Source organism: Mesocricetus auratus, unplaced genomic scaffold, assembly GCF_017639785.1.
Source record: "Mesocricetus auratus isolate SY011 unplaced genomic scaffold, BCM_Maur_2.0 Super-Scaffold_100046, whole genome shotgun sequence".
Taxonomy (NCBI): domain Eukaryota; kingdom Metazoa; phylum Chordata; class Mammalia; order Rodentia; family Cricetidae; genus Mesocricetus; species Mesocricetus auratus.
In genome coordinates, this window is record NW_024429223.1 from 2,476,856 (window position 1) to 2,548,944 (window position 72,089).

The 72,089-nt window shown below is 43.1% G+C and overlaps 1 long non-coding RNA gene across 1 annotated transcript; it reads right to left on the reverse strand.

Moving 5' to 3' along the window:
- Positions 1-33,417: 33,417 nt before the first annotated feature.
- On the reverse strand, positions 33,418-43,164 carry LOC121135989. Its single transcript, XR_005873103.1, has 4 exons — positions 43,124-43,164; positions 35,570-35,685; positions 34,592-34,747; positions 33,418-33,623 (listed from the first exon to the last, which is right to left on the reverse strand). It is a non-coding gene; the product is annotated as an uncharacterized LOC121135989 (long non-coding RNA).
- Positions 43,165-72,089: the final 28,925 nt, after the last annotated feature.

Sequence of the window (72,089 nt, forward strand, 5' to 3'; positions counted from 1 at the left end):
TTCTCATTGAATTCTAGGAAGACTTTAATTTCTTTTTTTATTTCTTTTTTGACCCATGAAGGGTGCAGTTGTGCATTATACAGTTTCCATGAGTTTGTAGGTTTTATGAAATTTGTTTTGTTGTTGAATTCTAATTTTAAAGCATGGTGGTCTGATAAGATGCATGGAGTTATTCCAATTTTTTTTCTAGCTGCTGAGGTTTGATATGCTGCAAAGTATGTGTTCGATTTTTGAGAAGGATCCATGTGGTTGTGAGATGAAGGCATATTCTTTTTTATGTGGGTGAAATGTTCTATAGATGTCTGTTAATCCCAGTTGGGTCATTACTTCTATTAGACCCTTTGCTTCTTTGTTGAGTCTCTGTCTGGTATTCCTGCCTACTGGTGAGAGTGGTGTGTTGAAATCTCACGTTATAACTGTGTGGGGATTTATATGTGATTTAAGATTTATTAATGTTTCTTTTACAAATGTGGATGCCTTTGTATTTGTGGCATAGGTGTTCAGGATAGACACTTCATCTTGGTGGATTTCACCTGTGATGAGTATGTAATGATCTCATTCATCTCTTTTGATTGATTTTATTTTAAAGTCTAGTTTTTAGATATTAGGATTGCTACCCCTGCTTGTTTCTTTGGTCCATTTGATTAAAAAATTCCCCCAACATTTAACTCTCAGGTAATGTCTGCCTTTGAGAGTGAGGTGTGTTTCTTTTATGCAGCAGAAGGAAGGGTTCTGTCTTCGAATCCATTCTGGTACCCTGTGTCTTTTCATGCATGAGTTCAGGCCATTAATGTTGAGGAATATTAATGACCATTGATTGCTCATCCTTCTTTGATTTGCATTGGTTTTTCTTGTGGAATAATATGTGCAATTTCACCCATTTGTTCTTTTGGATATTGGTAGGGAGGGATTCTCTAATGGCTATGTTTTTCTGTTGTAGTTAGCTTCCTTGAGTTGGAGTTTTCCTTCCACAATTTTCTGTAGGGCTGAGTTAGTGGATACATATTGCTTGAATCTAGTTTTGTCATGGAATACCTTGTTTTCTCCATCTATAGTGATTGAGAGCTATGCCCTGTATAGTAGTCTGGGCTGGAATCCATGGTCTCTTAGTGTTGGTATAATATCTATCGAGGACCTTCTGGCTTTCAGAGTTTCCATGGAGAAGTCAGGTGTAATTTTGATAGGTCTGCATTTATATGTTACTTGATCTTTTTCCTTAGCTGCTCTTAATATTATGTGTCAAGGGGACTTTTCTGTGGTCTACTCTATTTGATGTTCTGTAAGCTTCTTGTACCTTTATTGGTATGTCTTTCTTAATGTTGGGAAAGTTTTCTTCTATGATTTTGTTGAATATGTTTTCTGCCCCTTTGAGGTGGTTTTCTTCTACTTCTTCTAAAACTATAACATTATTTATCTTTACTCTTATCTTTGGTATTTTCTCATTATAGAAGTCTGAAAATGTTAGCCACTGGGCAAGAAAGAAGTTTTGCCTCAATTGCTGACAGCATGTCACCCAAATTAGACAAGTAGCACACAGAAATGTGAGTTACAAAGATTACCAAGAAAATGAAGGACAGCCTATGAGAATATCCTATTTTATAGAAAAGTCTGTCAAATATGCTAGGCCATATACACAGAAGATGGATGCCCCCATATTGCAGAGGAGCCATAAGTGATGATCCAGGCAGCTGGGTATGCCTGCCATTTGTCACATTTTTGAAGACCTTTGCTTGAACATCCTGCTTGATCAGGTAACAATATTTCCTGATCAGGGCTATGACAGAGTTTAAGACTTTATACTTACAGTTTTCAGTAAAGACATTCACTAAAGAAGGGTTATGTGTATAATGTTGAGAGACATAAAAAGACCCTTTTGTAATGCAAGTTAGAATAGAAAGTGAATTAGGTAATACATTTTGGAACCACCAAGATAGGATTGATAATGGAATATTCTCTCTGATTTTGTGAAATGAATATGGACTAGACATTGTGGATATATTTATTGTCTGGATACTATATATGTATATTGTATTGTTCTATATAGTTTTTCTTGTATTATTAGTAATCTTTTTATAATTTTAGCCCAAAAGGAGGAAGTATGAAATTTGTTTTTGCTCTAACGAATAAATCTGGCCTGATGGTAGAGGAGGTTGGGCTAGACACCAGTTATACATAGAGGTCAGGCCTTGGTGATACACATGCTTACCCCCCACTTGGGAGCAGGAAACAGGAAATTTAGTAGGTCCAGTTCAATCTGTGCTACACAAATTTGAACCAGTGTAAAAAGAAACTCTAGGGGGTTGCCTCACACCTCTGATCCCAGAACCTGGCTCTCATGTCTTTGAACCCAGGACTGTGAGTCCCACTCCTTTAATCCCAGCACTAACTGGATGGAGATAGGAGTTCCCACACTATGGAGCTAGAGAGAGGAGCATAAGGCTGGAGAAGAAAGGATCCCAGTCTGTTCTGTTAGATAATTTGAAGAGAGAGGAACCCACACTCCCACCTGGTTCTGTCTTAAAATTTGGTGTAGGTAAGAATCTCTAGTAGCTGACTCCTTTACCTCTCTTATCTTTCAGCATTTATCCCATTATGTGACTCTGGGTTTTTCCTATTAACACCAATTAGGATACATGCGGTGGAGCACTTTGTGTGTGTGTATGTGTGTGTGTGTGTGTGTGTGTTTCTGTGTGTAGGTCAAAGTGCTAGAGAGAGAGAGAAACACACACCCATACTCCAAACGAATGTAATGACAAAGGAACTCATGTCTCCTGAATATTGAGGCTGATGCTGTCCACACTCTTCTGTAGCCAGGACACAGGACACAGTGGTCCAGAGAGCACTGTGACACAAGTTCTCCACACAACTGGCCCATGTCCCCAGTAGGGGACAGAAAGCACATATTTTGCTATCTGGAGCCTATCCACTGTCTTAATATCTGGATCTCCTTACTCCTCAGCAGAGCTGTAGTCCGAACTCACTTGAATCAGAACTGGCTTTGGAGTTGGATGGCAGCTCTCTCCTTATCTAAATGCAATCCTGTTGTTAAGACAGAGCTTCAGAGTTCCTGTCTCCTATCAGGAGACACACTTTGTGTGGGACAGAAGAAACCCTAAAATCTAGGGGCTCTGCTTTCCACAATTGTGTATCCACAAAAATTCCACTTCTCTCCATACTTATTTTCATCTTATCTTTATCAGTACCTTTCTTTGGGTGTATGTCTATACATATTGAAACTATTCATTTTGTCATGAATGATGATTAAGTTTTCTGCAGCAAACAATACATTTTGCTGACAGCAGTCACAGTAGTCTCCAGAAAGAAGATGGATTCCCAAAACAATTCCAACTGATCCACCATGATGCCTTAGAGCTGAAAAACGCAGCCACTGGAGAGACTTCTTACCTCTACCGAATCGTCAGACAGAAGGGGGTGAGGCTGGGTGACCTGTCTCTATGACCCCTCCAACTTAGGAAGCTGAAACCTCCAGTTGAAGAGGCAGAAATCCTGTCTCCTCCATCCTTATATTCCTGTCTCCACATCCCTAGTGTAGACTTGTGGTGGGCAGTGTTGGTGCACACCTTTTTATGCTAGCATTGTGGAGGTAGAGGCAAGAAAATATTGTAGTTTGAGGCCAGCCTGTTCTACAGAGTGAGTACCACAATCTGCCAAGACTACACAGGCAAACCGGTCTGAAAACAAAAAAGCAAGCAGGCAAACAAACAAGCAAAAAGAACTAGGTTTGTGCCTTGTTGAATCTGAGCTGTTCTGGAGAACCGTGTGTAAATGCGTTGACTGTATGGTTGGAGTTCAGGACACAGGATCCTATAGAAACACCTCATTTTGAGACCTAAATGGAGACAGAATTAGAAATTACTTACATTCAGGAAAGGAATTGAGCAGATGGTGGCACTGTTGCTGGCAACAAGGACTCTACTCCACCTCTCCCCCATCATCTGAGGACCTGGACTCATCTCTCAGACAGAGATGGTCAGGACAGAGACAGATAATGTTAAGTCACGTGCATAGATTAGAATTTGTGGTTGGCAGGGGACCAGGAGATACTGGCCGTGGGATGTGCATGAAAGTAGAACAATAAAGGTTAGAAGATAGTAGGGCGGGGCCATCCCTGGGGAGAGATCCTCACGGGTGCTGTGGTATAAACCTATGGGTCAATGAAATTGTGAGTGACGGCTTCAAGGACAGTGAAGCTTGGTTTGGGCTGAGATAATGGCGGACAGCCTGTGCAGTAGAGTTGAGAAAGACTTGGTGTCTACTGCCTACAAGTAGATACAGAAGGCTGAGGTTGAAGTGAAGAGCAAGGCAAAGGCCCCCAAGTCCCGAGCTTTGGAAAACGTGTGACCCAGGATGGCAGGTATGCTTATACAGACACAGTGTACAGGATGACTTTGGGGAGAGCCACGGGGTGTCTGTGGCATGGCATGAAACAATGGAAAGACTTGATCTCCAGAGTGATGTTCTGGAATGGGGAGTCAACTGATATTCCCAAGACCAAGAGAAACAACAAGGCTGCATTTGTGCAGGTACAGAGGAAGCACATTGTGTAATACAGGGGGCAAACACTGGGCTGAGGCCTTGAATTCAGGAACCTCTTAGATGGCATTTACTTGCTCAGGTGGCTAACTAGATGTGGGTGACAGGGTGACTCATAGGAGAAGCAAGAGCAGGGCAGCTGTGGCCCCAGCCTGATACTCTCCTGTGAGACCATCAAGGACTTTGTGGGGGTGGGGATATGTTTTTTGGGTACAGATAGATAAGACTAGAGTCTGTTCAGGGACACTGTTTCTCTCATCATGGCAGACTAGTGTGGCCATTGAGGGTGTGGCATGGCCTCTTCATGGAGGAATGGAAGCTTCTGGATGGGAACAGAGACGCCTATACCGTGCTGTGATGCTGGAAACCTTTGTTTTCGATGCCTCCCTGGGTCAGTTCCAACACTCGCCCGGCTCAGTCTGTCATCTCAATCTTTGACACTCTCCTTAGCTGTGCTGTCATTTGCGTCTCCCTGTGAACTAACACTTTTAAATATTTCTGTGTGTACTGCTTAAGGCTCCTCTCCTTTTTAGTGGTCTGGTTGTTTTTTGTGTGAGTGTGTGAGAGAGCTTACATGCACAAGCCACAGTGTGCAGATGGATGTCAAAGACAATATCAGGTGTCACTCCTTACCTACCTTGTCTAGACAGGTCTCTCTGGTCTCCTGACACTGGACTCCAGACCGATTTTTTCTTATTCACTAGTCTACTCTCATCTCTGGTGAGGAGCACTGGAATTATGGGTGTTTTCTGGTAAGATTGCTTTGTAAAGGTCCTGGGATTTGATCTCAGGTCCCCTGTAATGCATGGAAGTACTCTATCCCTTTTTTTGGTTTTTCATCACAAAGTTTCTCTGTGACTTTCGAGGCTGTCCTGGAACTAGCTCTTGTATTACAGGCTGGTCTTGAACTCTCAGAGATCCTCCTGCCTCTGCCTCCTGAGTGCTGTGATTAAAAGCATGTGCCACCAAAGTCAGGGTAACCTATCCCTTGATACATCTTGCCAGACTGTGTCTCTATTCTTTAGTTGAGTACCTGCTCTTATCGTTTTCCCCATTAAAGATTTTTTGTTTAATATTAACTTTTGCTTCCTTGCTGTGGCAAGAAAACTCTATAGCCGTGGTTGTCCTGGAATTTGCTATGTAGACCAGACTATGACAAATGGTGGTTGAAACTAGCAGATGAAGAGAATCTGGTATGCAACCCCGGGTCATCTTCGGACTCACTGCACTGTTATGGACTGACATCTGAGGAACCAGCGGCCCTGTGACATGTGAGGTGAGTAGGTGTGCACCTCATTTCTGTCCTGCCAGCCCCTGAACCCGCTGGCTGCTCACGTGGTATTTACCCTGAGACAGCTCCTGTATCACAGTCTCACAAAGCTGCAGTCAGACTGGTGTGGTGGTGAGAAGTGCCTTTAATTCCTGCACTCGGGAGGCAGAGGACAGGAGGACCTCTGTGAGATCAAGGCCAGCCTGGGCTACAGAACAACAAAAGAGCTGCAGTGGCTTTCCCATGATCACCTGGCCAGTCAGTGCCAGTTTCCCTGCTCTGATTGCCCACACATGTCACTTCTGTCACTGTCTCCCACATCCTCTGAAGATGTCACATTTCACCTGCACAGGACAGAGACAAGGAGACCAGAGTAGAGCTGCAGGTGTTTATTAGAATGAGCTTGACAGAAAAAGGGTGGGAAAGGTGTCTGGATTCCAACTTCAGGAGGGAGAGAGGACAGGGCTGCAAGGTGGCACACACATCAGCCGTCACATTTTAAGGCTTTGAATTTGGAAAAGACTTTCTCATTTTTGAGTAGGGCATCTTTAGCATAGTATTCCTTGCATGATGAGTTGATGATGATTTCATGCTGGAAAACAAAAGGACAGAGAGAGGCAGAGGTGGTCACAAGCAAGGTGCAGAGCTTCACCATGGCTCCCCAGTCACCCTGATGAGGCTGCCCCTTGACAGCAGAAAAGGAAACTCCCTGCAGTGACTCAGGTTTCCACAGTAGACACTGCGCAAGGGAACTGAAGCTCATCCACAGCTGCCAAGATGAATCATGAAAAGCCACCCTAGCCAGGCAGGGATGAAGGGGAGAAAGTGCTGGAAGGTATGATGGGGCTAGTGTGGAGAGGACACAAGATGGCTGAGTATTACTTTTGGTGTCCCATACCTGAGGACATCTCTCCAGCACATTGGGTAATACATCCCCTGTGTGAGTGTGTTAGAAGAAAATCTTTGCTAGAGAGAACTGTGGTTTTGCAAGACCTCTTCATTCAAACTACAAACATTATGAGTGATGCAGAATACTCCTCTGTATAATCCTGCTTTGCCTAAAGACCAGACAACAGGAAACAAGGAGAAGCTGTGTTGGGCATCTGTGGGTACTCCCTGGGGTTGGGGTATCATCTCAGCCATGCAGCAAGGTTCTGCCCTGTCCCTGGGGATGCCAGGGGAAGGAGGGCTCCATCTGAGACAGGGGCATACAGTCAAGGGAGGATCCAGAGAAGGTGACACTGGCCAGTAGACAGAATTCAGACATCTTTGATCACAGCTGAGGGTGCCCTACCTGTGCAGCCGCCAGAGCAAGGATCTCCTGTGTCCCTGCATTTCCTAGCGTGGGAGGGAACCCCTACCTATAGTCTAGCAGAGATGGTGAAAACTTGCTTAGAGCTGGCATGCTACATTGCCATGTACTAGGGTGGGCCAGGATTGGAGTGCTCTGTTCTTCATCCCCTGACACACATGATCAAGTGTACGCAGTATTACTCCATGTATCCCTGGAGGATGAGGGTACAGAGGAAGTTACCAGAACTACTCCTTCCAGAGATTTACCTTCCCATCCTGCTTCATTGTAGCATTTCTAGAGATTGTCAACATCCTCCCTCTCCTGGGCCGTCGGGTTATACTGGCTTATGAGCTCATTTCTCATTCCTTTGTTTCCCAAGATCGTTATGTTATATGCCTCGAAGAAAAGAAGGCATGCTTCTGCTGCAAACATGCAAAGGAAAAACATCAGTAGTGAGCTCCAGGCTGGAGAAGTGGAGATCCAGAGTTTCTGGCCATATCTACAAATATCTTAACTGACCTTCACAGTCCTATCTTCCTGAGTCTGCTGCCTCCCAGATACAGCCACAGATTCCATAGACACACACTCTCAGTAGAAGGGGATAAATGTGTGTGCCAGCATGCATATCTCACCTTCACGTAAATCCTACACATGACCCAGTTTGAACTATGCATGCAAATAAGGAAAGGCCGTCAAGACATACCACTGCTCCCCATCCCACCAACCCCAACTATCTCAGTCTAGAGAAGTAAGTCAAGAGACTTGGGCAGTTGTCCTGGCAGGTGACCTCCCGGGGACCCCTTAGATCTATGTCCCGGTACTGCTTGCAGATCTATTCGGAAATGAGATCGGGTGAACATGGAGAAGAAAGGCCGTTTGTCCCCATTCTCACTTGTCTGGAATCCCAGCTCCACGGCCACCAGCAAGGCCATCAGAAGCAGCGTCCCCTTCATGGTGTAGAGTGCTAAATGCTCTTCTCAGAGCAGATCCTGCTGCCTTATAAGCTGCTGTCTCCCTGAGCCCAGTCCCGCCCAACCCATCCCACCCAAGCCCAACCCTGCCTCTCACGAGTTCCAAATGCCTCTGGGCATGAACATGGCACCTGTGGATTCCTGTCCCTCTTGCAAAGGGGTGTGAGCATAGGAGCCCCTCCCAGTATGAAGAACAAATGTCTGGAGACATACTAATGTCCTCAGTTTCTGGACAGAAGTGGTTGTATCTTTGCCAGAAGACGTTAGGACTGACCTTTCTAAGCAACCACATGCTGAGCCAAGTGTCGTATTGTCCTGCCTGAGCTGTCACCTTTGCTTCCTGGTCACACTCCTCCTTGCCTCTCCTGGCTGCAAGCATGTCCTCTTCAGCTTGGAGGTGGAAACCATGGAGGTCAAGGAGGATTTCTGTCACTGTAGTGAGCAAACAGCACTCAACACTGCTTTTCACTGAGATCAACACCTGTGCAGATGTGTGCACATCTGGGGACCATACTGTGCTCCACCGACATCATATCATCTTAGCTGTTGTCGCCTGTGGAGTCAACCTCTCAGAACAGGGACCACCATCTGGGGCTTTCAGTGACTGCCAGCCAGGGTAGTCCCAGTGTGATAGGTCATGTGGTTCTCCTCTGTGCATTGGATGTTTTTGTCCCACCAACTGCATCATGCTGCAGTGTCCCCCATCATGCTGGGATTAAAGGAGTGTGCCACCTCTACCCATACAAACCATGTTTCTCTTAGTTGAGGTTACCTCTTTCTTATGAAATTAGCCTTTGTCAAGTTGACATAAAACTAGCAAGTAGACACTGTGTAACCAACATATGGCCAATTGCAAAAACAAACACACATGCAATATCGAATGGGCACACACAGAAACACACACACACACACAGAGGAAAATGTGAGGGAATGGGAAAACAGTAGAAATATCTAGACACAGAGTGTTAATGGTTCAATTGAGAATTTCCAGTCATTGGGGAAAGGTGCAGGTGTCATCTGTCCTCTGACATGCGTATTATTCACCAAATCTCTGTGAGATCTACAAACATTCGAATGTCAGCTCTGATGAACTAGCAGAGTGCTGCAGGTGTCACCCACCAGTAGACACTTCTTTCCCACAGTATGCCCTTGTCTCTATTCCTAATACTTCCATGGAATACAAAGGCCTAGCTGGGCCTCAACAGCCCTGGGAACTTGCAAGGTCATCAAAACAAGGCCTGGAGGACATAGTGGACAGCTCATGGGTAGATATTAGTACTTGGCACCTTTTTCCCCAAACAGTTACAGGATTCATATTCTGTTTGGCTCAGGCATGCAGTAAAGTCAAAAGAGTAAGTTCTCTTTAAGTTTGGCAATAACTTAATCTGTCACCACTGATGGATAGAGAGCGACATTCAATGCCTTAAACAACAAACTAATTAGTTCTGACTTAACAAACACTAATAGTCTTTACTGTTAAAAATTATTACCAGCCAACTTACAAAAGCACTTATATAAGGTGAACAGGGAGGTGTGGATAGTGGCGTTGAAAGTTTGAGGCCTGCCTGGGTCATGTAGGAAGATACTGTTGTTTCATGTTTCACAAAGGTCTTGTTTAGAGACTTGAGAGATGCAAGCTAGCCCTCCAGTATATCTAATGGCCACTGTGGAGACCTCCTATGTGGTGTCCCAGGGATAGCGTGCCACATGCCTTGTGCTCCTGTGTCATTGGATATCTAAGGGACACAAAATCATCCACAGGAAGAGTTGCTGGGGAAGCAGGGACTGAGTTCAGAGCCCAGTGCTGTGGTGGAGGCCAGGCATGTTCTCATCCACAGGGACCTGTGCACTGTGGTGTTGTAATCTGTGTTCCATTGCTGTGACCAAACCCTCCAGATATGGTGCTGTATGTGGGAGAGAAGTTTACTTGCTTCATGGCAGGGGTCTTGACAGTCCCAGATAGAGCAGCCATATCTAGGCAGTGCTTTCAATGTGTGAACTTCTGGTGCATTGTGGGGATGTGAGGGGAGGTGGTGAAAGTCGGTCCTAGAGCAGGGGCTCCACCTGGTTTAGAGCCACCACCATAACTGCCTGTCAGCACTGCGGCCCTGGCGACCAAGGCCCAAGGTGTCCTAGCTGAGTTGAAACCACAGATGTCTGTCCCTCTGATATGGTTCTGGAAGAATCAAAGCATCAGATCTCACAGCCGGGTGACAGGGAGCACACCAGCCAGTCAGAGCCGAGCATTGGGAGACCCTGGTTCTCAAAGTGGTCATGATCATGGGAAATGGTGTCCTACCTCATACAGAGATGCCCCAGTGACAGACAGACCAGGTAGATGATAAGTTCTAGTTTCAGGGGACACAGAGTGGTCAGGAGAGCTGCAGAGTCCACTGTGGGAGCCTGAGACAGGTGAGTCCCAGGATAGCTGTCTGGGATCTCTTTGCTCAGAAGATAGAAACTGTGTGTGGGGGACAGGAATGTCTCCAGCTGCGAGATTGGGCTGCTCCAATTGCCCTCCATGTGTCATGGCAGTGGACAGATGCACAGCTGCTGGGAGCAGCAGCAGGTGGTACCCTAGGTGAGCAGGCCTCACACTAGCATAGACCCAGAACCCCGTGGATAGGGAGGAGGACATCCTTGGCACTCATCGGTGCTGTGGCTCTTGGCCCTGGTGAGGCTCTTGTGTCTAAAGTCACCACAGCTCCCCAGACATATTCTTTGAAGGAGGGTTGATGCTTCCATCCTCTGGATTGAACCCTTCTGTCCTTCCTCAGACACTGCTCTGCTCTCTTTCTGTGACTCTTCCTTTTCCTGCCCCGTCCCCTGTCAGATGCTTCAGCTAGCACACATCCAGTCACTTGCTTCCTGACCACTCAGCTGTCACCCCCCTGCCACAGCCTTTGCTGCACTGTCTGCTGCCTCCTTCTCCATCACTGTCCTTAAATTAAGGCCAAAAAAAGATTACTCAACAGAACCTTTCATGAGGCTTAACATGTCAGTCCCAGGAGAGAGAGTGGGAGTCTTTTCCAGACCAGTGAGTGACCTGACAGCCCACTTCCATAGCAGGGGCACTGCAGCCTACACAGCCACCTCCCAGTTCCGCTCTGCTAGAACACGGGGAAAAGGGGGGACTTCTGAAGCCAGCTCAGATTGTCCTGTAGTTTTGGTGAGGTACCTGTGAAGTTCAAAATGACCAGTGGTGTCCCCAAGCCAGTCATGCTGGCTTTCTGAGGGATAAGGCAACTGGAGCAGCAAGGTAGAGTCAGCAGAGGCCAATTATTATGTCTGATGCTCCATACTGAAATACATTTTCTTAGTTATGACAATATGAGCCTGAGGCACTTGCAGTATTACCTTAAAGAACACACTCATAGTGATATTATCAGGGTCTCTCGGTGTGATTCTAACTGACTTGTAACTCCGTATGTGGAACAGGCTCACCTCAAGCTCATAGTGATCCTCCTGCCTCTGTCTTCTGAGTGTTCAAATTGAAAGCATTTGACACCACGTCAAGCATCTCTTAATGTATTCTAACAATGCTCACACTATACACATGCAGACACACACACAACACACCCACAAAAAAGTACATGTCACATAATATATGCTACACACATACAACTCATACACATACCACACAAATACATGTTCCACATACAGCACATATGTATAAACAACATGACACACACACACCACAACTCACATAAACCACAGTTACATATATATACTACATACACATACATATCACTCACTGAGATCAAAAAACATGCACATACATACATGAATATACCACATATAGCATGCACAGGGACCACAAACACACCACCCAAACAACACAAGTACTACACACACACACACCACACAGCACAATAATACTGTACAAACAAACACATCATACACAAAAGTATGCCACACATCCACATACTAAGCATGCACCACACACACACACAATACAAACAAATACATATTACACACACTACACACATATGTACACATACCACCACATGCCACACACATACTCCACACACAGTCCACACACAACAGAAGCACACACATATGCTAGATAAATACACCAAACATGCGTCACACACAGACATATATATATATATATATATATATATATATATATCACAGACAACACACATTCACTACAAACACACACACTATAACATACTACCCACACATCACCACCAAAAAATACACAAGCACCCCACATACACACCAAACGTACACATCACAGAAACAAACACACCATAGACACAAAGGACACATCCACATACTAATTACATACTACAAACACATAACACTAATACACAACAAGCCCACACATATTATACACACACACACACACACACAGCACTCCCTTCTTAGGATGTTTATAAACTCACCTGGGCAAGATACTGTCTTTAACAAACTCAGAAATATCAAAAGGGGGTCAAGTTAAGCTGGACTGAGAACATACTTAATCCCATCAGTCAGGGGCAGAGTCTCATGGACCTCTGTAGTTGAAGGTCAGCCTGATCTACACAGAGATGCAGCAGCAGAGGCAGGGCAATGTCTGGATGGGATATCTCAAAAGAAAACAGCAGCAACAAGGAAAAGGTCAAGTTGAAGCCTGACTATAACAGCAGGAAGACTTAAGGGCTACAAAGGGGTTCAGGGAAGCCATGAAGCAAGTGAGAGATGGGGGCAGGGATAGAAACAGACAGAGCAGGGGACCCCAGTGAACATGATGTGGTCAATCACAGACATTGACTACGAGGGAGACTTTTCAGTAAACATTGAGTTCCTTGCCAATCAGGGTGACCAAGGCCTCACTCTGGAGGTCTGGTTGAGGGAAGTTTTGCCTGGCTGGCAAGTCATCATCTCCTTGATGATATGACATGGGACCTTAAGCAGAGCACTAAGAAGGGGACCAGGCTGAGCCAGGGACTTTGTTGACCGGGATCTTCTCCTCTTGCCAAAAAAACAGCTACCCTGACACCACACCAGGGATTATCACTCAGTATTCTGGGAGGAGCCTGGAAGGGCTCAGACACAGCCTCTCCCTGCCCACCTAGCAGCCCATGGCAGTTATAGAAGGGGCCATAGATGTCTGCTGGTGCTCTCGTGTTATTTGGGGCTGCCCTGCTCCTGACCTCAGAGGGGGGTGGGTACTAGGCTGTGGGTGTTGTGGATGAGGGGTTCTCCAGGGCTCTCACAGCTTCACTTCCCAGGAAGAACTCATGTGCCCTGATGCTAAGGTTCAATGGAAAATCACCTATTCTTTGCTTTCCAGACTGTGGCATTTGCCCGGCTATAAAAGAGGATCTTGAGCTTTTTCTTGGCCCATCTGTGGATGCCTATGTCAACTTTGTGAAGAAATACAAGCATGACAATGCCACACTGGAAAATGCTGAAAATCTGAAGAACTGTACTGATAACAAGTTGACAGAGGATACAATGAGAGTGTATGCAGTTTGCTGGTGAGTGCTCTTGTGTCTGCCCAGGAGTCTGTCTGGTGCCCTGCTCACCCCAGGTTAGCGATGGAGCCTGTGTTCCTCCCCATCACTGCAATGCCTCTGTGCATCTAAAAAGAGTCCTCTCCCTGGTTATGGTACCAGGAGAATGGGTCAAGAAGGGACACTCAGGAGGCCTGAGCTAGGACTGGCTGTTCATCTCAGCTGAGCCAGACTGGACCCTGCAGGATCCCTGCCCCCACAATACAATTTGGCCTCCATCAGCCTTTCTGACCAAGCCTTCAGAGTTCAGCCACTTGAACACAGAGCCTGGCACACTTCCCCAGCATGGATCTTTTATCCTAAGCGGTCAAGTCTACCACTGCACCCTCAAAACACTCAATTTTATTCTTGTCCACTGGATCTCCAAGGCCACTATATAGGTTCCAGGGTGGAGCATGTAATTTTATCCCCTCTTTTCACTAGAAGTAGTAGGATCAGTCACCAGGTTAGCATCATGTATCTGCCGGTCTTCATGTGACATTAATCAGGTCACTTGTGGGACCATAGCTGCCTGAAGTTCACCTGGAGCCATTCCAGGTCCTGTCCAGCTGCTTCTGGATTCTGTCCGTCATGTGTCCATGGTGTCCTGAAGGCAGGTGGCTCTTTCCATCAGCCTTGATTGGAGGCTGTTTACAAGGTTTGCCCTGAAGTTATTTGAGGGAAACAGGGAGGAAAGTTTGCTCCCTGGACCTGGTCAGAACAAGGATCTATGGTAGACAGGTACAGCTCCCTCCCAACTTGTATCCCATGTATGATTAGTGACGTCCCATTCACCTCTCATGCCTCTCATGCCTTTCTCTTACCAGGCGAAAATAGATGCTGACAATTACTGTTGATGAATCCATCTTTGCCCAAAGATTCAAGGAAACCATTTAACTGCTCACCTGCATAGATGCAGGAAGCCCTACCCCTATCCTCCAGGTGTCAAAGTCTGAATTCCAACAATAAAAACCTTAAAATCCTCAGGGGAGCCTGGACTATGTTTATTTGTGATGGGGCATTGTTTGGAAAGAGAATGTGGGGGACAACCATGGACATTGAACTGTCACTGCTAAATTGCAGGGCTGTCAAAGTGTCCCAGCAGCATGTATTAGGGAATGCCAAGAGACCACAATCACCACAGCCAGAGTGTCTGAGGGCTAGGGTCGATAGACAGATTCTTAATCTACAAACTTTGAGACACATAGGGGTGGAAAGACCTGACTAGAGATCCTCCAAGTGAAGAGACCAAGATCCTGACTCCTCCACCCTTATACTCCCTTTTCCACCTTTCTAGTGATATGGTAAAATGAGTGTGACTCCCAAATCCTGGGTTCAAAGGCTTGAGATCCCATGCTTGGATCAGGAGAGTGAGCCACCACCAACCAGCTCTGATTCTCTTTCACAGTGGTTCCATATCATGTAGCCCAGAGTGGCCTTGAACTCCTGATCTTCCTGCTTTCTCCTCTCAAGTGCTGGTGTTAAAGGTGTGTGTCACCAAGGCCTGGCTTCTATGCTTACAAAGTCTCTAGCTCCATCGCTTGACCTGAGGCAAGCTTGATTTCTTAGAGCACAAACAAAATTTTGCATTTCCCTATTTTTATTCTAAAATAGAAAAACTTGTATCTAATATAAGAAAAGCTATATAGAACAAGTGCAATAACTATGTACAACCTTTCGAGGAAGTACATTCATCAACAATGTCTAGTCTGCAAATACTTGACAATTTCAGATATAATATTCTGTTCTGTATCCTATCTTTGTGGTTCCAAAAGGTTGTACGTAATTCACCTTGTATTGCATCTTGATTTACCAATAGTATCTTTGTATGTCTCTCATCCTCATATATTTTACATAAAGTAGGGGAGAGCCCATTTAGATACAGGCCACACCCATTTGTAGCATGGTCCGTATCTTGGTTACCTGTGCTCTCCCCTATGCCATTAACTTAGTAAATGTCTTACTGAATCTACTACTAGGAAAACTATAAGAATAAAGTCTTCAATTTCATCAGAGTCCCAAGAAAGAAATAATATTATCTGACTAAGCAGAGTGTGCAAGCAAGGGACTTCCAAAAAAATGTGACAAATGACACAAACCTGGCTGCCCGGACAGCCTTGCAAGGTTCCTCCGCAGTGTTGGGGCATCTTTCTTCTGATTGCCATCCTGGCATATCTGACAGACGTCTGTTAATTAGGATATTCTCACGGGCTTTCCTCCCTTTTCTTGGCAAAGTTTGTTAGTGAGGCTGTTTTGTGTGCTGCTTGTCCAATTTGGCTGCATACTGTCAGCAGTCAAGACAAGAGCAATTTCTTGCCCAGTGGCTAACATTTGCCACAAAGAAAGTAAACTCAATGTGGAGTTTCTTCATTGACCATGATCTTTGGAGAAGATTGGTCCTGCCAGGAGCAGACATGTCTCATTGTCCTGACAAAACCCTGGTATTAAAACATTTTAAATTCCACCATCTGCTAATGGTGACCAGGAGTAGGATGATGAATTTCCACGTAGAACGACAAAAGATTTAAGGCAATTTTAGAAACAAAAGTATGGATAATAGCATGGCTTCTCAGAAGCAGCATTTTTCTTTGGTGTGCTCTATTTTGCTATCTATAAGCAAAGACTCACGTGGCTTGCTTAAGGGAGTCTTCCTGATTCAGCATAAAAAAACAACGTTCTTTTAAAAGTCTCTACTAACAATTTAAATGTGTGTACATACAGCTGGAAGTGGCAGTGACCTCATCTCTAGCAAGGCAGGTTTTGCTGGATCTCAGCATGGACTGGGACAGGGAGCTGGAATCACACTTACACCCTCCATCTTTCAAAAACTGCAGTTTAAAACAGCCGCGGTTTTAACAGATAAGACACGTGGCCAGAAAAACATAAATATCTACAATAAAGTCAGACTTGGATGAAGAAAAACCTCTAAAGGTTTACAGTGTGTTTAATAATATATGTAAGATTGAGAGAGAAAAAGAAACAGCACAGTAGAAAATACATAGAGAGGACGGCTGTGGTGGCACAAGCTGTTAGGATTTGCTGCAGAGGTAGAGTCAGGTGGATATCCAGAGAGAAACCCTGTCTCAGAGAAAAATAAATCAAAGTAAAAGAAATAGAATAATAATAGATAAATAAATAAGACACATAAAGACGGAAATCACACAGATAGTCTGGATACTGCATGCTATGTGTTTTTCAGTTATTGATTGCTCAGAAAGGAACAACTGCTAAAGTACACTTGATTATAAATGCTGCTGAATTGATTCAACTGATATCTTTTGAAAATCCCTTTACTTCAAAATTTAAGTATAATATATGTTACTTGGGAAAGGAGATTTTGTTTATGTTTCTACAGAAAATGAAAAGCTGAGGATTCCTTCCAGTCTTCTGTGGTTTGATGAACCAAGACCCCCGGAAACAGTGGCCCAAGTGATTCACCATCTAAACAGCTAAGATGATGGAGCCTTACAAACCCTGAACCTAAGGACTTATACAGGTTTCTGAGTTTTGTCATGATCCCCATGGTATTAACAGCACCCTCGTCCAGCATGAAGCAGTTTGGAATGAGTGACGTCCTAATTCTCATCTTGTTTATAAATCTTTGTTTTCATTTAAATGGGTTGTTTATAATTGGTTAATGATCACAACCAATCTCTTTTTAATGGTAAAAAGGGGATTTGTGGTATGGGTATGGTTTTTCATTTAATCACAAATTCAAGGTGAATTTTGTGGTATGTATATTTTTCCTCTTGATTAAGTATTGTGCTTATACTGATCTTTTAAAACATAATGCATAATTAATTACATATTATAGGTAGTTACTTATAATAGTCAGAACTTATATTTAGGTAAGTTAGGTTTTCTAGATATACAGAAATATATTTGAGATAGATAGGCAGTCTTCAAACCTTTCAAGGACATTCAGGAAATGGCATTTAAAATGGTTTAGGGTTTTTCTTGACAGTGAGAAATGTCTGCTCCTGACAGCACCAATTATGACTGAGAGGAAGCTGGACATCGACGAAACTCGTTATGGAGTTTGCTTTCAACATGGCAAGATTGGCCATTTGGGCAAGAAACTGCTCTTGCCTAGACTGCTTGACTGTTGCTGTAGAAATTGGACATACAGGACCTACATTAAAGTGACTGCTGAACTCAAACAGTCCTTCAGCGTTCCTTATTCATGGAATAGTCCCCGAGACTTTCTGCAGGACACAGAAAAATGACTGACAGACTGCTGATGCAGACGGACAGTTTGAAACTTCCTGCTTTGCTGAGAAGACTTTCGGACATATTTTGGTCTATGGGTTGAAGATGGATGCCCCCACATTACAGAGAAACTTCAGGTGATTGTCCAGGCAACAAGATGTTTCTGTCAATCCTAGTGTTTTTATATTATCCTTCTGGGGTCTTTGATAGACTTGAAGACAGATAGTTATAATTATAGTTTTCCTTAGTTATAATAAAAGATAAGCTACATATAGGACTTTGGACTCAAAAGAATGGGATAGATGATATTTTCTTTAAATCTTGTTAAATGTTGATAGACAAAATATTGTAACTGTGTTCTTACTTGATAACTGTTCTTTTAATATAATTTGAGTATGTTAAAGTTAAGACCTTTCTTTTTGTTTAGACAGAAAAGAGATGATGGGAGAAGTGCTGTGTATATGTCAGTAAAGCACTGTTGGCCAATATGGAACCAAGATAAGTGGGAGTCGGAATCCAGGAGGACTCTTTGTAGGAGAAACACAGAGAGTCAAGATGTATCGCCATGGGGTAGGGAGCCTGGAAGCCTCTCCTGTAAGAGAAATACTTAGATTAGCAGTTATGGGATAAATACTTAAGTCAGAGCTATACAGTAAGAAACAAGCAAGGCCAACAGATTCATAATTAATACAGCCTCCTGTGTGTTTATTTGGGACTGATGCGGCTATGAAACCAGGCTGGTGGGAAGGCTTCCCTTTACACATGTCTCATAATCATGAAAACCCTGCCATTAAAGCATTTTAAATGCTATCATCTGCAGATCTCTGAAGTGTTCATGACCAACTGTATACCTCAAATATATTTGTGTGACTTAAAAACATACCTTCCCAGAACAATGAGAAATCCAGTGCCATTGTAAAAAATCATAGTTCTCTGGATGGTTTTGGAGGGATGGATCAAAAACTTCAGGAGTAGAGAGAAAAGGTATATTTTGGGAGACTTCTTTCTTTTTTGTTTACATTAGAAACAAGCTTGCTTCACATGTCAATACCAGCACCCTCTCCCTTCCCCCTCCCCCAATCTCACCACAGGCCACTCTGCCCCCACCCAATCCCTACTCTGATCCCCAGTGAGGGTTATGGCCTCCTTGGAGGATCTCTAGAGTCTATCATTTCATTTAGGGCAAGTCCGAGGTGCTCTCCCTAGAGTCCAGGTTGACAGAGCATCCCTCATTGTGGGATGTGAACCCAAAGTCCATATGAATGCCCCACAGATTACCTTGGCCTCCTCACACCCGCATTTATGGTGGCTGGGTCAGTCCCATGTTGGCTATCCTGCCCTCAGTATAGGGTCCAAAAGCTCCCCCTTGTTCAGGTCAGGTGATTCTGTGGGTTAAACCAGCTCAGTCTTGATGCCTTTGCTCATCATTCCTACCTCTCTGTCTATGGATTCTAGGAGTTCAGTTCAGTGTTTAGCAGTGAGTGTATGCCTCTGCTTCCTTCAGTTGCTAGATGAATGTTATGTTTCTCAGAATCTCTGGCAGTGGGATTGTATAATGGCACTTCCCTGATCCATGTCTAAAATCCATGTATGAGTGAGTACATACCATGTTGCTCTTTTTGTGACTGGGTTTACTGTAAATAGCTTTTATTATGTTCAGCTTTCTTCCTTTTATCCCTAATCTCTCCAGGATGTTTACCATGAAGGGGTGTTGGATGTTGTCAATGGTTTTTTCAACATCTAGTGAGATGATCATGTGGTTTTTCCTTTGTAGTTTGTTTATATTGTAGATTAACTTGATCGATTTTCATATGTTACACCACCCATAGTACTAAGTGCCCACATGAAGAAACTGGGGAATTGCCACACTAGAGAATTAACAGAACCCCTGAAAGCTCTAGAACAAAAAGAAGCAAACTCACCCAGGAGGAGTAGACACCAAGAATAATCAAATTGAGGGCTGAAATCAATAAAGTAGAAACAAAGAAAACAATACAAAGAATCAATGAAGCAAAGAGTTGGTTCTTTGAGAAAATCAACAAGATAGACAAAGCTTTATCAAACCTGACTAAAAGACAGAGAGAGAACATGTTAATTAACAAAATCAGAAATGAAAAAGGGGACATAACAACAGACAGTGGGGAAATCCAAAGAATCATTAGGTCATACTTTGAACATCTGTACTCCACTAAATTGGAAAAATGTAAAGGAATTGGATGATTTTCTGGATAGATATCACTTACCAAAGTTAAATCAAGAAGAGATAAAAAATTTAAACAGATCTATATCCCCTCAAGAATTAGAAGCAACCATAAAAAGTCTTGCAATCTAGATAAGTCCAGGGCCCGATGGTTTCAGTGCAGAATTCTACCAAAAATTCAAGGGAGAGCTCATACCAATAGTCTTCAAATTGATCCAAACAACAGAAGCAGAAGGATCACTGCCCAAATTCTTTTTATAATGCTACAATTACAATAATCGTCAAACCACCCAAAGACACAACCAAGACAGGGAATTACAGACCAATCTTCCTCATGAGCATTTATGTAAAAATACTCAATAAAATACTGGCAAATCTGATCCAAGAACACATCAGAAAAATCATACACCTTGATCAAGTAGGCTTCTTCCCAGGGAAGCAGGGATGGTTCAACATATGAAAATTCATTAAGATAATCCACCATATAAACACTCTGAAAAAGAAAAACCACATGATCATCTCACTAGATTTTTAAAAACTCTTTAACATAATCTAACAACCCTTTATGATAAAGGTCTTGGAGAGATCAGGGATAACAGGAACATACCTAAACATAATGAAATCTATATACAGCAAACCAACAGCTAACATCAAACTAAATGGAGAGAAACTGCAGAGGATTCCTCTAAAATCAGGAACAAGACCAGGATGCCCACTCTCTCCATATCTCTTCGATATTGTACTTGAATTTGTAGCTAGAGCAATAAGACAACAAAAGGAGACCAAGGGGATACGAATTGGAAAGTAAGAAGTCAAACTTTCACTATTTGCAGATGATATGATAGTCTATGTAAGCGACCCAAAGAACTCTACCAGGAAACTCATACAGCTGATAAACACCTTCCGCAAAGTGGTAGGATACAAAATTAACTCAAAAAATCAGTAGCCCTACTGTATATGTACAGTAAATGGGATGAGAAAGAAATCAGAGAAACAACACCCTTTCCTTTAGCCACAGATACCATGAAATATGTTGGGTAACTCTAATGAAACGAGTGAAAGACCTGTAAAACAAGAACTTTGAGTTTAAAAAAAGAAATCAAGGGCTGATGTCTTTCCTGTTTGGGCGGGTCTTCTGAAACTGGGCTCCTGAGTTTGGGGCTGGGAAGGGCTAATGTCTTTCCTGAAGCTGCTCTCACTGAGGTTTGGGGCTTGGAACGGCTGATGTCTTTCCTGTGTGGGCCGGTCTTCTGGATTCCAGGAGCAGCCCCGGAAGATGAAGGGGATGGGTGCTGGGTGGGGAATCCCCGCCCGAGACCCAAACTCACCTGATGCTGGGCTCGCTGGGGTTTTGGTCCTGGAAGGGCTGATGTCTTTCCTGTGTAGGCGGGTCTTCTGGATGCCAGGAGGGGCCCCCCGAAGATCGACGGCATGGGTTTTGGGCGGGGGAGAGACCACCTCAAATGCCCATTCCTGATAATGAACTTGATGCCTATAACCATCCGGTAGCCTTCATCCAGTGAATGATGGAAGCAAAGGCAAACACACTATTAAGCACTGAACTGAACCCAAGGAAGCCAGTGAAGGAGAGAGGGGAATGATGAGCAAATTGGCAAATAATGGGCTGGCAAAACCAGCAGAGACAGCTGATCTGAACAGGGGAGAGGTCTTGGACCCCAGACCCACAGTGGGGAGGCCAGCATGGGACTCCCCAAATGTGAGTGTCAGTGAGAATGCCTGAGCAACCTATGGGGCCCTGAGCAGTGGATCAGTGTCCATCCCTGGAATACAGTCATCGTGTGCCCATAGCACAAAGAGGGTGCTCTCTCAGCCTGGACTCTTAGGGGAGTGCCTGGACCCTACCCTGAGTGAAATGACAGACTCTAGATATCCCCTATGTGAAGGAATTGGCAATAGGGTGGGAGGCTGAGGGGATGGGGAGTGCGGGGGGAGGGGAGGGAGAGTGAATTGGGATTGACATGTAAAACAAGATATTTAAAATTAAAATAAAAAATTAAAAGAGGTAGGAGGGAATCTATGAGCAAGAGAGGTCATGATGGAGAAATCTACAGAGACAGCTGAACCAACTCATGGAAATTCATGAACTCTAGACCTACAAATGTAGAGAGCTCAAGGGACCAAACTAGGCTCTCCATATGTCCATAGTCCATAGCTCGGACTATCTGAGGGGCCCCTGACAGTAGGACCATGATACAAATCTGATACATGAGCTAGCTTGTTGGAGCTCGATCCTTATGATGGGAGGCCATGCTTAGCCTTAATGCATGAGAGAGGGGCTTGGCTCTGCTCCCACCTATTGTGCCAGACTATATTGACTCCTCATGGTAGCCTTTACCCATGAGGAGGAGTGGACTAGAGGTAGGCAGAGGGGGAACCAGGAGGAGGGCATGAGGAGAAATGGGAGGAAAAACTGGTTGGAATGTAAAGTGAAATTTAAAAGAATAAAATAGTCATGTAAAAAAAGAAATCAAAGAAGATATAAAAAATGAAAATATCCCCCATGCTCTTGGATAGGTAGGATCAACGTAGTAAAAAAGGCAATCTTACCAAAAGCAATCTACAGATTCAATGCAATGCCTATCAAAATACCAGCACAATTCTTCACAAACCTCAAAAGGACAATCCTTAACTTTATATGGAAAAACAAGAGACCCAGGTTAACCATGGCAACCCTGTACAATAAAGGAACCTCCGGATGCATCACCATCCCTGACTTCAAGCTCTATTATGGAGCTATAGTCCTGAAAACAGCTTGGGATTGGCACAAAATCAGACATGTAGATCAATAGAATCGAAAAAAAGACCCTGATATCAACCCACACATTTTTGTACACCTGATCTTTGACAAAGAAGCTAAAACTCTACCATGGAAAAAATAAAGCATCTTCAACAAATGGTGCTGGAGAAATTGGATGCTGGCGTGTAAAAGACAACACATAGATCCATATCCATCATCATGTACCAAACTTAACTCTAAATGGATAAAAGACTTCAACAAAAATGCAGCCACACTGAATCTCTTAGAGGAGAAAGTGGGAAGTACTCTTGAATGAATTGGTATGGGAGACCACTTCCTGAACATAACACCAGTTGCATAGACACTGAGATCAACGATTAATTAATGGGACCTCCTGAAACTGAGGAGCTTCTGCAGGGCACAGGACACAGTCAACAAGACAAAACGACCGGCCACAGAATGGGAATTATCTTCACAAACCCCACATCTGATAGAGGGCTGATCTCAAAAACTTGCAAAGAACTCAAGAAGCAAGACTCCAGAACACCAAAGGATCCAATTAAAAAATTGGATATAGAACTACATAGAGAATTCTCAATAGAGGAGTCCAAAACGGCCAAAAGACACTTGAGAAAGTGTTCAACATCATTAGCCATTAGGGAAATGAAAATCAAAACAACTCTGAGATATCATCTCACTCCCATCAGAATGGTTAAAATCAAAAACACTAATGACAGATTATGCTGTATAGGATGTGGAGAAAGGGGAACACAACTCTACTGCTGGTGGGAATGCCAACAAATGCAGCCACTTTGGAGGTCAGTATGGAGATTCCTCAGAAAAATGGAAATCAGTCTACCACAAGATCCAGCAATTCCACTCTTAGGCATATACCCAAAAGATGTACCCTCATACAATATGGACATCCACTCAACTACATTCATAGCAGCATTATTTGTAATTGCCAGAACCTGGAAGCAACTTAGATACCCCTCAAATGAAGAGTGGATAGAGAAAATGTGGTACATTTACATAATGGAGTACTACTCCGCAGAAAAAATATGGAATCTTGAAATTTGCAGGCAAATGGATGGCACTGGAAGACACCATCCTGAGTGAGGTAGCCCAGTCACAAAAAGACAAGCATGCTATGTCCTCACTCATATATGGATTTTAAACATGGAGGAGAGCATTGCCAGACCACAATCCCACTTCCAGAGAGTCTGGGGTCCAGGGAGTCCCATAATAGAGATATGCATGGTAATCCGCAGAATGGTTAGGGGATGCGATCTCCTAATTGGACTGGGTGGGAGAAGGGGAGGGAAGAAGGATGTGGCAGAAAGACAGAGAGTAAGAGGAGGGGAGATGAGGACATGGGAGTGCAGGAATTTTGAGCCAGGGTAAGAATAGAGGAGAAAAATGATGGGAGATAACAGAAAAGAGGCAGCCAGTATAAGTTGGAGGAGACATCTGACACTAGTGAGATCTTCACAGATCTACAAGAATGACACCAACTTCCATTAAGTCTACCTTAAATGCTCTCCTATGATAATGAGAATGATGGCTACTTTATATGGCATCCTAGAACTCTCATCCGATGGCTGATGGAGGCAGAGGCAGACTGAACTGAATTGTACTCCTTGAACTCAGTTGCAAAGAAGAGTGATGATCAAAGGAATCAAGATTGGATTGTCAAACCCACAGAGGCAGCTGACCTAAACAAGGTGGAACACATGGATCCCAGACTGATAACTGAGGGGCCAGCATGGGACTGATCCAGACACCATCCCACCGACCCTGGCTGGCAGAGTGGAGGCCTTGGCAATATGTCGGACCTGGGAGAGTGGAGCAGTATTTATTCCTGGTGTACAGAAGAACTCTGGGAACCCACACCACGTGGAGGGATGCTCTCTCAGCCTGAACATAAGAGGTAGAAACTGGGTCCTTCATGGGATGATATGATAGGCCATGAAAATCCGTCATGGCGAGTCTTGCCCCCTCCGGGGAGCAGAGGGGGGAGGAGTGGTAATGATGGGTTGGGAGAATTGCGAGTATGGGAGAAGGGGAGGGAGAGGTAACTGAAAGTGACATGCGTAAAAAGTTAAATAAAAATATATGGAAAAAAAGAGTTCAAGAGGGAAAGGATTGGGTTGGTTAATGACCAATGCCTAAGTGATGGTTAGGTTTGGTTGAGTTTGCACAAGCTTTTTGGGTCATGGTGTTCCTGTCTTCTACCTTTGTGGTTTCTCTTCTGAGTACCCCCAGAAGGCTCTTTTGTTAGGTCTATAGGCCAATTACATAAATCTTTAGATGTTAGTAAGTACAGGTTTGGCTCCAAAAGATCAAAGAACCTAAGGCACTCCCAACAGTTCAGTGCAGAAAAAAGCCCTGCTGGCATCTAAGTGTGCTTCGGGAATGCTCTGATCACTCTAACAGTGATACGTGCATTTATACAGATAGTCTCAGGCCTTCCCTCGTTGCTTCTCTGTAGATGCTCGGCAAAGGCAGGTATTGAAATGTTGCTGGATGACCAGGGCTACACGGGCCAGAAAGTGGAGATGCTCATCCATATAGTGACCTGGGACGCAAAGTCATTCTTTATTGTTCATGATGTGCTGTGTGTTAGGAAGCAGGCCTCTGTCTCACAGACAGGCAGACAAGTGTGCTGTGGCCAAACTTTCTGGTATTTTCAGCAGACAGGAAATCAACACTTTTGTGATTTTCACCATTGCATTTCTAGGAATCTGCTTCACTTATCAAAATTATATTGAAGTAGAATTGATGTGCACTATGCTGTGCATAATTAGAGTGCAAATTATGATAGCTGTTTTATAATGTACAAACCCAGGAACTCTTCATGGCAGTCATGATAACGAACATCTTCGTTACTTGTAATATATCCAAGTCCCACTTTATAGTCACTTCTGTCTTAACTTCCCATGCCAGTGTTCACTGATTTATGTTTACTGTAGATTTCCTTTTCCTCCTTCAGAAGTTTATGGAAAGAAAATAAGTGTCTTTGCTTCTTTACAAACATAATTTTTTTCTGTAGATCATGAGTGCCTGACTATTGTGTTATGGGGCAATTTTTCTCCTGCAACTTTACTTCATAGTTTGTTCATGGGTTAAAAGATATTTATCTCCCATATTTGGGACCCATCCAAGTTAAGCTGCTCTGAACGATCACCTGTTAGACTCTCCTGTGTGGTACTGCCCAGGCATCAAAGGCCTGGATGCCTCGTTTCCACCCATGAGATTTTCCCTTCTCGATGTAAGTGAATGGCCCAGAAATATTGACACTGCAAAAGTACTTACATATCCCAATACAAGAAGCCCACACAATGTCAAACAGCCTTGTGAGAGACCAGTATTGAGCAGGAGGCCTCACCCTTTGATTGGGGATTCCACAGGCAGAGGAAACACTTCTAGGATTTCCTGAATTGTATAATCCCATCAAGTTTCAGAAGTTAGTCATGCCTGATCCTGAGGTTTTGGGTTGGTAAAACACTGGCTTTGGTGCTCAAAGTTGAAACCAGTGTGTACTCACAGGAGTCTCTGGTTTGGACATGAGAGCTGTAGTCCTGGTGAGGCCCTTTAGTCTTTCTAAGGACTGGGCAGCCATCCATAGGAAGCATTACAAATTGTCTCATCAGGAAACCGATGAGCATGGCCCTCTTTGGTCATAGTCTTCTTGCAGGTTTATCTGACACACTGTGTCCCATCTGTATGACTGCTCACGGCAGCTAGACCTTCGGTTCCTCAGCATGCTCACCAACACTCTCCCAGCTCAGTCTTCTTCTCAATCTTTGCCTATCTCCTTAGTTGTGCTATCATTTGTGTCTCCCTATGAACCAATGTTGTTCATGATTTCTGCTTGCACCGAGTGAGATTCCTCTCCTTTATAGTGGTCTGATTGTTTTGTGTGTGAGTCCATGAGAGAACTTACATGCACAAGCCACAGTGTGCACATGGAGGTCAAAGACAATCTCAGGTGTCACTCCTCACCTACCTTGTCTAACACAGGTCTCTCTGATCGCCTGGCACTGGATTCTAGAGAGACTTATGGATATTCACCTGTCTCCTCTCATCGCTGCAGAGGAGCACTAGAATTATGGATGCATTCTGCCATGACTGGCTTTGCATGGGTTCTTGGATTCTAACTCTGGTCCCCAGAAATGCAAAGAAGCACTTCATCCCTTGAACCTTCTTCCCAGACACTTTGTTTTATTTAATAGACAGGAGCATCTACTCATATCTTGTCTCTACTAAGCTTTCTTGTTTATTATTAGGTTTTGTTTTTGTTTTTGTGTCAGGCTCTTTCTCTGTAACCCTGGTAGTCCTGGAACGTGCCATGTAGGTGAGGCTATACCAAATGGTGGCTGTCACTAGCAGACTAATAGTATCTGATAGAAACACCCAAGACATGTTCAGAGTCACTGCATTGTTATGGACTGACATCTAAGGAACCCGCTGCCCTATGACATGTGAGATGAGCAGCTTTCCTGCCATTCTCTGAACCCGCTGGCTGCTCATGTGGTATTTACTCTATGACAGCTCCTGTCTCACAGTCTCACTAAGCTGCAGTCAGACTGCCTTGGTGGTGATGAGTGCCTTTAATTCCTGCATTCTGGAGGCTGAGACAGGTGGACCTGTGTGAGATATTGGCCAACCTGGGCTACAGAACAACAACAAAAGAGATGCAGTGGCGTTCCCATGATCACCTGGCCAGTCAGTGCCAGTTTCCCTGCTCTGAGTGCCCACACATGTAATATCACTCATTAGTAGTAGGAGACTTCAACACTCTGCTCTCACCACTAGACAGGATGTCCAGACAGAAACTTAACAAAGAAATAAAATGACTAATAGAAGTTATGACCCAATTGGGTATAACAGACATTTATAGAATATTCCATCCAATCACAAACGATATCCCTTCTTCTCATTGCCACATGGAATGTTCTTTAAAATCAACCACATAATTGGAAACATAGCAAACCTCTACAGATACAAAAAATCAGAATAACCCTCTGGATCTTAACAGACCACCATGCTTTAAAATTACAAATCAACAACAACACAAATGAAAGAAATCCTGCATACTCATGGAAGTTGAACAATGCATAATTGCACCATTCCTGGGTCAAGGAAGAAATAATAAAAAGAACTTAAAGACTTCATGAAATCCAATGAGAATGAAGAAACAACTTACCCATACTTATGGGACACTTTGAAAGCAGTGTTGAGAGGAAAGTTCAGAGCACTGAGTGCCCACATGAAGAAACTGGAGAATACTCACACTAGAGAATTAACAGCATATCTGAAAGCTCTAGAACAAACAGAAGCAAACTCACCCATTAAGAGTATATGCCAGGAAAAATTGAGGGCTGAAATCAATCAAGTAAAAACCAGGAAACATTGCAAAGATCAAACAAAGGGCTGGTTCTTTGAGAAAAACAAGATGATAGATATACCTTTATACAAAATAGCCAAAAGGCAGAGAGAGAGCCAGAACACTAATTAACAAAATCAGAGAAAAAAAGGGGGACATAACAACAGACACTGTGGAATCCTCGAGAATAATCAAGTCATACTTTGCAAACCTGTACTCCACAAATTCGAAAACTAAAAGTAATGGACAATTTTCTGGATAGATATCACTTACCAAAACTAAATCGAGGCCAGACAAGCAATCTTATCAGACCTATAGCCCCTAATGAAGTAGAAGAAGACAACAAAAGTCTCCCACCAAAATAGCCCATACCCAGATGGCTTCACTGCAGAATTTTATCCGAAATTCAAACAAGAGTTAATTCCAATACTCCGCAAACTGTTCCACACAATAGATGCAGGAGGTTCACTGCCAAACTCTTTTTAAGAGGCAACAATTACATGTTTCATAGAAAAGTGTGTCAGATATGCTAGGACATGTAGACAGAAGATGGATGACCCCACATTGCAGAGGAGCTGTAAGTGACTGTCCATGCGGCCGGGTGTGCCTGTCATTTGTCATATTTTTAGAAGTCACTTGCTTGTACATCCTGATTGCTCAGGTAACAATATTTCCTTATAGGAGCTCTGACGGAGTTTAAGTCTTTATACTTACAGCTTTCCTTGAAGCAGATTCAGTAAAGACATTCACTAAAGAAGGGTTAAGTGTATAATGTTGAGAGACATAAAAGACACTTTTGTAATGCAAGTTGGAATAGAAAGTGAATTAGGTAAACATTGTGGAACCACCAAGATAGGATTGATAATGGAATATTCTCTCTGAATTTGTGAAATATATATGGACTAGACATTGTGGATATATTTATTGCCGGGATAATATATATATATATATTATTGTTCTATATAGTTTTTCTTGTATTAGTAGTAATCTTTTATAATTTGAGCCCAAAAGGAGGAAGTATGAAATTTTGTTTTTGCTCTAACAAATAAATCTTTCCTGAAGATGGAGGAGGTTGGGCTAAACACCAGTTATTCCTAGATGCAAGGCCTTCGTGATACACAACGTTAACCTGCCACTTGGGAGCAGGAAACAGGAAGTTTAGTAGGTCAAGTCCAATCTGCGCTACACAAAAGTGAACCAGTGTAAAAAGAAACTCCAGGGGGGCAACTCACACCTCTGATCCCAGCACCTGGCATCATGCCTTTATACCCAAGACTGTGAGTCACACTCCTTTAATCCCAGAAAAAAGGAGATGGTGACAGGAGTCCCTGGACTAGGCAGATAGAGAGAGGAGCATAAGGCTGGAGAAGAAAGTATCCCAGTCTCTTCTGTTTGAGAATTTGAAGAGAGAGGAACCTAAATGCCCACCTGGATCTGTCTTAAAATTTGGTGTATGGAAGAATCGTTAGTAGCTGACTCCTTTACCTCTCTTATCTTTCAACTTTTACCCCATTATGTGACTCTGGGTTTTTCCTATTAACACCAATTAGGATACATTCGGTGGAGCACCTTTGCCCCCCCACACACACAGAGAGAGAGAAACACACACCCACACTCCAAACGAATGTAATAACAAATGAAGTCATGTCTCCAGAATCAAGAGGCTGCTGCTGTCCACAATCTTCTGTAGCCAGGACACAGAGGTCCAGAGAGCACTGTGACACAAGTTCTCCACACAACTGGCCCATGTCCCCAGCAGGGGGCAGAAAGCACATATTTTGCTATCCAGAGGCTATCCACTGCCTCAACATCTGTATCTCTTTACATCTCAGCAGAGGTGTAGTGCCAACTCACTGGAATCAGAACTGGCTTTGGAGTTGGACTGCGGCTCTCCTTCCCTAAGTGCAATCCTGTTGTTAAGACAGAGCTTCAGAGTTCCTGTCTCCTATTAGGAGACCCATTGGTGCGGAACAGAAGAAACCCTAAAATCTATGGGCTCTGCTTGCCAAAACTGTATCTCACAAAAATTCCACTTCTCCCCATACTTATTTTCATCTTATTTTTATCAGTACCTTTCTTTGGGTGTATGTCTATACATATTGAAACTATTCATTTTGTTATGAATGATGTTTAAGTTTTCGCAGCAAACAATACATTTTCCTGACAGTAGTCTCAGAAGTCTCCAGAAAGAAGATGGATTCCCAAAACAATTCCACCTGATTCACCATGATTCCTTAGAGCTGATAAATGCAGGCACTTGAAAGACTTCTTACCTCTAACGAATCGTCAGACAGAAGGGGGTGGGGCTGGGTGACCTGGCTTTATGACTCCTCCAACTTAAGAAGCCGAACCCTCCAGTTGAAGATGCAGAAATCCTGTCTCCTCCATCCTCATATTCCTAGAGTAGGTTTGTCGTGGGCAGTGTTGGTGCACACCTTTTTATACTAGCATTTTGGAGGTAGAGGGAAGAAAATATTGTGGTTTGAGGCCAGCCTGTCCTACAGAGTGAGTACCATAACCTGCCAAGGCTACACAGACAAACCTGTCTGAAAATAAAAAAGCAAGCAGCCAAACAAATAAACAAAAAAGAAGTAGGTTTGTGGCCTTGTTGAATCTGAGCTGTTCTGGAGAACCCTGTGTAAATGCACTGAATGCATGGTTGGAGTTCAGGACACAGGATCCTATAGAAACGCCTCATTTTGAGACCTAAATGGAGACAGAAGTAGAAATTACTTACATTCAGGAATGGAATTGAGCAGATGGTGGCACTGTTGCTGCCAACAAGGACTCTCCTCAGCCTCTCCCCCATCATCTGAGGACCTGGACTCATCTCTCAGACGGAGATGGTAAGGACAGAGACAGATAAGGTTAAGTCACATGCATAGATTAAAACTTGTGCTTGGCAGGGGACCAGGAGATACTGGCCGTGGAATGTGTATGAAAGCAGAACAGTAAAGCTTAGAAGACAGTAGGGCGGGGTCATCCCTGTGACCATTCACCAGGGAGAGATCCTCACGGGGGCTGCGGGATAAACCTGTGGGTCAATGAGAGGGTGAGTGATGGCCGCAAGGACAGTGAAGCTGGGTTTGGGCTGAGATAATGGCGGACAGCCTGTGCAGGAGAGTTGAGAAAGACTTGGGTGTCTACTGCATACAAGTAGACACAGGAGGCTGAGGTTCAAGTAAAGAGCAAGGCAACGACCCCCAAGTACTGTGCAGTGGAAAATGTCTGAGCCAGGATGTCTCGTATGCTTATACAGACACAGTGCGCAGGATGACTTTGGGGTGAGCCACGGGGTGTCTATGGCATGGCTTGAAACAAATGGAAAGACTTGATCTCCAGAGTGATGTTCTGGAATGGGGAGTCAACTGATATTCCCAAGACCAAGAGAAACAACAAGGCTGCATTTGTGCAGGTACAGAGGAAGCACATTGTGTAATACAGGGGGTAAATATTGGGTTGAGGCCTTGAAGTCAGGCCCCCTCTTAGATGGCATTTACCTGCTCAGGTGGCTAACTACATGTGGGTGACAGGGTGACCCATAGAAGAAGTAAGAGCAGGGCAGCTGTGGCCCCAGCCTCATACTCTCCTGTGAGACAATCAAGGACTTAGTGGGAGTGGGGATATGCTTTTTGGGTTTGGATAGGTAAGACTAGAGTCTGTTCAGAGACACTGTTTCTCTCATCATGGTAGAGCAGTGTGACCATTGAGGGTGTGGCATTGCCTCTTCCTGGAGGAATGGAAGCTTCTGGATGGGAACAGAGACTCCTATACTGTGCTGTGATGCTGGAAACCTTTGTCCTCACTGCCTCCCTGAGTCAGTTCCAACACTTGCCTAGCTCAGTCTGTCATCTCAATCTTTGACACTCTCCTTAGCTGTGCTGTCATTTGCGTCTCCCTGTGAACTAACACTTTTAAATATTTCTGTGTGTACTGCTTGACGTTCCTCTCCTTTTTAGTGGTCTGGTTGTTTTTGTGTCAGTATGTGAGAGAGCTTACATTCACAAACCACAGTGTGCACATGGATGTCAAATACAATGTCAGGTGTCACTCCTCTCCTACCATGTCTAGACAGGTCTCTCTTGTCTCCTGACACTGGACTCCAGACAGATTTCTTTTTTTTTCTTTTTCCATTTTTTTATTTTATTTTCCAGTTTAAATTTAGATAAGAAACAAGGTTGCTTCACAAGTCAGTTCCAGGTCCCTCTCCCTTTCCCTCCCCTCCTCCCGTGCCCTCCCCCGCCCCCCCTCGTTATCCCCTCATTACCCCAGGGGAGTGAGGCCCTCCATGGGGGAGTCCATAGTTCCAGACAGATTTCTGGTTATTCACTTGTCTACTCTCATCTCTGGTGAGGAGCACTGGAATTATGGATGTTTTCTGTTAAGATTGGCTTTGTATGGGTCCTGGGATTTGATCTCAGGTCCCCTGTAATGCATTGAAGTACTCTATCCTTTTTTTTTGTTTTTTCGAGACAAGGTTTCTCTGTGACATTGGAGGCTGTCCTGGAACTAGCTCTTGTATTACAGGCTGGTCTTGAACTCTCAGAGATCCTCCTTCTTCTATTGCCTTAGTGCTAGGATTAAAGAAATGTGCCACCAACTCCATGGTAATGTATCCCTTGATACATCTTTCCAGTCTGTCTCTCTATTCTTTACTTGAGTACCTACTATTATCGTTTTCCCCATTAATGATGTTTGTTTAACATTAACTTTTGTTTTCTTGCTGTGGCAGTGTCTTTCGATGTAGCCGTGGCTGTCCTGGAATTTGCTATGTAGACCAGATTATGACAAATGGTGGCTGAAACTAGCAGATGAAGAGAATGTGGTATGCAACCCCGGGTCATCTTTGGACTCACTGCACTATTATGGACTGATGTCTAAGGAACCAGCAGCCCTGTGACATATGAGGTGAGCAATTGTGCACCTCATTTCTGTCCTGCCAGATCCTGAACCCGCTGGCTGCTCACGTGGTATTTACCCTGAGACAGCTTCTGTATTACAGTCTCACAAAGCTGCAGTCAGACAGGTGTGGTGGTGATTAGTGCCTTTAATTCCTGCAATCGGGAGGCAGAGGACAGGAGGATCTCTGTGAGTTCATGGCCAGCCTGGGCTACAGAACAACAAAAGAGCCGCAGTGGCTTTCCCATGATCACCTGGCCAGTCAGTGCCAGTTTCCCTGCTCTGAGTGCCCACACATGTCACTTCTGTCACTGTCTCCCACATCCTCTGAAGATGTCACACTTCACCTGCACAGGACACAGACATGGAGAGCAGAGCAGAGCTGCAGGTGTTTATTAGAATGAGCTTCACAGACAGAACAATGGTGGGACAGGTGTCTGGATTTCAACTTCAGGAGGGAGAGAGGACATGGCTGCAAGGTGGCACAACATCAGCCATCACATTTTATGGCTTCGAATTTGGAAGACTTCCTCACATTTGAGTAGGGCATCTTTAGCATAGTATTTCTTGCATGGCGAGTTGATGATGATTTCATGCTGGAAAACAAAAGGTCAGAGAGAAGTAGAGGTGGTCACAGGCAAGGTGCAGAGCTTCACCAGGGCTCCGCAGTCACCGTGATGAGGCTGCCCCTAGACTTCAGAAAGGGAAACTCCCTGCAGTGACTCAGGTTTCCCCAGTACACTCTGCGCAAGGGAACTGAAGCTCATCCACAGCTGCCAAGATGAATCATGAAAAGCCACCCTAGCCAGGCAGGGATGAAGGGAAGAAGGTGCTGGAAGGTATGATGGGGATAGTGTGGAGAGGACACAGGATGGCTGAGCATTACTTTTGGTGTCCCATACCTGAGGACATCTGTCCAGCACATTGGGTAATACATCCCCTGTGTGAGTGTGTTAGAAGAAAATCTTTCCTAGAGAGAACTGTGGTTTTTCAAGACCTCTTCATTCAAACTACAAACATTATGATTGACACAGAATACTCCTCTGTATAATCCTGCTTTGCCTAAAGACCAGACAACAGGAAACAAGGAGAAGCTGTGGTGGACATCTGTGGGCACTCCCTGGGGGTGGGGTATCATCTAAGCCATGCAGGGAGATTCTGCCCTGGCCCTGAGGATGCCAGGGGAAGGAGGGCTCCATCTGAGACAGGGGAGTACAGTCAAGGGAGGATCCAGAGAAGGTGACACTGGCCAGTAGACAGAATTCAGACATCTTAGATCACATCTGAGGGTGTCCTACATGTGCAGCCACCAGAGCAAGGATCTCCTGTGTCCCTGCATGCCCTAGAGTGGGAGAGAACCCCTATCTATAGTCTAGCAGAGATTGTGGGAACTTGCTTAGAGCTGGCATGCTGCATTGCCATGTACTAGGGTGGGCCAGGATTGGAGTGCTCTGTTCTTCATCCCCTGACACACATGATCAAGTATACACAGCATTTCTCCATGTATCCCTGGGGGATTAGGGTAGGGAGGAATTTACCAGAACTACTCCTTCCAGAGTTTTACCTTCCCATTCTGCCTCATTGTTGCATTTCTAGAGATTGTCAACAGCCTCCCTCTCCTGGGCAATCGGGATAAACTTGCGTATGAGCTCATTACTCATTTCTTTGTTTCCATAGACCGTTGCGTTATATACTTCGAAGAAAGGAAGGCATGCTTCTGCTGCAAACATACGAAGGAAAACATCAGTAGTGAGCTCCAGGCTGGAGAAGTGGAGATTCAGTGTTTCTGGCCACTTCTACAAATGTCTTAACTGACCTTCACAGTTCTATCTTCCTGAGTCTGCTGCCTCCCAGATACAGCCACAGATTCCATAGACACACACTCTCAGTAGAAGGGGATAAATGAGTGTGCCAGCCTGCGTATCTGACTTTCACGTAAATCCTACACATGAACCAGCTTCAACTATGCATGCAAATAAGGACAGGTCATCACCACATACCCCTGCTCCCCATCCCACCAACCCCAACTGTCTCAGTCCAGAGAAGTAAGTCAAGGGACGTGGGCAGGTGTCCTGGCAGGTGACCTCCCAGAAACCCCTTAGATCTATGTCCCGACACTGCTTGGAGATCTATTCGGAAATGAGATGGGGTGAGCATGGAGAACAAAGGCCGTCTGTCCCCGTTCTCACTTGTCTGGAAGCCCAGCTCCACGGCCACCAGCAAGGCCAGCAGAAGCAGAGTCCCCTTCATGGTGTAGAGTGCTAAATGGTCTTCTCAGAACAGATCCTGCTGCCTTATAAGCTGCTGTCTCCCTGAGCCCAGTCCCGCTCAATCCATCCCACCCAAGCCCAACCCTGCCTCCCACGAGTGCCAAATGTCTTTGGGCATGAACATGGCACCTGTGGATTCCTGTCCCTGTTGCATGAGGGAGTGAGCATAGCAGCCCCTGCCAGTCTGAAGAACAAATGGCTGGAGACATCCTAATGTCATCAGCTTCTGGACAGAAGTGGTTGTATCTTTGCCAGAAGACGTTAGGACTGACCTTTCTAAGCAACCACATGCTGAGCCGAGTGTCGTATTGTCCTGCCTGAGCTGTCACCTTTGCTTCCCGGTCACACTCCTCCTTGCCTCTCCTGGCTGCAAGCATGTCCTCTTCAGCTTGGAGGTGGAAACCATGGAGGTCAAGGAGGATTTCTGTCACTGTAGGGAGCCAACAGCCCACAACACTGCTTTTCCGTGAGATCAACATGTGTGCAGATGTGTGCACATCTGGTACCATACTGGGTTCCACGGACATCATATCATCTTAGCTGCTGTCGCCTGTGGAGTCAACCTTTCCGGACAGGGACAACCATCTGGGGCTTTTAGTGACTGCCAGCCAGGGTAGTCACAGTGTGTTAGGTCACGTGGTTCTCTTCTGTGCATTGGATGTTTTTGTCCCACCAACTGCATCATGCCGCAATGTCGCCCTCCCTGCCTCAGCAGCTCATTCCTGTTGTCCTGCTCTCGTCACTCTCACCCCTACCAGGAAGCAGGTCGCTAAGAATTCAAAGAGTACTGGCCATTTGGAGGGATTTGTCACTGCACATGAATTCTCCTTTGTCCATGGGCAGTGGGGTGTGTGGATGGTGTCAAGTTCAAATCAACCTAATGCCCTCACAAAAGAGTTTGTCAACTTGGGTTGTGTTTCCTGAAGGCAGGACACGTGCGGTGTGTGATGGCTAATCTTGATGGTCATCCTAACTGCATTTCAATCCTCATGGAAACAAAGCTCTGTCAGTGTGGAGTTTTTAGGCTGTGTCAGTTGATGCAGGCAGTCTGACTTTACGTGGGCAGCGTGGACTAGGGTCTTTAAGGACTGGAAAGCAGAAAGCAAGCTGGATATTCTTATCTCTCCACTTCCTGATTGTCGATGTGGTCCTGCACCAGGCCACCCCCACCAAGATGGACTGCATCCCTTCAGAGTGTCAGCAGTCACTCCTGCTCTGGTTTCTGTACTGGTTTGCCAAAGCCTTAGAGGTGTAATTTTAGCATGTGCACAGTCCTGAGGTTAATCCACTACATCACACAGAAAAATGGGGGTGTCTAAGGAGATGACTCAGTGGGTTCAGTGCTCAATATGGAAGCCTAAAGACCTGAGTTCAGATCCCCAGGACCCCTGTAAGGACGTGAGTGTTGTGGCATCCACCAAAATCCCATGGGAGCTCCAGGTTCAATAAGAGAACTTGTCTCAAAAAGAAGTGTGGAAGGCTATGGAGATAGTTAGTGATTAAAGGTGCTGCCACTAAGCATGATGACCTGAGTTCAAATCCCAGAAGTCACAGGATAGAAGAATAGAACTGGCTTCTCCTAGTTCTCCTATCATGTTATCACACACACACACACACACACACACACACACACACACACACACACACACACTTTGTGGAATCACAAGAGAGTCCAAAAAAGCTCTTAATTGTCAGTATAAAATAATTCCAATAACAAATAGCAAGATATTGATATATGGTATGTTTGTGTGAATGGCCGGATGAGCAGAAACATAAATAGGAATGAAAGACAGTGTTCTTATAGAAGAAATCATGAGTACTTACATATGCTCCTCTCCTCTCAGGAGGGGAGTTTACTTCCTTCGGTCCTTCAGTTTGAGCTTCATGTGTGCAAAGGAAAAATGAAGGTGGCCCGGGACTACCCCAGTTAGGAAAATAATTGCTGTATAAGCTTGAATACCTGCGTTTCAGTCCCCAGGCCCATGAGGAAAGCCAGGCACAGTGATGTTCCTTGTAATTCCAGCACTAGGGAGTCCACCCCTGGGGGTCACTGGCTAGTCAGTCTAACCAAGACCAGGAAAAGGAAGAGACCCTGTCTCTAAAATATAAGAAGATCAGCTGTTAAGAGGACTGAGCACCCATGGGGCAGCTAACAACCCCCTGTAACTCCAGTTCCCGATGATTCAACACCCTCCTCTGGGGACCACAGGCCCTGCACCTACAGTGTGTAAAACTTTCATGCAGGCAAAATCTCCATGCATAGAAAACAAAACAAATAAAATCTTTTCACAAAGCAAAAATCTGCATATACAATATGTATGTATGTGTACATGTACAAGCACACACATAAATACACACACACATATACATTTATATTGTGAGAGAGACTGAAGCACTTGATTGTCCATCTCTGGCTGTCATGTGTATGCACACATGTATGCCATGTGTCTCAGTTAAGGTTACTATTGCTCAGCCAGGTGAGGTTGACCACACCTGTAATCCCAGTACTAAGGATGCAGAGGCATGTCGATTTCTGTGAGTTCCAGACCAGCCTGGTATCTAAAGTCATTTCCAGGACAGCTGTGATTCAAGGAAATACTGTCTGGAAAAAACAAAAATAAATCAATAAGTGAATAAAAAGATTACTATTCATGTGAGAAATACCTTCACCAAAAGCAAACTGACAAGGAAATGTTTATTTGGCTTGTGCATTCATAACGAAAGTCAGGACAGGAACTCATGCAGAGCAGGAGTCTGGAGGCAGGAGCAGATGCATAGGCCATGGAGGATGCTGCTACTGGTTTCTTTCCCAGGGCTTGCTCAACCTGGTACCATATGGAATGCAGGGCCACCAGGCAGGAGATGGCACCAGCCACAATGGGCATAGCCATCCCACATTGATCACTAATAAAATGCCTGGCTAATGACTGTTGCTGGATTCCTTTAATCCCAGCACTTGAGAGGTACAGACAGGTGGATCTCTGAGTGTTGGGTTAGCTGGGTCTACAGAGTGACTTCCAAGACAGTCAGTGCTTCACAGGAAACTCTGTCTTCAGGGAAGCCAGAGAGAGAGAGAAAATGCCTAACAGACTTGCCTACAGTCCTAAGTTGTGGAGGCATTCTCTTATTTTGTTTTTTCTTTATTAAATGTGTTTCTTTTGGATTTTACAGACAGGATGTTCCGTGTAGCCTTAAATCTTTTGGAACAGAATGTAGAGCTGGCTAGCCTCAAAATCGGAGATACACCAACCACCGATTCCATGTTGCTGGGATTAAAGTAGTGTGCCACTTCTACCCATACCAACCATGTTTCTCTTCCTTGAGGTTACCTCTTTCTTAGGACTTTAGCCTTTGTCAAGTTGACATAAAACTAGCAAGTAGGCACTGTGTAACCAACATATGGGCAATTGCAAAAACAAACACACATGCAATATCGAATGGGCACATGCACGGGGGAACACACACACACACACACACACACACACACACACACACACAGGAAAATATGAGGGAATCATAAAACTGTATAAATGCCTGGTCACAGAATGCTAATGGTTCAAGTGAGAATTTCCAGTCAGTATGGAAAGGTGCAGGTGTCATGTGTCCTCTGACATGCAGGATTAGGCACTAAACCTCTGTGAGATCTCCAAACAGTCGAATGTCAGTTCTGATGAACTAGCAGATTGCTGCAGGTGTCACCCACCAGTAGACACTTTTAGCCACAGTATGCCCTTGTCTCCATTCCTAGTACTTCCAAGGAATACAAAGACCTAGCTGGGACTCAGCAGCCCTGGGAACTTGCAAGGTTATCAAAACAAGGCCTGGAGGACATAGTGGACAGCTCATGAGTAGATATTAGTACTTGGCACCTTTTTCCCCAAACAGTTACAGGATTCATATTCTGTTTGGCTCAGGCATGCAGTAAAGTCAAAAGAGTAAGTTCTCTCTAAGATTTGGCAATAACTTAATCTGTCACCACTGATGGATAGAAAGCGACATTCAATGCCTTTAACAACAAACTAATTAGTTCTGACTTACCAAACACTTAAAGCCTTTACTTTCAAAAATTATTACCAGCCAACTAACAAAAGCACTTATATAAGGTGAACAGGGAGGTGTGGATAGTGGTGTTGAAAGTTTGAGGGTAGCCTGGGTCATCCGGGAAGATACTGTTGTTTCATGTTTCACAAAGGTCTTGTTTAGAGACTTGAGAGATGCAAGCTAGCCCTCCAATATGTATAATGGCCACTGTGGAGACCTTCTATGTGGTGTCCCAGGGATAGCGTGCCACATACCTTGTTCTCCTGAGTCATTGGATATCTAAGGGACACAAAATCATCCACAGGAAGAGTTGCTGGGGAAGCAGGGACTGGGTTCAGAGCCCAGTGCTGTGGTGGAGGCCAGGCATGTTCTCATGCACAGGGTCCCGTGCACTGTGGTGTTGTAATCTGTGTTCCATTGCTGTGACCAAACCCCCCAGCCTCGGTGCTGTATGTGGGAGAGAAGTTAACTTGGTTCATGGGAGGAGTCTTGATAGTCCCAAATAGAGCAGCCACATCTAGGCAGTGCTTGCACTGTGTGAACTCATGGTGCATTGTGGGAAGCTGAGGGCAGGTGATGAAAGTCAGTCCCAGAGCAGGGGATCCACCTGGTTTAGATACACCACCATAACTGACTGTCAGAACTGCCGCCCTGGGAACCAAGGCCCAAGGTGTCCTAGCCGAGTTGAAACCACAGATGTCTGTGCCTCTGATATGGTGCTTGATGAATCTGAGTATCAGATCTCACAGCCGGGTGACAGGGAGCACACAATCCAGTCAGAGCAGAGCATTGGGAGACCCTTGTTCTCAAAGAGGTCATGCTTATGGGAAATGTTGTCCTACCCTATACAGACATACTCTAGTGACAGATAGACCAGGTAGATGATAAGTTCTAGTTTCAGGGGACACAGAGTGGTCAGGAGAGCTGCAGAGTCCACTGTGGGAGGCTGAGGCAGGTGAGTCCCATGATAGCTGTCTGGGATCTCTTTGCTCAGAAGATAGAAACTGTGTGTGGGGGAGGGGAATGTCTCCAGCTGCTAGCTTTGGCTGCTCCATTGCCCTCCATGTGTCACGGCAGTGGACAGATGCACAGTTGATGGGAGCAGCAGCAGCTGGTACCCTAGGTGAGCAGGCCTCACACTAGCATAGACCCAGAACCCTGTGGTTAAGAAGGAGGACCTCCTTGGCACTCACCAGTGCTGTGGCTCTTGGCCCTGGTGAGGGTCTTGTGTCTAAAGAAACCACAGCTCCCCGGACATAGTCTGGCAACCAGGGGCTGATGCTTCCATCCTCTGGAATGAACCCTTCTGTCCTTCTTCAGACACTGATCTGCTCTCTTTCTGTGACTCTTCCTTTTCCTGTCCCTTCCCCTGTCAGATGCTTCAGCTACCATGCATCCAGTCACTTGCTTGTGACCACTCAGATGCCACTCCCCTGCCTCAGCCCTTGCTGAACTGTCTGCTGCTTTCTTTTCCATCACTGTCCTTAAATTAAGGCCATAAGAAGTCGACTCAACAGACCCTTTCCTGAGGCTTAACATGTCAGTCCCAGGAGAGAGAGTGGGAGTCTTTTCCAGACCAGTGAATGACCTGACAGCCCACTTCCCTAGCAAGGGCACTGCAGGCTTCTCAGCCACCTCCCAGCACACCCTCTGCTAGGCCACGGGGAGAAGGGTGGGACTGCTTCCCCTCTGGCCAGGGTAAAAATGGTTGAATGGTCAAGTAGAATTGTGTGATAGCAAAATTCTGCTAGACACTCTGAAACAGCCTCAATGAGGCTGTTCCTTCTGAAGCCAGCTCACATTGTCCTGTTGTTTTGGTGAGGTACCTGTGGAGTCTTCAAAATGGCCAGTGGAGTCCCCAAGCCAGTCATGCTGGCTTTCTGAGGGACAAGGCAGCTGGAGCAGCAAGGAAGAGTTGGACAGAGGCCAATTAATATGTCTGATGCTCCATACTGAAATACATTTTCTTAGTTATGACAATATGAGCCTGAGCCACTTGCAATATGACCTTAAAGAAATAGTGATATTATCAGGGTCTCTCGGTGTGATTCTAACTGACCTGTAACTCTGTATGTGGAACAGGCTGACCTCAAGTTCATAGTGATCCTCCTATCTCTGTCTTCTGAGTGTTCAAATTGAAAGCATTTGACACGTCAGGCATCTATTAATGGATTTTAACACAGCTCACACCATACACATGCAGACACACACACAACACACCCACAAAAATGTACATGTCACATACTATATGCTACACACATACCACTCATATACATACCATACAAACACATGTTACACATACAGCACCCATGTATAAACAACATGACACACACACCACAATTCACATATGCCACAGTTACGTACATATACTACATACACATACATATCACTCACCGAGAACAAAAAACATGCACATACATTCATGAAAATACCACACATAGCATGCACAGGGACCACAAACACACCACTCAAATAACACAAGAACTACACACACACACTCACACCACACAGCACAATAATATTTTACAAACAAACACATCATACACAAAAGTATGCCACACATCCAAATACTAAGCATGCACCACACACACACACACACACAATACAAACAAATACATATTACACACACTACACACATATGTACACATACCACCACATGCCACACATATACTCCACACACAGTCCACACACATCACAAGCACACACATATGCTATATAAACACAAAAAACATGGGTTACACACACAGACATATATACATATATATATATATCTCACAGAGAACACACATTCACTACAAACATACACACTATAACATACTACCCACACACCACGACCAAAAAAATACACAGGCACCCCACATACACACCAAACCTACACATCACAGAAACAAACACACCATACACACAAAGGACACATACACAAACTAATTACATACTACAAACACATAGCACTAATACACAACAAGCCCACACATATTGTACACACACACAAACAAACAAACACACACACCACTCCCTTCTTAGAATGTTTATAAACTAACCTGAGCAAGATCCTGTCTTTAAAAAAATCAAAAATATCAAAAGGGGGTCAAGTTAAGCTGGACTGAGAACACATTTAATCCCAGCACTCAGGAGGCAGAGTCACATGGACCTCTGTAGTTGAAGGTCAGCCTGCTCTACACAGAGATGCAGCAGCAGAGGCAGGGCAATGTCTGGATGGGATATCTCAAAAGAAAACAACAGCAACAAGGAAAAGGACAAGTTGAAGTGTGACTACAAGAGCAGGAAGACTTCAGGGCTACAATAGGGTTCAGGGAAGCCATGAAGCATGAGAGAAATTGGGGAAGGGATAGAAAGAGACAGAGCAGGGGACCCCAGTGAATATGATGTTGTCTATCCTAGACATTGACTACGAGGGAGACTTTTCATTAAACATTGAGTTCCCTGCCAATCAGGGTGACCAAGGCATCACTCTGGAGGTCTGGTTGAGGGAAGTTTTGCCTGGCTGGCAAGTCATCATCTCCTTGATGATATGACATGTGACTTTAAGCAGAGCACTAAGAAGGGTGTTAAGAGAAGCTTTTTCTTTTGCTAGCCGCTTTGGTTTATCCCTCGCCAGTCGCCTGGGCTCTGCCGCACCAGCCTGGTTCTAGATCCGCATGAGTCCCAAATAAACACACAGGAGGCTATATGAATTATGAAGCTGTTGGCCTTGCTTGTCTCTTACTGGCTAGCTCTGCTTTAAGTAATTACCCCATAATTGTTAATCTAAGTATGTCTCTTACCAGAGAATAGTTCTGGGCTCCTACCCCCTTGGCGGTTACATGTTGACTCTCTTGTGTTTCCCCTTCCCAGAATCCTCCTCGACTCCTAGTCCCTCCTATCTAGGTTTTCTATTGGCCAGACAGTACTTTATTGACAAATGCACAGGCAAATAACAGGACTTCCCCAACAGAAGGGGACCAGGCTGAGCCAGGGACTTTGTTGACCGGGATCTTCTCTTCTTGCCAAAATACACAGCTACCCTGACACCACCCCAGGGAGTATCACTTAGTATTCTGGGAGGAGTCTGGAAGGGTTCAGACACAGCCTCTCCCTGCCCACTGAGCAGTCCAGGGCAGTTATAGAAGGGGCCATAGCTGGGTAGGAACACCTGACACCATTACCATGAGCTCACTGGCGCTCTCGTGTAGGTTCTCGTGTAGGTTCTAGGGTGGAGCATATAATTGAACCCCTCTTTTCACTAGAAGTAGTACGATCAGTCACCAGGTTAGCATCATGTATCTGAGGGTCTTCATGTGACAGTAATCAGGTCACTTGTGGGACCATAGCTGCCTGAGGCTCACTTGGAGCCATTCCAGGTCCTGCCCAGCTGCTTCTGGATTCTGTCCTTCATGTTCCCATGGTGTCCTGAAGGCAGGTGGCTCCTTCCATCAGCCTGGATTGGAGGCTGTTTAACAGGTTTGCCCTAATGAGATTTGAGGGAAACAGGGAGGAATGTTTGCTCCCTGGACCTGGTCAGAACCAGGATCTATGGCAGATGGGTACAGCTCCCTCCCAACTGGTGTCCCTTGTATGATGAATGACGTCCCCTTCACCTCTCATGCCTCACTGACTTACTGTGTCCAGGCATAAAGAGATGCTGACAATTACTGTTGATGAATCCATCTTTGCCCAAAGACTCAAGGAAACCACTTAACTGCTCACCTGAATAAATGCAGGAAGCCCTACCCCTTCCCTCCAGGTGTCAAAACCTGGATTCCAACAATAAAAGCCTTGCAATCCACAGGGGAGCCTGGACTATGTTTATTTGAGATAGGGCATTGTTTGGAAAGAGAATGTGGGGGAACAACCATGGACATTGAATAATCACTGCTCAATTGCAGAGCTGCCAAAGTATCCAGGCAGCATGTATTAGGGAATGCCAAGAGACCACAGTCACCACACCCAGAGTGTCTGTGGGCCAGAGTCCATAGGGCACTTACATGATCTCCCCAATTGACCTCCCCAGGATCTAGAAGCAGTGACGGGACTGAGAGGCTGTGTTTGCTGAGGATGCCACATCCTCTGCACAGCAAAATCTGTCCTTTCTGCCCCCTGCTGGGAACTTCCTTTGTTATTACATTTGTATGGGTCTCTCTCTCTCTCTCTGTCTCTCTCTCTGTCTCTGTGTATGTGTGTGTGTGTGTTTCTGTGTGTAGAGATCAAATGTGCTCCTTAGCATGTATCCTAATTGGTTTTAATAGTAAAGTCCCAGAATCAGGTAATAGTCCAATGGTGAATGATAAGAGCTTTAACGGAGCCAGCCACTAGACAGATTCCTACTCTACAAACTTTCAGACAGTTAGGGGGTGGGAAGATGTGACTAGAGATCCTCCAAGTGAAGAGACCAAGATCCTGACTCCTCCAAACTTGTACTCCCTTTTCCACCTTTCTAGTGATATGATAAAATGAGTGTGACTCCCAAATCCTGGGTTCAAAGGCTTGAGATCCCATGCTCGGATCAGGAGACTGAGCCACCACCAACCAGCTCTGATTCTCTTTCACAGTGGTTCAATATCATTTAGCCCAGAGTGGCCTTGTACTCCTGATCTTCTTGCTTCCTCCTCTCAAGTGCTGGTGTTAAAGGTGTGTGTCACCAAGGCCTGGCTTCTATGCTTAAAAATTCTCTAGCTCCATTGCCTGATCTCAGGCAACCTTGATTTCTTAGAGCACAAAGAAAAATTTGCATTTCCCCATTTTTGTTCTAAAATAGAAAAGCTTATATCTAATATAAGAAAAACTATATAGAACAAGTGCAATAACTATATACAATGTATAGAGGAAGTACATTCATCAACAATGTCTAGTCTGCAAATACTTGACAAATTCAGATAGAATATTTCTTATCTACCCTATCTTGGTGGTTCCAAAAGGTTGTACGTAATTCACCTTCTATTGCATCTTGATTTACCAAAAATATCTTTGTATGCCTCTCAACCTCATACACTTTACATATTGTAGGGGAGAGCCCATTTAGATACAGGCCACACCCTGTGTAGCATGGTCTGTATCTTGGGTACCTGAGCTCTCCCCTATGCCATTAACTTAGTGAATGTCTTTACTGAATCTACTACTAGGAAAACTATAAGAATAAAGTCTTCAATTCCATCAGAGTACCAAGAAAGAAAAATATTATCTGACTAAGCAGGGTGTGCAATCAAGGGGCTTCCAAAAATGTGACAAATGACATTCAAACCTGGCTGCCTGGACAGCCTTGCAAGGTTCCTCCGTAGTGTTGGGGCATCTTTCTTCTGACTACCGGCCTGGCATATATGACAGACTTCTGTTAATTAGGATATTCTCATGGGCTTTCCTCCCTTTTCTTGGCAAAGTCTGTAAGTCATGCTCTTTTGTGTGCTGCTTGTCCAATTTGGCTGCATACTGTCAGCAGTCAAGAGAAGAGCAATTTCTTGTCCAGTGGCTAATATTTGCCACAAAGAAAGTAAACTCAATGTGGAGTTTCTTCAATGACCATGATCTTTGAAGAAGATTGGTCCTGCCAGGATCAGACATGTCTCATTGTCCTGACAAAACAGTGCTATTAAAACATTTTAAATGCCATCATCTGCTAATGGTGATCAGGAATAGGATGATGGATTTCCAAGTAGAACGTCAAAAGTTTTAAGGGAATTTTAGAAACAAAAGTACGGAGAATAGCAGGGGTTCTCAGAAGCAGCATTTTTCCCAGTTGTGCTCTATTTTGCTATCAACAAGCAAAGACTCACACGGCTTGCTTAAGGGAGTCTTCCTGATTCAGCATAAAAAAACAAGGTTCTGAGGAAAGACATCAGCTCTTCCCAGCCACAAACCCCAGCGGGTCCAGCTTCAGGTGAGATTGGGTCTCCGGCTGGGATCCCCCCTCCCATCCCTTGATCTTCGGGGCCACTCCTGGCATCCAGAAGACCCGCCCACACAGGAAAGACATCAGCTCTTCCCAGCCCCAAACCCCAGGGTGCCCAGCTTCAGGTGAGATTGGGTCTCCGGCTGGGATCCCCCCCTACTCCCATCCCTTGATCTTCGGGGCCACTCTTGGCATCCAGAAGACATGCCCACACAGGAAAGACATCAGCTCTTCCCAGCCACAAACCCCAGTGACTCCAGCTTCAGGTGGTGAGATTGAGTCTCCAGCTGGGATCCCCCCCACTCCCATCCCTTGATCTTCCGGGCCACTCCTGGCATCCATAAGACCCGCCCACACAGGAAAGACATCAGCTCTTCCAAGCCCCAAGCCCTAGCGAGTCCAGCTTCAGGTGAGATTGGGTGTCCGTCTGGAATACCCGCACGACACCCATCCCCTTGATCTTTGGGGCCGCTCATGGCATCCATAAGACCCGCCCACACAGGAAAGACATCAGCTCTTCCAAGCCCCAAACCCCAGCGAGTCCAGCTTCAGGAAAGACATCAGCTCTTCCAAGCCCCAAACCCCAGCTAGTCCAGCTTCAGCTTTAGGAAGGAAGGAGACCAGTGGAGACAGAAAGACACCACCAGCATCCACTGCAAGAAGAGATGGGAAGAAGACAGAATAAGAGTTCAAACAGCAATAGAAAGACCAACATGACCCCACCAGAATCTAGGGATCCAACACCAGCAAGACCCGAAAAGGACTACATAGATGAAGGAGAGGAGACAGGCCTTAAAAATTATTTCATGAAGATGATGGAGACCCTCAAAGAAGAAACGAGGAAATCCCTTAAAGAAATTGAAGAAAAAACAAACAAAAAATCCATGAAATGGGGGAAATTTTTCAAGAAATAAAGACATCTCTCAAACAATCTAAAGAGCACCAAGAAAAAACAACCAAAAAAATGAAGGAAACAACTAAAACAGTTGAAGGATTGAAAGCTGAAATAGAAACGATAAAGAAAACACAGAATGAAGGGAGGCTGGAAATAGAAAAGCTGGGTAAATGATCAGGAACTACAGATGCAAGTATCACCAATAGAATAAAAGAGATAGAAGAGAGAATCTCAGGTGTTGAAGACTCATTAGAGGATATGGATGGAGTCGTCAGCCAAAGAAAATCTCAAAACCAACAAATCCTTAACACAAAATATCCAGGAGATATGGGACACCGAGAAGAAGCCAAACCTGAGAATAATAGGTATAGAAGAAGGCGAAGAAATACACCTCAAAGGTACAGAAAACATATTCAACAAAATCATAGAAGAAAACTTCCCTAACTTAAAGAAAGATATGCCTATGAAAATACAAGAATCTTACAGAACACCAAATAGGCTGGACCAGAAAAAGAAGTCACCTCGCTATATAATAATCAAAACATCAAACTTACAGAGTAAAGAGAAAATATTAAGAGCAGCTAAAGAAAAAGGCCAAGTAACATACAAAGGCAGACCTATCCGAATTACACCTGACTTCTCAATGGAAACGATGAAAGCCAGAAGATCCTGGACAGATGTCCTACAAACACTAAGGGAACAAGGATGCCAGCCCAGACTACTATATCCAGCAAAGCTCTCAATTACCATAGATGGAGAAAACAAAATATTGCATGAAAAAGCCAGATTTAAACAATACGTATCCATGAATCCAGCTCTACAGAAAATGCTAGAAGGAAAACCTAGAGCCAAGGAAGATAACTACATTCACAAAGACACAGGCAATATATAATCACACTTTACAAAACACTAAAAGAAAAAGGGAGGAGAAACTACACAAAATAACTTCACTAACAATAAATCAAGCACAAACAAGGATCACCAATCAATGGTCATTAATATCCCTCAATGTCAACGGCCTCAACTTGCCTATAAAAAGACACAGACTAGCAGAATGGATACGAAGACAGAACCCTTCCTTCTGCTGCATGCAAGAAACACATCTCAACATCAAAGACAGACGTTATCTCAGAGTAAAGGGTTGGGAAAAGATCTTCCAATCAAATGGTCCCAAGAAACAAGCGGGTGTAGCAATCCTAATATCTAACAAACTAGACTTCAAATTAAAATCAATCAAAAGAGGTGAAGAAGGACACTTCATATTCATCAAAGGAAAAATACATCAAGATGAAGTCTCAATTTTAAACATCTATGCCCCAAATACAAGGGCACCAACATTTGTGAAAGAAACACTACTAGAGCTCAAAATGCACATAAAATCTCACACACTAATAGTACGAGACTTCAACACTCTGCTCTCACCGCTAGACAGGACCTCCAGACAGAAACTAAACAAAGAAACAAAAGAACTAATAGAAGTTATGACCCAACTGGATTTAACAGATATCTATAGAACATTCCACCCAAATACAAAGGGATATACCTTCTTCTCAGCACCACATGGAACCTTCTCTAAAATTGACCACCTAATAGAAAACATTGCTAATCTCCACAGATACAAAAAATTGGAATAACCCCCTGTATCTTATCAGACCACCATGCATTAAAATTAGAATTCAACAATAACACAAATCGCAGAAACCCTACAAACTCATGGAGATTGAACAATGCACAATTGTACCATCCCTGGGTAAAGGAAGAAATAAAAAAAGAAATTAAAGACTTCCTAGATTTCAATGAGAATGAAGACACAACATACACAAACTTATGGGACACTTTGAAAGCAGTGCTGAGAGGAAAGTTTATAGCACTAAGTGCCGACATGAAAAAACTGGAGAACAGTCATCCTAGAGAATTAACAGCACAGCTGAATGTTCTAGACAAAAAGAAACAAACTCACCCAGGAGGAGCAGACGCCAGGAAATAATCAAATTGAGGGAGGAAATCAATCAAGTAGAAACCAGGAAAACACTGAGAAGAATCAATGAAACAAAGAGTTGGTTCTATGAGAAAATCAATAAAATAGACAAACCTCTGTCTAAACTAACCAAAAGACAGAGAGAGAGCATGCTGATTAACAAAATCAGGAATGCAAAAGGGGACATAACAACGGACTCTGAGGAAATCCAGATAATCATCAGGGCATACTTTGAAAATCTGTACTCCACAAAATTTGAAAATATAAAGGAAATGGACAATTTCCTGGATAGATATCACTTGCTAAAACTAAATCAAGAGCAGATGAACAATCTAAACAGACCTATAACCCCTAATGAAATAGAAGCAGTCATCAAAAGTCTCCCAAACAAAAAAAGCCCAGGCCCAGATGGTTTCAGTGCAGAATTCTACCAGAAATTCAAAGAAGAGTCAATTCCAATACTCCTCAAAGTATTCCACACAATAGAAGCAGGAGGCTCACTGCCAAACTCTTTTTACGAGGCTACAATTACCTTGATACCCAAGCCACACAAAGACACAACTAAGAAAGAGAACTATAGACCAATTTCCATCATGAACATCGATGCAAAAATACGCAATAAAATACTCGCAAACCGGATTCAAGAATGCATCAGAAAAATCATCCACCATGATCAAGTAGGCTTCATCCTAGGAATGCAGGGATGGTTCAACATTAGAAAATCTGTCAATGTAATCCACCATATAAACAAACTGCGAAAGAACACATGATCATCTCACTAGATGCTGAAAAAGCCTTTGACAAAATCCAGCACCCCTTCATGATAAATGTCCTAGAGAGATCAGGGATTACAGGAACATACCTGAATATAATAAAAGCAATATGCAGTAAACCAACAGCTAACATCAAACTAAATGGAGAGAAACTCAAAGCAATTCCTCTAAAATCAGGAACAAGACAAGGCTGTCCACTCTCTCCATATCTCTTCAATATTGTACTTGAAGTTCTAGCTACAGCAGTAAGACAACAAAAGGAGATAAAGGGGATAAAAATAGGAAAAGAAGAAGTCAAACTTTCAGTATTTGCAGATGATATGATTGTTTACATAAGTGACCCAAAAAACTCTGCAAGGGAACTCCTAGAGCTGATAAACACCTTCAGCAATGTGGCAGGATACAAGGTAAACTTAAAAAAATCAGTGGCCCTACTATATACAGATGATGAAGTGACTGAGAAAGAAATCAGAGAAACATTACCCTTTACAATAGCCAAATACAGCATCAAATATCTGGGGATAATATTAACCAAGGAAGTGAAAGACCTGTATATCAAGAACTTTGTGTTTTTAAAGAAAGAAATCAAAGAGGATACCAGAAAATGGAAAGATCTCCCATGCTCTTGGATTGGTAGGATCAACATAATAAAAATGGCAATCTTGCCAAAAGCAGTCTATAGATTCAATGCAATCCCTATCAAAATTCCATCACAATTCTTCAAGGACTTGGGAAAAACATTTATCAACTTTATATGGAAAAACAAAAGGCCCAGGATAGCCAAAATAAACTTATACATTAAAAGAACTTCAGGAGGCATCACCATACCTGACTTCAAGCTCTATTATAGAGCTATAGTCCTGAAAACAGCTTGGTATTGGCACAAAAACAGGCAGGAGACCATTGGAACCGAATTGAAAACCCTAATTTTAACCCATACACCTATGAAGACTTGATTTTTGACAAAGAAGCTAAAACTGTACAATGGAAAAAAGAAAGCATCTTCAACAAATGGTACTGGCATAACTGGGTACTGGTATGCAGAAGACTGCAGATAGATCCATGTTTATTGCCTTGTACAAAACTTAAGTCCCAATGGATCAAAGATGTCAAAATAAATCCAGCCACACTGAAACTTTTAGAAGAGAAATTGGGAGATACTCATCAACGAGTTGGTATAGGAGACCACTTCCTAAACATAACACCAGTGGCGCAAACACTCAGATCGACAATTAAGAAATGGGACCTCCTGAAACTAAAAAGCTTCTGTAAGACAAAGGACACAGTCAACAAGACAAAAAGGCAGTCCACAGAATGGTAAAAGATATTCACTAACCCCACATCTGACAGAGAGCTAATCTCCAAAATTTACAAAGAACTCAAGAAACAAGTCTCCAAAACACCAAAAGATCCAATTAAAAGGTGGGGTACAGATCTAAATAGAGAATTCTCAACAGAGGAGGCTAAAATGGCCAAGAGACACTTAAGAAAGTGCTCAACATCCTTAGCCATCAGGGAAATGCAAATCAAAACAACTCTGAGATACCATCTTACTCCTGTCAGAATGGCTAAAATCAAAAACACAGAAGACAATTTATGCTGGAGAGGATGTGGAGAGAGGGGAACACTGCTGGTGGGAGTGCCAACTCGTACAGCCTCTTTGAAAATCAGTATGGAGATTCCTTAGGAAAATGGGAATCAATCTACCACAAGACCCAGCAATTCCACTCTTAGGCACATATCCAAATGAGGCAAATTCATACAACAAGGGCATCTGCTCCACTATGTTCATAGCAGCATTATTTGTAATACCCAGAACCTGGAAGCAACCTAGATGCCATTCAACTGAAGAGTGGGTGGAGAAAATGTGGTACATTTACACAATGGAGTATTACTCAGCAGAAAAAACAATGGAATCTTAAAATTCGCAGGTAAATGGATGGCACTGGAGGAAGCCATCCTGAGTGAGGTAACCCAGTCACAAAAAGACAAACATGGTATGTACTCACTCATATATGGTTTCTAGAGAGTCTGGGAAACAGGAAAGAACCTAAAAGATATGCATATATGCATAGTAGCCAAGAGAAGAGGATTGAGACAAGATCCTCTGAATGGATGGGGAACACAGTGAGGGGTAAGGGGGAGTGGGAGCTGGGAAGAAGACAGGGGGAGAAGAGAAAGACAGAGTAGGTCATTGGGGAACAGGAAGTTGAGTGGGTGGGGTTAGAATAGGGGGAAGAGGGAATCATAGGTTAGAAGACGGATCAGGCACCAGAGTGACCACTAGTGATCTAAAGGGATAACACTAATTGGCAAGCTAAGTAATAGTGGAGAGACCACCTGGAATGCCCATTCCTGATAGTGAACTTGATGCCTATAACAATCCTGGAGCCTTCATCCAGTGACTGATGGAAGCAGAGGCAAACACCCACAGTTAAACACTGAACTGAACCCAAGGAACCCAGCAACAGAGAGAGAGGAGCGATGAGCAAATTGGCAAAGAATGGGCTGGCAAAACCAGCAGAGACAGCTGATCTGAACAGGGGAGAGCTCTTGGACCCCAGACTGACAGTGGGGAGGCCAGCATGGGACTGATCTGGACCCCCCCAAATGTGAGTGTCAGTGAGAAGGCCTGGGCAACCTATGGAGCCTTGAGCAGTGGATCAGTGTCTATCCCTGGAATACAAACAGTCATTGTGTGCCCATAGCACAAAGAGATATGCTCTCTCAGCCTGGTCTCTTAGGGGAATGCCTGGACCCTACCCGGAGTGAAATGACAGACTCTAGATATCCCCTATGTGGAAGGAATTGGCAACAGGTGGGAGGCTGGGGGGGGAGGGGAGTGCGGGAGGAGGGGAGGGAGAGGGAACTGGTATTGACATGTAAAACAAGCTATTTAAAATTAAAATGAAAAAATGATATAAGACAAAAAAACAAGGTTCTTTTAAAAGGCTCTACTAACAATTTAAATGTGTGTACATACAGCTGGAAGTGGCAGTGACCTCATCTCTAGCAAGGCAGGTTTTGCTGGATCTCAGCATGGACTGAGACAGGGAGCTGGAATCACACTTACACCCTCCATCTTTGAAAAACTGCAGTTTAAAACAGCCGCGGTTTTAACAGATAAGACACGTGGCCAGAAAAACATAAAGATCTACAGTAATTCAGACTTGGATGAAGAAAAACGTTTAAAGGTTTACAGTGTGTTTAATAATATATGTAAGATTGAGAAAGAAATAGAAACTGCACAGTGGTAAATACATAGAGAGGACGGCGGTGGTGGCACAAGCTGTTAGGATTTGCTGCAGAGGTAGAGTCAGGCGGATATCCAGAGAGAAACCCTGTCTCAGAGAAAAATTAATCAAAGTAAAAGAAATAAAATAATAATAGGTAAATAAATAAGCCGCATAAAGATGGAAAATACATAGAGAGTCTGGATACTGTATGCTATGTGCTTTTCAGTTATTGATTCATCAGAAAGGAACAACTGCTAAAGTACACTTGATTATAAATGCTGCTGAATTGATTCAACTGATATCTTTTGAAAATCCCTTTACTTCAAAATTTAAGTATAATATATGTTACTTGGGAAAGGAGATTTTGTTTATGTTTCTACAGAAAATGAAAAGCTGAGGATTCCTGGCAATCTTCTGGGGTTTGATTAACCAAGACCCCTTGAAACAGTGACCCAACTGATTCAACATCTAAACAGCTAAGATGATGGAGCCTTACAAACCCTGAACCTAAGGATTTATACAGGTTTCTGAGTTTTGTCATGATCCCCATGGTATGAACAACGCCCTCTTCCAGCATGTAGCAGTTTGGAATGAGCAACATCCTAATTCCCATCATGTTTATAAATCTTTGTTTTCAGTTAAATGGGTTGTTTATGATTGGTTAATGATCACAACCAATCTCTTTTTAATGTTAAAAAGTGTAATTATGGTATGGGTATGGTTTTCCATTTATTGACAAATTCAAGGTCAATTTTGTGGTATGTATATTTTTCCTCTTAATTAAGTATTGCACTTATACTGATCTTTTAAAACAATGTGAATAATTAAATACAGATTATAGATAGTTACTTATAATAGTCAGAACTTATATTTAGGTAAGTTAGGTTTTCTAGATATGTAGAAATATATTTGAGATAGATAGGCAGTCTTCAAGCCTTTCAAGGACATTCAGGAAATGGCATTTAAAATGGTTTAGGGTTTTTCTTGACAGTGAGAAATGTCTGCTCCTCACAGCACCAATTATGTCTGAGAGGAAGATGGACATCGACGAAACTCGTTATGGAGTTTTCTTTCAACATGGCAAGATTGGCCATTTGGGCAAGAAACTGCTCTTTCCTAGACTGCTTGACTGTTGCTGTAGAAACTGAACACACAGGACATACATTAAAGTGACTGCTGAACTCAAACAGACCTTCAGTGTTCCTGATCCATGGAAGAGTCTCCAAGACTTTCTGCAGGACACAGAATAATGACTGACAGACTGCTGATGCAGACGGGCAGTTTCAAATTTCCTGCTTTGCTGAGAAGACTTCCGGACATATTGTGGTCTATGGGCAGAAGATGGATGCCCCCACATTACAGAGAAACTTCAGGTGATTGTCCAGGCAGCAAGATGTTTCTGTCAATCCTAGTGTTTATTTATTATCCTTCTGTGGTCTTTGATAGAGTTGAAGGAAGATAGTTATAATTATAGTTTTCCTTAGTTATGATAAAAGATAAGCTACATATAGGACTTTGGATTCACAAGAATGGGATAGATGATATTTTCTTTAAATCTTACTACATGTTTATAGACAAAATATTGTAACTGTGTTCTCACTTGATAACTGTTCTTTTATATATAATTTGAGTATGTTAAAGTTAAGACCTTTCTTTTTGTTTAGACAGAAAAGAGGAGATGATGGGGGAAGTGCTGTGTATATGTCAATAAAGCACTGTTGGCCAATAGGGAACCAAGCTAAGTGGGACTAGGAATCCAGGAGGACTCTTTGTAGGAGAAACACAGATAGTCAAGATGTAATGCCTTGGGGTAGGGAGCCCAGAAACCTCTCCTGTAAGAGAAATACTTAGATTAGCAGTTATGGAAAAATACTTAAGTCAGAGCTAGGCAGTAAGAAACGAGCAAGGCCAACAGCTTCATAATTAATACAGCCTCCTGTGTGTTTATTTTGGAGTGATGCGGCTCTGAAACCAGCCTGGCGGGAAGGCTTACCTTTACACATGTCTCATAATCATGAAAACCCTGCCATTAAAACATTTTAAATGCCATCATCTGCAGATCTCTGAAGTGTTTATGACCAACTGCTTACCTCAAATATATCAGTGTGACTTAAAAAATACCTTCCCAGAACAATTAGAAATCTAGTGCCATTGTAAAAAATCATAGTGCTCTGGATGGTTTTGGAGGGATGGATTAAAAACTTCAGGTGTAGACAAAAAATGTATATTTTGGCAAACTTCTTTCTTTTTTATTTACATTAGAAACAATCTTGCTTCACATGTCAATATCAGCACCGTCTCCCTTCCCCCCTCCCCCAATCTCACCACAGGCCACTCAGCCCCCACCCAGTCCCTACTCTGATCCCCAGGGAGGGTTATGACCTCCTTGGAGGATCTCTAGAGTGTATCATTTCATTTAGGGCAGGGCCGAGGCCCTCCCCCAAGAGTCCAGGTTGACAGAGCAACCCTCATTGTGGCATGTGAACACAAAGTCCATTTGTATGCCCCACAGATTACCTAGGCCTCCTCACACCCACATTTATGGTGGCTGAGTCAGCCCCATGCTGGCTTTCCTGCCCTCAGTATGGGGTCTAATAGCTCCCCCTTGTTCAGGTCAGCTGATTCTCTGGGTTAAAGCAGCTCAGTCTTGACCCCTTGGCTCATCAGTCCTACCTCTCTGTCGATGGATTCCGGGAGTTCAGTTCAGTGTTTAGCAGTGAGTGTATGCCTCTGCTTCCTTCAGTTGCTAGATGAATGTTATGTTTCTCAGAATCTCTGGCAGTGGGATTGAATGATGGCACTTTCCTGATCCATGTCTAAAATCCATGTATGAGTGAGTACATACCATGTAGCTCTTTTTGTGACTGGGTTTACTGTAAATTGCTTTTATTATGTTCAGCTATCTTCCTTTTATCCATAATCTCTCCAGGATCTTTACCATGAAGGTGTGTTGGAGTTGTCAATGGTTTTTTCAACATCTAGTGAGATGATCATGCGGTTTTTCCTTTGTAGTTTGTTTATATGGTGGATTAACTTGATAGATTTTCAGATGTTGAACCACCCAAAAGAATGTATTAAATCTAACCAATCCTTAACACAAAATATCCAGGAAATATGGGACACCGTGAAAAGACCAAATCTAAGAACAATAGGTATAGAAGAAGGGGAAGAAGCCCCCTCAGTGGTACAGAAAACATAGGCAACCAAATCACAGAAGAAAACTTTCCCAACCTGAAGAAGGAGAAGCGTATGAAACTATTTGAAGCTTACCAAACACCAAATAGACGGACCAAAAAACAAAGTCCCCTCAGGACATAATAATAAAAACACCAAACATTCAGAATAAAGAACGAATACTAAAAGCAGCAAAGGAAAAAGGCAAAGTAACATATAAAGGCAAACCTATCAGAATTACACCTGCCTTCTCCGTGGAAACTATGAAAGCCAGAAGGTCCTGGATGGATGTTCTACAAACATTAAGAGACCACAGATTCTAGCCCAGACTACTATTCCCACCACAACTCTCAACCATTATAGATGGAGAAAACAAGATATTCCATGACAAAACCAGATTTATGCAATACGTACCCACAAATCCAACCCTACAGAAATTTCTAGAAGGAAAACTTGTACCCAAGGAAGTTAATTACACTCAAAATAACAAGGGCAATAGATAATCTAACTTTACCAGATATCAGAAATAGGAGAAAGACTTAGGCATAAAACCACCACCAGAAGCGGACCCAAAGTAAACAAGAATCAACAATCAATGGCCATTAATATCCCTGAATATCAATGGTCTTAACTCACCTATGAAAAGACGCAGGCTAACTGAATGGATACAAAGACAGAATTCATCCTCCTGGTGCATACAAGAAACACAAGTCAATTTCAAAAACAGATGCTACCTCAAGGTTAAGGATTTGGAAAAGACTTTCCAATAAAATGGACTCAAGAATCAAGTGGATGTAGCAATCATAATATCTAACAAAACAGTCTTCAAAATAAAATTAATCAAAACTGATGAAGGAGGTCATTTCATATTTATCATAGGAAATATCCTTCAGGAAGAAGTCTAAATTCTGAACATATATGCAACAAATATAAAACAAACACGTTCCTAAAGGAAACATAACTGTTACTCAAATAACACCTTAAACCATGCACACATAGAGTGGGAGACTTCACCATCCCTCTTTTACCACCGGACAGGTACACCAGACAGAAACGTAAAAAAGAAACAATGTAACTAACAGAAGTTATCACTCAATTGTTTTTAACAGACATTTATAGAATATTCAACCCAAACAAAAAAGAATATACATTCTTCTCAGCACCACAAGTAACCTCTTCAAAAATCGACTATGTACTTAGCAGTGAAGCAAACCTCAACAGATACAAAAAATTGGATTAACCCCCTGTATCCTGTCAGACCACCATGGCTTAAAATTAGAATTTAACCTCAACACAAATTACAGAAACCTCACAAACTTATGGAAATTGAAAAATAATCAGTTGCATCACCCATGGGTTAAGGAAGAAATAACAACTTCATAGGAATCAATGAAAATGAAGGCACAACACACCCAAACATTTGGGATACTTTGACAGCAGTACTAAGAGAATAATTCATAGTACTAAGTGCCCACATGAAGAAACTGGAGAATTGCCACACTAGAGAATTAACAGAACCCCTGAAAGCTCTAGAACAAAAAGAAGCAAACTCACCCAGGTAGTGTAGATGCCAAGAAATAATTAAATTGAGGGCTGAAATCAATAAAGTAGAAACAAAGAAAACAATACAAAGAATGAATGAAACACAGAGTTGGTTCTTTGAGAAAATCAACAAGATAGACAAACCTTTATCAAACCTGACTAAAAGACAGAGAGATAACATGCTAATTAACAAAATCAGAAATGAAAAAGGGGACATAACAACACACAGTGGGGAAATCCAGAGAATCATCAGGTCATACTTTGAACATCTGTACTCCACTAAATTGGAAAAATGTAAAGGAAATGGATTATTTTCTGGATAGATATCACTTACCAAAGTTAAATCAAGAAGAGATAGACAATTTAAACAGATATATATCCCCTAAAGAAATAGAAGCAACCATAAAAATTTCTTGCGATCAAGAAAATTCCAGGGCCCGATGGTTCCAGTGCGGAATTGTACCAAAAATTCAAGGAAGAGCTAATACCAATACTCTTCAAATTGTTCCACACAACAGAACAGAAGGATCACTGCCAAACTCTTTTTCCAAGGCTAGAATTACAATAGTAGCCAATCCACACAAAGACACAACCAAGGTAGGGAATTACAGACCAATCTAGCTCATGAGCATTGATGTAAAAATACTCAATAAAATACTGGCAAATCTGATCCAAGAATACATCAGAAAAATCATATACCATGATCAAGTAGGCTTCATCCCAGGGATGCAGGGATGGCTCAACATACAAAAATCCATTAAGATAATCCAGCATATAAACAATCTGAAAAAGAAAAACCACATGATTGTAAAGAGAAGCTTTTCCTTGAGAGAAGCCTTCTTGCCCGCCTGGTTCCAGATCCACATCAGTCCCAAATAAACACACAGGAGGCTATATTAATTATGAAGCTGTTGGCCTTGCTTGTCTCTTACTGGGTAGCTCTGCCTTAAGTAATTACCCCATAATTGTTAATCTAAGTATGTCTCATACTGGAGAGGTTTCCAGGCTTCCTACCCCAATGGCGGTTACATCTCGAACTCTCTTGTGTTTCCCCTTCCCAGAATCCTCCTGGACTCCTAGCCCCACCTATCTAGATTCCTATAGACTCAACAGTACTTTATTGACAAATAACAGGCAAATAACAGGACTTCCCCAACATCTCCTCTTTTCTGTTTAAACAAAAAGAAAGGTCTTAACTTTAACATAGTCAAATTGTATATGACAGAACAGTTATCAAATAGAACATAGTTACAATATTTTAGCAAGATTTAAAGAAAATATCATCCATCCCATCCTTGTGAGTCCAAAGTTCTATATATAGCTTATCTTTTATCATAACTAAGGAAAACAATAATTATAACTATCTGTCTTCAACTCCATCAAAGACCACAGAAGGATAATATATAAACACTAGGATTGACAGAGACATCTTACTGCCTGGGCAGTCACCCGAAGTTCCTCTGTAACGTTGGGGCATCCATCTTCAGCCCATAGACCACAATGTGTCTGGAACACTTCTCAGCAAAGCAGGAAATTTCAAACTGTCCATCTGCATTGACAGTCTATCATTCATTTTTCTTTGTCCTGCAGAAAGTCTGGCAGACTCTTCCATGAAGCAGGAACCCTGTAAGACTGAGTTCAGCAGTCACTTTCCTGTGGGTCCTGCATGTCCAGTTTATACAGCAACAGTCAAACAGTCTAGGCAAGAGCAGTTTCTTGCCCAAATGGCTAATCTTGCCATGTTGAAAGCAAACTCCATAACGAGTTTCTTCGATGCCCATCTTCTCATAATTGGTGCTGCCAGGAGCAGACATTTCTCATTGTCAAGAAAAACCCTAAACCATTTTTAAATGTCATTTTCTGAAGGTCTTTGAAAGGTTTGAAGACTATCTATCTGTCTCAAATATTATCTCTATATATCTAGAAAACCTAACTTACCTAACTATAAATTCTATTATAAGTAACTATCTATAGTCTGTATTCAATTATGTATTATGTTTTAAAAGAACAGTATAAGCACAATACTTGATCAAGAGGAGAAATATACATATCACAAAATTGGCTTTGAATTTGTATCAATAAATGAAAAACAATACCCATACCATAATTACCTTTTTTACCATTAAAAAAGATTGGCTGTGATCATTAGCCAATTATAAACAACCCCATTTAAATGAAAACAAAGATTTATAAACAAGATGGGAATTAGGACGTCGCTCATTCCAAACTGCTTCCTGCTGGAAGGGGGCGCTGTTCATACCATGGGGATCAAGACAAAACTCAGAAACCTGTATAAGTCCGTATTCTCGGGGTCTGTAAAGCTGCATCATCTTAGCTGTCTCAATAGTTGGAACACCTGGTCCACTGCTTCTGGGGGTCTTGGTTCGTCGAACCACAGAAGCCTGGAAGAAATCCTCTGCTTTTTATGTTCTGTGGAAATATAAATTAAAACTCCTTTTCCGAGTAACATATCCTTATACTTAAATTTTGAGGTTAAGGCATTTTCAAAAGATATAAGTTGAATTAATTCAGCAGCATTTATAATCAAGTGTACTTCAGTAGCTGTTCCTTCCTTAGCAATGAAAAAACTGAAAAACATAATAGCGTACAGTATCCAGACTCTCTGTGTATTTTCCATCTTTACGTGGCTTATTTATTAACCTATTATTATTATTACTCAATTTCTTTCACTTTTATTTATTTTTCTCTGAGACAGGGTTTCTCTTTGGAAATCTGCCTGCCTCTGCCTCTTGAGCAATTCCTACCGGCGTGTGCAACCACAGCCGGCTTCTGTATGTATATACCACTTTGTCGTTTCATTTTCTCTCTCAATCTCATGTATATTTTTAAACACACTGTAAACCTTTAAAGGTTTTGTTCATCCAAGTCTGACTTTACTGCAAATCTTTACGTTTTTCTGGCCACGTGTCTTATCTGTAAAACCGCGGCTGTTTCAAACTGCTGTTTCAAGATGGCGGGCATAAGCGTGATTCCAGCTTACCACCTCAGTCCATGCTGACATCCAGCAAAAGCTGCCACTTCCAGCTGTACATACAACTTTTCAATCGTTAGCAGAGTCTCTTAAAGCAACCTTGTTGGTTTTTTTTTCTTTTTATGCCCAGTCAGGAAGACTCCGGTAAGCGCGCCACGTGAATCTTGGCTTGTTGCTAGCAAAACAGAGCACACCTGAGAAAATGCAGCTACCAAAAATCTGTGCTTCTCTCCGTTCTTCTATTTCTAAAATTCCTTTAAAGCTTTTGTCATTCTACGTGGAAATTCAATCCCACTCATGATCACCATTATGTTAAGAGAAGCTTTTTCCTTGCTAGCCGCTTTGGTTTATCCCCCGCCAGCCGCCTAGGCTCTGCCTCAGTGCAGTCCCCCAATAAACACACAGGAGGCTGTATTAATTATGAAGCTGTTGGCCTTTCTTGTCTCTTACTGGGTAGCTCTGTCTTAAGTAATTACCCCATAATTGTTAATCTAAGTATGTCTCTTACCGGAGAGGTTTCCAGGCTTCCTACCCCAATGGCGGTTACATCTCGAACTCTCTTGTGTTTCCCCTTCCCAGAATCCTCCTGGACTCCTAGCCCCACCTATCTAGATTCCTATATGCTCAACAGTACTTTATTGACAAATAACAGGCGAATATCAGGACTTTCCCATGAGCAAGTAGGCTTCATCCCAGGGATGCAGGGATGGCTCAACATACAAAAATCCATTAAGATAATCCAGCATATAAACAATCTGAAAAAGAAAAACCACATGATCATCTCTTTAACATAATCTAACACCACTTATGATAAAGGTCTTGGACAGATCAGGGATAAAAGGAACATACATACACATAATAAAATCTATATACAGCAAACCAACAGGTAACATCAAACTAAATGGAGAGAAACTATAGAGGATTCCTCTAAAATCAGGAACAAGACAAGGATGTCCACTCTCTCCGTATCTCTTCCATATTGTGCTTGAATTTCTAGCTAGAGCAATAAGACAACAAAAGGAGACCAAGGGGATACGAATTGGAAAGGAAGAAGTCAAACTTTCTCTGTTTGCAGATGATATGATAATCTATGTAAGCGACCCAAAGAACTCCACCAGGAAACTCCTACAGCTGATAAACACCTTCTGCAAAGTGGTAGGATACAAAATTAACTCAAAAAAATCAGTAGCCCTACTGTATATGTACAGTAAATGGGATGAGAAAGAAATCAGAGAAACAACACCCTTTCCTTTAGCCACAGATACCATGAAATATGTGGGGTAACTCTAATCAAACGAGTGAAAAACCTGTATAACAAGAACTTTGAGTTTAAAAAAAGTAATCAAGGGTTGATGTCCTTCCTGTTTGGGCGGGACTTCTGAAGCTGGGCTCCCGGGTTTGGGGTCTGGAAAGGCTGATTTTTTTCCTGAAGCTAGGCTCACCAAGGTTTGGGCATGGATGGGCTGATGTCTTTCCTGAAGCTGGGCTCGCCGTGGTTTGGGGCTTGGAAGGGCTGATGTCTTTCCTGTGTAGGCGGGTCTTCTGTATGCCAGGAGGGGCCCCCGAAGATCGAGGGGATGGGTGTTGGGTGGGGGAGAGACCACCTCAAATGCCCATTCCTGATAATGAACTTGATGTCTATAACCATCCGGGAGCGTTCATCCAGTGAATGATGGAAGCAGAGGCAAACACACAGAATTAAGCACTGAACTTTACCCAAGGAAGCCAGTGACAGCGAGAGAGGAATGGTGAGCAAATTGGCAAAGAATGGGCTGGCAAAACCAGCAGAAACAGCTGATCTGAACAGGCAAGATCTCTTGAACCCCAGACCAACAGCGGGGAGGCCATCATGGGACTGATCTGGACCCCCCGAATGTGAGTGTCAGTGAGAAGGCCTGGGCAACCTATGTGACCCTGAGTAGTGGATCAGTGTCTATCCCTGGAATACAGTCATTGTGTGCCCATAGCACAAATAGGGTGCTCTCTCAGCCTGGACTCTTAGGGGAGTGCCTGGACCCCACCCTGAGTGAAATGACAGACTCTAGTATCCCCTATGTGAAGGAATTGGCAATAGGGTGGGAGGCTGAGTGGATGGGGAGTGAAGGAGGATGGGAGGGAGAGGGAACTGGGATTAACATTTAAAACATGCTATTTAAAATTAAAATAAAAAATTAAAAATATAAAAAAGGTAGGAGGGAATCTATGAGCAAGAGAGGTCATGATGGAGAAATCTACAGAGATAGCTGAACCAACTCATGGAAATTCATGAACTCTAGTCCTACAAATGTAGAGAGCTCAAGGGAAAAACTAGGCTCTCCATATGTCCATAGTCCATAGCTCAGACTATCTGAGGGGCCCCAGACATTAGGACCATGATACAAACCTGATACATGAGCTAGCTTGTTGGAGCTCGTTCCTTATGATGGGAGGCCATGCTTAGCCTTAATGCATGAGAGAGGAGCTTGGCTCTGCTCCCACCTATTGTGCCAGACTATATTGCCTCTTCATGGTAGCCTTTACCCATGAGGAGGAGTGGACTAGAGGTAGGCAGAGGGGGAACCAGGAGTAGGGCATGAGGAGAAATGGGAGGAAATATGTGATTGGAATGTAAAGTGAAATTTAAAAGAATAAAACAGTCATGTAAAAAAAGAAATCAAAGAAAATGCCAAAAAATGAAAAGATTCCCCATGCTCTTGGAGATAGGTGGGATCAATGTAGTAAAAAAGGCAATCTTACCAAAAGCAATCTACAGATTCAATGCAATGCCTATCAAAATACCAGCACAAATTTTCACCAACCTCAAAAGGACAATCCTTAACTTTATATGGAAAAACAGGAGACCCAGGATAACCAAGGCAACCCTGAACAATAAAGGAACCTCCGGATACAACACCATCCCTGACTTCAAGATCTATTATAAAGCTATAGTCCTGAAAACAGCTTGGTATTAGCATAAAAGCAGACACGTAGACCAATAGAATGGAATCAAAGACCCTGATATCAACCCACACATTTTTGAACACCTGATCTTTGACAAAGAATCTAAAAGTATACAATGGAAAAAATAAAGCATCTTCAACAAATGGTGCTGGAGTAACTGGATGCTGGCGTGTAAAAAACAACAGATAGATCCATATCCATCATCATGTACAAAACTTAACTCTAAATGGATAAAAGACTTCAACAAAAATGCAGCCACACTGAATCTCTTAGAGGAGAAAGTGGGAAGTACTCTTGAATGAATTGATATGGGAGACCACTTCCTGAACATAACACCAGTTGCACAGACACTGAGATCAACAATTAATAAATGGGACCTCCTGAAACTGAGGAGCTTCTGCAGGGCAAAGAACACAGTTAACAAGACAAAACGACAGGCCACAGAATGGAAAATTATCTTCACAAACCCCACATCTGATAGAGGGCTGATCTCAAAAACTTGCAAAGAACTCAAGAAGCAAGACTCCAGAACACCAAAGGATCCAATTAAAAAATGGGGTACAGAACTACATAGAGAATTCTCAATAGAGGAGTCCAAAATGGCCAAGAGACACTTGAGAAAGTGTTCAACATCATTAGCCATTAGGGAAATGCAAATCAAAACAACTCTGAGATACCATCTCACTCCCATCAGAATAGCTAAAATCAACAACACTAATGACAGATTATGCTGGAGAGAATGTGGAGAAAGGGGAACACAACTCCACTGCTGGTGGGAATGGTGACTAATGCAGCCACTTTGGAGGTCAGTATGGAGATTCATTACAAAAATGGAAATCAGTCTACCACAAGATCCAGCAATTCCACTCTTAGGCATATACCCAAAAGATGGACCCTCATACAATATGGACATCCACTCAACTACGTTCATAGCAGCATTATTTGCAATTGCCACAACCTGGAAGCAACTTAGATGCCCTACAACTGAAGAGTGGATAGAGAAAATGTGGTACATTTACATAATGGAGTACTACTCCGCAGAAAATATATGGAATCTTGAAATTTGCAGGCAAATGGATGGCCCTAGAAGACACCATCCTGAGTGAGGTAACCCAGTCACAAAAAGAGAAGCATGCTATGTACTCACTCATATATGGATTTTAAACATGGAGGATGACATAGCAAGACCACAATCGCACTGCCAGAGAGTCTGGGGTCCAGGGAGTCCCCTAATGGAGATATGCATGGTAATCCGGAGAATGGTTAGGGGATGTGATCTCCTAATTGGACTGGGTGGGAGAAGGGGAGGGAAGAAGGATGTGGCAGAAAGACAGAGAGTAAGAGGAGGGGAGATGAGGACATGGGAGAGCAGGAATGTTGAGCCAGGGTAAGAATAGAGGAGAAAAAAGATGGGAGATAACAGAAAAGAGGGAGCCAGTATAAGTTGGAGGAGAGATCTGACACTAGTGAGATCTTCACAGATCTACAAGAATGACACCAACTTCCATCAAGGCTACCTTAAATGCCTTCCCATGATAATGAGAATGAGGCTACCTTATATGCCATCCTAGAACTCTCATCCAATGGCTGATGGAGGCAGAGGCAGACACCCACAGTTGTAAACTGAATTGTACTCCTTGAACCCAGTTGCAAAGAAGAGTGATGAAAAAAGGAATCAAGAATGGATTGGCAAACCCACAGAGGCAGCAGACCTAAACAAGGTGGAACACATGGATCCCAGACTGATAACTGAGGGGCCAGCATGGGACTGATTCAGACACCATCCCACCGAACCTGGGTGGCAGAGAGGAGGACTTGGCAATATGTGGGACCTGGGAGAGTGGAGCAGTATTTATTCCTGGCATACAGAAGAACTCTGGGAACCCATACCACGTGGAGGGATGCTCTCTCAACCTGGACACATGAGTTAGAAACTGGGACCTTCCTGGGATGATATGATAGGCCATGAAAATCCCTCATGGAGGCTCTTGCCCTCTCTGGGGAGGAGAGGGGGGAGGAGTAGGGGTGATGGGTTGGGAGAATTGCGAATAGGGGAGAATGGGAGGGAGAGGGAACTGAAAGTGACATGCGTAAAATGTTAAACAAAAATATATGAAAAAAAGAGTTCAAGAGGGAGAGGATTGGGTTGGTTAACGACCAATGCCTAAGTGATGGTTAGGTTTGGTTGAGTTTGCACAAGCTTTTTGGGTCATGGTATTCCTGTCTTCTAACTTTGTGGTTTCTCTTCTGAGTACCCCCAGAAGGCTCCTTTGTTAGGGCTATAGGCCAATTACATAAATCTTTAGACGTTAGTAAGTACAGGTTTGGCTCCAAAAGATCAAGGAACCTAAGGCCTTCCAACAGTTCAGTGCAGAAAAAATATCCTGCTGTGTACCGCCTCATGTGCTATCCATGGAGGACAGCAGGCATGGATAAATCCATTACAGTTTGCCACATCTACATCCCAACCTGGGCTTAGTTAATAAAAGTGGAGAGTAGCAAATCCAGAATGTTGGCATCTAAGTGTGCTTCGGGAATGCTCTGATCACTCTAACAGTGATATGTGCTGGTATACAGATAGTCCCAGGCCTTCCCTGGTTGTTTCTCTGTGGATGCAAGGCAATGGCAGGTATTGAAATGTTGTGGATCACCAGGGATACACAGGCCAGAAAGTGGAGATTGAAAAGAGATGCTCATCCATATAGTGACCTGGGACGCAAAGTCAGTCTTTATTGTTCATGATGTGCTGTGTCCTATGAAGCAGGCCTCTCTCTCACAGACGGTAAGACCAGTGTGCATTGGCCAAACATTCTGGTATTTTCAGCAGACTGGAAATCAACATTTTTGTGATTTTCACAATTCCATTTATAGGAATAGAAGAAAACTTTCCAAACCTTAAGAAACACATGCCAATGAAGGTTCAAGAAGGTTACAGAACACCTAATAGAGTGGACCACAAAAAAGTCCCCTCACCACATAATAATCAAGACCCCAAATATACAGAATAAAGAAAGAATATTAAGAGCAGCTAAGGAAACCGGCCAAGTAACATATAAGGGAAGACCTATCAGAATTACAACTGACTTCTCCATGGAAACTCTGAAAGCCAGAAGGTCCTGGATAGATATTGTACCAACACTAAGAGACCATGGATGCCAGCCCAGACTGCTGTACTCTGCAAAGCTCTCAATCACTTTAGATGGAGAAAATAAGATATTCCATGACAAAACTTCATTCAAGCAATATGTATCCACTAACCCAGCCCTACAGAAAATTTTGGGATGAAAATTCCAACGCAAGGAAGTTAACTACGACCAGAAAAACATAGGCATTAGAGAATCCCTCTATACCAACAGCCAAAAGAACAAAGGGATGAAATCCCACACATAATTACACCACCAACAACCATTGCAAATCGAAGAAGAATGAGCAATCAATGGTCATTAATATCCCTCAACATCAATGGCCTTAACTCACCCATAAAAAGCCACAGGCCAGAAGAATGGATTCAAAGACAAAACCCTTCTTTCTGCTGCATACAAGAAACACACCTCACCCTTAAAGACAGACACTACTTGAGAGTTAAAGGTTGGGAAACAATTTCCAATCAAATGGGCCCAAGAAACAAGCAGGGGTAGCAATCCTAATATATAACAAACTAGACTTTAAAATAAAATCAATCAAAAGAGATGGAGGAGGTCATTACATACTCATCACAGGTGGAATCCACCAAGATGAAGTGTCTATCCTGAACATCTATGCCTCAAATACAAAGGCATCCACATTCGTAAAAGAAACATTACTAAAACTTAAATCACATATAAAGCCCCACGCTCTTATAGTGGGAGATTTCAACACACCACTCCCACCACTAGACAGGAATACCATACAGAAACACAGCAAAGAACAAAGGGTCTAGTAGAAGTAATGACCCAACTGGGATTAACAGACATCAATAGAGCATTTCATCCACATAAAACACAATATACCTTCTTCTCACCACCACATGGAACCCTCTCAAAAAGCGACCACATACTTGGCAACCTATCAAACCTCAACAGCTACAAAAAAATGGAATAACTCCATGCATCTTATCAGACCACCATGCTTTAAAATTAGAATTCAACAACAACACAGATTGCAGAAAACCTACAAACACATGGGTATTGAATAATGCACAACTACACCAATCCTGGGTCAAAGAAGAAATAAAAAAAGAAATTAAAGACTTCCTAGAATTCAATGAGAATGAAGACATAACATATCCAAACCTATGGGATGCTTTGAAAGCACTGCTACGGGGGATGTTCATAACACTAAGTGCCCACATGAAGAAACTGGAGAATAGTTATAATAGAGAATTAACAGCACAACTGAAAGCTCTAGACACAAAGAAGCAAACTTCCCCAGGACAAGTAGATGCCAGGAAATAATCAAATTGTGGGCTGAAATCAATAAAGTAGAAACTAGGAAAACAATACAAATAATCAATTCAAAGAAGACTTGGTTTTGAGAAAATCAACAAGATAGACAAACCTTTGTCCAAACTTACCAAACAGCAGAGAGTGAACATGTAAATTAACAAAATCAGAAATGAAAAGAGGGACATAACAACGGACACTGGAAATCCAGAGAATCATCAGGTCATACTTTGAAAATCTGTACTCCACAAAATTTGAAAATTTAAAGGAAATGGATGACTTCCTGGATAGCTATCACTGGCCAAAACTAAATCAAGAACAGATAAGCAATTTAAATAGACCTATAACCCCTATGGAAATAGAAGCAGTCATCAAAAGTCTCCCAACCAAAAAAAGTCCAGGTCCAGATGGCCTCAGTGCAGAATTCTACCAGAAATTCAAACAACAGCTTGTACCAATTCTTCTAAAAGTATTCCACACGATAGAAGTCGAAGGGTCTTTGCCAAACTCTTTCTATGAGGTTTCAATAACCTTGATCCCCAAGCCACACAAAGACACAACTAAGAAAGAGAACTTCAGACCAATATCCCTCATGAACACTGATGCAAAAATACTCAATAAAATCCTGGCAAATCGGATCCAAGGACAGGTCAAAACAATCATTCACCACGATCAATTAGGTTTCATCCCAGGGATGCAGGGATGATTCAACATATGAAAATCCATCAACTTAATCCACCATATAAACAAGCTGAGAAACAAAAATCACATGATCATCTCACTAGGTGCCAAAAAAGCCTTTGACAAAATCCAACATCCCTTCATGATAAAGGTCTTGGAGACATCTGGGATAATAGGCACATACTTAAACATAATAAAAGCTATATACAGTAAACCAACAGTCAACATCAAACTAAATAGACAGAAACTCAATGCAATTCTTCTAAAATCAGGAACAAAACAAGGCTGTCCATTCTCTCCATATCTTTTCAACATGATACTTGAAGTTCTAGCCACTGCTATACGAAAACAAAGAGGGATCAAGAGGATACAAATTGGGAAGGAAGAGGACAAACTTTCACTGTTTGCAGATGATATGATAGTTTACATCAATGACCCAAAGAACTCTACCAGGGAACTCTTATACCTGATTAACACCTTCAACAAAGTGGCAGGCTACAAGATCAAGTCAAGAAAATCAGTAGCCCTACTATATACAGATGATAAAAGGGCTGAGAAAGAAATCAGGAAAACATTACCCTTTACAATTGTCACAAGCAACATAAAATACCTTTGGGTAACGCGAACCATACAAGTGAAACACCGGTATCACAAGAATTTTGAATCTTTAAAGAAAGAAATTAAAGAAGCCATCAGAAAATGGAAACATCTCCCATGCTCTTGGATAGGTAGGATCAATGTAGTAAAAATGACAATCCTGCCAAAAGCAATCTACAGATTCAAAGCAATCCCCATAAAAATCCCAGCACAGTTCTTCACAGACCTTGAAAGAACAATAATCAATTTTGTATGGAAAAACAAAAGACCCAGGATAGCCAAAGCAACCATGTTCAACAAGGCAACGTCCGGAGGCATCACCATCCCTGACCTCAAGCTCTATAATAGAGCTATAGACCTGAAAACAGCTTGGTATTGGCACAAAAATAGACAGGTAGACCAATGGAATCGAATTGAAAATCTGGGTATTAACCCACACATGTATGAACATCTGATTTTTGACAAAGAAGCTAAAAATATACAATGGAATAAAGAAAGCATCTTCAGCAAATGGTGCTGGCATAACTGGAAGCTGGCATGTAGAAGAATGCAGATCGATCCATGTTTATTTCCATGCACAAAACTTAAGTCCAAATGGATCAAAGACCTCAACATAAATCCAGCCACACTGAACCTCTTAGAAGACAGAGTGGGTGGTACCTTTGATCGAATTGGTAAAGGAGACAGCTTTCTGAATATAATACCACAAGCACAGACAGTGAGATCAACAATTAATAAATGAGACCTCCTTAAACTGAGAAGCTTCTGTAAGGCAAATGACACAGTCAGCAAGACAAAAAGGCAGCTCACACAATGAGAAAAATATTCACTAATCTCACATCTGACAGAGGATTGATCTCCCAAATTTACAAAGAACTCAAGAAGCAAGTCTCCAAAACACCAAAGGATCCAATTAAAAAGAAGGCTACAGAACTAAATAGAGAATTCTCAATAGAGGAGTCTAAAATGGCTGAGAGACACTTGAGAAAGTTTTCAATATCCTTAGACATCAAGGAAACACAAATCAAAATCACTCTGAGATATCATCTAACTCCTGTCAGAATGGCCAAAATCAAAACCACTAATGACAATTTATGCTGGAGAGGACGTGGAGAAAGAGGAACACTCCTCCATTGCCAGTGGGAGTGCCAACTCATACAGCCACTTTGGAAATCAGTATGGAGATTCCTCAGAAAAATCGAAATCAGTCTACCACAAGATGATGCAATTCTACTCTTAGGCATATACCCAAAAGATACACACTCATACAACAAGGACATCTGTTCCCCTATGTTCATAGCAGCATTATTTGAAATAGCCAGAACCTGGAGACAACCTAGATGCTCCTCAACTGAAGAGTGGATAGAGAAAATGTGGTACAAGTACACAATTAAGACTGCTCAGCAGAAAAAAATGGAATCTAGAAATTTGCAGGCAAATGGATGGCATTAGAAGAAACAATTCTGAGTGAGGTAACCCATTCACAAAAAGAGAAACATAGTATGTACTCACTCATATGGATTTTAGACATGGATCAGGGGAGTGGCAGCCTGCGATCCCACCACCAGAGAATCTGGGAAACAGGGAGGACCCTAAGAGAGTTATGCATGGTAGCCTGGAGAAGGGTTATGTGAGGGGACCTCATAAATAGAATGGGAGCAGAGGGGCGCGAGGGGAGAGGGATGGGAGAGAAAGGGGGAGAAAAGGAGTGGAATGGATGACACAAGAGAGCAAGAAGGTTGAGACAGGGCAAGAATAGAGGAGAGAAATATGAGAGATACCATAATAGAGGACGCCATTATAAGTTGGAGGAGAGATCTGGTATCAGTGATATCTTAACAGATAAACGAAAACGAAACCAACTGCCATTAAGGCTACCTTGAATGCTCTCCACTGATAATGAGATTGATGACTACCTTATATGCCAGCAGACACCCACAGCTGAAAACAGAACTGAACTCCTGTAACCTAGTTGCAAAGAGGAATGAAGAGACAAGGCAGATGAAACTCACAGAGGCAGCTGACCTAATCAAGGGGGAACAGATGGATCCCAGACTGATGAATGAGAGACTAGCATGGAAGTGATCCAGACACCCCTCCCAAACCTGGTTGTCAGAGAAGAGGCCTCTGCAATTTTTGGGACCTTGGAGAGTAGATCAGGATTTATTCCTGGCATATGAATTGACTCTGGGAGGCCATTCCACATGGAGGGATGCTCTCTCAGTCTGGATAAATAGGGGAGGACTTAGGACCTGCCAGAGAATATGTGACAGACTCTGAAAATCCCTCATGGAAGGCTTTACCCTCCATGTGGAGTGAAAGGGAGATGGAGTAGGATAGGGGGTTGGCAGGAAAGGGGGGCTGGGGTAGGAGAAGAGGGAAAGGGAACTGAGAGTAACATGTGTAAAACGTTAAATAATAAAATTCTCCTCACCACATAGTAGTAAAGGCACCAGACATACAGAATAAAAAAGAATATTAAGAGCAGCTAAGGAAAATGTCAAATAACATACAAAGGCAAACCTATCAGAATTACACCTGACTTTGCTATGGAAAATCTGAAAGCCAGAATATCCTGGATAGATATTCTACCAACACTAAGAGATCATTGATGCCAGCCCTGATGACTATACCCAGAA